General features: G+C 36.7%; 1 pseudogene; it reads right to left on the reverse strand.

The window, feature by feature from the left end:
* Positions 1-18621: 18621 nt before the first annotated feature.
* Positions 18622-41388, reverse strand: LOC102949765 (annotated as a pseudogene).
* Positions 41389-72089: the final 30701 nt, after the last annotated feature.

The following is a 72089-nucleotide window of genomic DNA, read 5'->3' on the forward strand; positions in this document are numbered from 1 at the left end:
TTTAAAGTAATGACTCTGGATGATCATCTAGAGGGTATATAGACAGATAAAGAAGGCATCCAAGAACTGAATCCTGAAGTACTCCTACATGTAGAGCTTGCTGACGTGAGGTATTGTTTACCAGCAAATAATAAAGAAAAGGAGCAATTGTGAGACTGAAAGAGAACTGAGTGAGTGGCACCCAAATACCACAAGAGTGGGTATTTGAGTGGGGAGTTTGATAAACTCTCAAAGATTATAGGCAAGTAAGAGGGCTAAAATTGACAACTTGATTTGGCCACACGGTGTTGGTGTGTGTGTGAGCATTTGGTGGTGTGGTAAAAATGAAACACTAATTGTGGTGTTTTAAAATGGTGGAAAAAGAGGATGTAGAAAGAGTAAGAAAAGATTTTCTGTGAAGGAGGAGAAACTGGGAACAATGGATAGCCAGGTATGTGGGGTGAAGGAAGGTTTTTAGTTTTGCTTTTGCATAATAGATAATATACCATGCTTTTATGCTGATGGTGATAAGGCAATAGGGAGGAAAAATTAAGGAAACTCAGGATAGAAGAAACAATGATTGGGAGAGCATGAAAGGAGATGGGCTCCTTTGCAGAAGCAAGAAGGTGGTCTTTATTTTGAATTCAGACAGATGATCTGTAATCATAGTAGAACTGAATAGAAAGAAAGTCTGTCAGCTGAAGATGAGCAAAGGAGTTAGAACAGAGAAAGAGGGATTGATAAAGGAGTCGAGGGTTTATGCAAATGAGAGATTGTATTGTTTTTACCTTGTAACAGTAAAAACACTAAGATCAATATATAATAAATCCTGTGGGGTTGAAAGACCATTGCTGCTGGATGGATAAAGAATTGATGGCTGGAAGATGAGATGATTGAAGTTAAGATTATAGAGGATACATAGTTATTAGAGATGGAAACCTCTAGATTGTGAACATGAGAGGAGATGGCTTGAGATAGTGTGGATGACAAGATTATTGAAGCTCAGAGGGTCAAGGAACTGAGAAGCAAGAATTCTGGAAAGACAGTTCAGATTATTATTAAAATTTCCAAGGATTATGACTGAAGTTTGGTTGGAAAGAGTAACAGTGGTCCATGTGCTAAAATCTTCAGGGATGTGAAAGAAGGAAACCAAGAGGGTATCACTGCCTAGATCATAGACAGAAGGCAGATGGTAGAATCTTATGACATGAGCTACAAATCTAGGCATTTTACAGAGCAGAGAGAAATCATGGTCTGAAAGAGGCTTTAAAGCGCCAAGAGGATATATCCTACCTTCAGTCCCAGAGTTGCCAAGGGCATGGGGAAAAAAAACTGTCACAATTTGAAAAGGGTCAGTGGGGAAACCATGGAAGAGAAGATCTAGGACTCAAATACTGCTACATGTTAAGGGGATACTCAGAAAAAAAGGCTGAATATGTGAATTAATTTACTGGACCCATGAAGTCCAGAGGGGCTGACAAAAGCAGAAGAGCTTTAGGGTTCAAGGGAAATAGGAGATGGAGTCAGTCGGAGATCTCTAGTGCCCTACAGAGAAAAGAGCCCTATTGGTAAAGTCTTTTTGCAGTCACTGGCATAAAAAGACATGTGAGACATGATTGTATGTACTCTGGTCTTGAGCCAGATTGTGGTGGAATGGCAAACGTGTGTTACAGAAGAAAGAGGATGATGTTACTAGGAGACCATGGTACTCTGGGCTCTCCTTTCTTATTCCTACCTAGGTTTGTGTGGAAGCTTTGGGAGGGGCCAGTGTTACTGAAACAGGGAACTCTGTATATATCTAACAAAATATTAACTGTAGTTATTAGTATGGTAGCATAATGCATGATACTGATTTTCTCACGTCGCTTAATTTTAAGTAATTACTTTTTTTAATGTTTATTTTTGAGAGAGAGAGAGAGAGAGAGAGAGAGTGAGTGCACGTGCACACAAGTGGGGGAGGGGCAGGGAGAGAGGGAGACGCAGAATCCGAAGCAGGCTCCAGGTTCCAGATTATCAGAACAGAGCCCGACATGGGGCTCAAACCCGGGAATGTGAGACCATGACCTGAGCCGAAGTCAGACACTTAACCAACTGGGCCACCCAGGTGCCCCTAACTAATTACTTTTAATGAATGTGTATTACGGGATATACACATATATGTATACTATGGAATGATGTGTGGAGTGAAGGAAGATTTTTATCTTTGCTTTCATATCACAGATATTATAGCAAATTTATATGCTGATAGAAATTATGCAGTAGGGAATATTGGAATGAGTATGTGTTGATAATATCTCATAGGTATATATGTATATCCTATCCCACACATAAACCTATATATTCTCATTTTTGAGCTATGTTTAAAAATATTGGCCTAGAAGAGGGAAGACATGGAAGAAGCTCTGAATATTTCTTTTCTTCTTTTTTTTTTAGGAATAAGTTTTTATATTGCTATTTTATTCCAGCTGTATTTTTCAAATTACTTGGCTAATACTAAACCCATGTTCATAGAGAAATTTATCATTTTACATAAAGTTGTTGAAATCTCACTGGATGGAACCTAACAGTCATATTTACTGATGTGTCAGTTGTTAAACAGTGAGCAGATGTCTTACTTAGCTTCTCTACAATGGTATCTGGATAGTTTTAGGAAGATTTCTAACAATATGGAAGCTGTTTTGTGATTCCCTCCAATACTGGTCCCTACCTCAAAGTTTTTATTTTTTAGATGTTTCTTATGTCTAATCTGGAAACTGGTCAGCCCCTCATATTTATTTTCCAGTCTTCAGGGTTATTGGGAGGATTATAGGCATGGACTCTGGAATTAATCTCCTAGTGTTTGAATCCCATTGATGCCTAAACGTAGGATTTTTGCCCCCAAGGAATTTACAGTGTAATCATCGAAGAGAAACATGTACACTAATTCCTACAACATAAAATAGAAGTAAGTAGATTGAAAATAAAACTGGCTGAAGTGATAGAAAAATATCATGGAGTGAATGACATTTGAGTGGGAATTTTATAAATAGAGTGTTTCAGGGATAAAAATGGTGTTAGATGGAAGGGAATTTCAAGCAGAGAAGTGACTTCAGTGAAGATATGAAAATGACAGATTGTTTTAATGTTCAAGGAAGAGTCTGAGACAGTGGGAGAATGCATTGAGTTGGGGAGAATTGAGAGATGTGGTTAAAAATATCTTGGTGGGACATGAATACCAGCCTAATAATTCTGATTTGCTTTACTATCCATTTGACTTTATGAGTCATTAAAAATGATTTAGTATAAATGCTGATAGCTGGTATAGCTCACTCTAAGGTTGTTTCTGCACATGAGAGCTGCCAGTAAAACATTTTCATTCAACCATTTATTTTACTACGTGGTCCCAGACAAATCGTTTTCTTGATTTTTTTTTTCTAATCTTTAAAATCAGATGGCTAGTGACAAAGAATTACTTGGCTGATTTGAAGCAAGTATAAATGCACTTAGTATTGGAGTATATACGACCATAGTAGGGTCAGCTATCAACATAATAAAATTTCAGCTAATGACATTCCATATATGGCAGCGTTTGTTGGTAGAACATCCCTCTGTCACTAGGGAGGAAATTAGTTTTTTAGAAGTAGCGGTAACAAAATTTTTCCCTAAAGGGTCTGGTGGTACATATTCTGGTCTTGGTAAGCCAGGTGGTCTCTGCCACAAGTACTCTACTCTGCCTTTACAGAGAGAATGTAGCCATTGACAGTATACAAATTAGTGGTCATAGATGCCTTCCATTGAAACTTTATTTATGAGGTCAGGAAGTGGGCCAGATTTGACTCATTTGCTGAACCTGTTCTAGAAGATTACTAGGAACAGGTGTGGGAGAAGTTGAAGAACACTATTACATAACTAGGACACCACCATATAAAGATGAACATTTACCAAATGTTTACTCTAAACCATCCACAGGAATCCATACGGGGACCAGAACTGTGCGTTACGGTACTGATCCTCCCAACTCAGGGCTGAATTCATAGTAAGCAAAAATTCTGTTTTTATATATCTTTCATATTGAAGGGCAAAGAGAAAAATCAATTTAACTTAAAGATGAATACAATTTAAAGACGAGTACATCCCACACAAACATAAGTCCAGAAACTACCATAGAGCTGAATTTCATGAAACATAAAATTGTAATAACAAATGAGGATTGTGCTAGATACTTTTCTCGGTACCTCCATGGATAATCTTATTTTTTCCTTCAGAAAATCCTTCTGAGAATGAAATACCTAGGGATAAATTTAACCAAGGAGATGAAAGACCTGTACACTGAAAACTAGAAGAAAAAAACAACACTGATGCAGTAAATTGAAGAATACAGAAGTAAATGGAAAGATATTCCATGCTCATGAATTGGAATAATTAATATTGTTAAAATGTTCATTCTGCCAGGAGCAATCTACAGTTTTAAGGCAATCCCTATCTACATTTCAGTGGTATTTTTCACAGAAATAGAGCAAACATATCTAAAATTTTTATGGAACCACAAAAGAAAAATTTTTATGGAACCGCATGGCCATGGCCAAATCATCTGTTCCATAGGTCAATGGAACGGAATAGAAGGCCCAGAAATAAACCCACAGATATATGGTTAATTAATTTACATCAAAAAAGCCAAGAGTCTGCAATGGGAAAAGGAGAGTCTCTTCAATAAATAGTATTGTGGGGGGAAAAAAGGATGAGAAAGACTATGACGTGAATAGTTACATCATCTCAATTTTACAAATAGGGAAACTGAGGCATGAACAGCTGAAGAATTTTCCCTAGCTACATAGCTAGAGAATGGGAGTGCCACATTTTTTAATCCAGATAGTCTATAATCCAGATAGTTTAATGGATTAACCCATTTTAATCCAGATAATCCAGATAGTCGGGAGCCATTGCCCTAGACTGCCTTTAGGCTTAAGTCACTTCAATTTTTGAAATTTGCACTTGTCTGTGAAAACAAGATTTACTTAATGATAGGTACCGTTTGATCACTTAATATATGCCAGAACCTTTTACAAATGATCTCTCATCTCCATGACTCCACTTTGTGTATGAAAATGAAGACACAGTATCAAACCAAAGTGACATAAGCAGCAATTAGTAGTGTCAGTATTCTAGCCTGGAGAGTCTGACTGTAGAGCCAATACTGTTTATATTTAGAGCAAGAGAACTAGTCTTAACAAAGACAATGGCAGTTGGATTTTTTGTTTTTTGTTCTGTTTTGTTTTATAAAGAAAGTAATTGAGCAGCACTAAAGAGTTGTTGTGAGTCAGAATATGCAAGATAAAGTTTTGTTCAGAGAGTTTGGTTAGTTAGTAGTAAGCAGGGAAGAACAGAAAGGAACATGAAAGAGAGGATCAACAAATCATGAAAGAATGGGGCATATAAATATTGGGGAAAAGGAATTGTGAGTCAAATTTCAAAAGAAAATATGACCTGAGATTGGTCATAGAAGATAAAGAAATGGGTAGAGTCAAGGTTAATTAATTTTTTTATGAATATAACTTTTTGTTAAATTGACTTACATACAACATCCATCCCAAGTGCCCTCCTCAAAGCCCATCACACAGTGTCCCCTCTCCCCCAAGATCAATTGAAATGCTGAGCTTGGGATACTTCAAACATGATGTAATTCCCCCCCCCCCAAAAAAAAAAACCTGAAAAATTTTAGTTAAAGAAGCAACTATGAATTGAAGGTAGTAAGTTTGGTTGAATTGGTCACAATGATAGTAAACTAAAACGATCTATTCTTTGGGCAATTCAGTATCTACAGATGGAATAAAGTCCTAAAAGGATGAGGAATGAGTAAATCCATTTGCAAACCAGAACACCATCAGTTACCTCAGCAAATGAAATTTCAGTTGACTGATGTGAATTAAAGACCATTCTGGGGCTCTTGGGTGGCTGAGTCGGTTAAGCATCCAATTTCGGCTCAGCTGAAATTCCATGGTTTGTGAATTTGAGCCCTGCCTTGGGCTCTGTGCTGACAGCTCAGAGCCTGGAGCCTGCTTTGGATTCTGTGTCTCCCTCTCTCTCTGCCCCTCCCCTGCTTGCTCACGCTCTCTCTCTCTCTTTCTCTCTCAAAATTAAATAAACAATTTTTTAAAAATCAAGACTATTTTTAGGGAGAAAATAAGATGTTGGTTTGAAACTAAAAAGTCTGAGTCTCAAAGTTCAGATTCAAGGAATGTTCCACATGACTCAATGAGTGAGATAGTAGGAGTACTTGATTCTTTACAGAGAGGGAGGTCAGAGTGAGAACTGAAGGCAGTGAAAAGGACGGCCTTCCTTTGGAAGTGAGAAAAATAATACATGTGTGGAAGAGCATAGGGGGATGGTCAGAAATGAAAGAAACAGAACAGCCCTAGCATGGGGGAACTGAAACCTGAGAAAGGGAAATCTCACTGCTCCAGCGTGTGGTTAACAGCATCAAATACTATAGTCTAGGAATAGGAGAACTGGAAAAGACTGTTAGACTTTGTAAAACATTGGCTTCCAGTTACCTTCAAAGGAAAAGACAGCTGAAATAGCTATTCACAGGTGAAAGGCAAAACAAACTGAGGTATATCCACACAATGGAATATTACCCTGCAATGAAAAGGAATGAACTAACCAACCTTGGAACCATGAAACAGCATGGATCAGTCTCAAAATAATAGTGCTGAACTGGGTGTTGTATGGAAACCAATTTGACAATAAATTTCATATATTGGGAAAAAAAATAAAATCCTTTAATTAAAAAAAAATAATAATAGTGCTGAAATACTCCAGACTATAAAAACGTTTACTTTATGATGCCATTTATGAAGTATTCTATAAAGTTAGCTAATCTCTGTTGACTGAAGGCAGATCAACGATTGACTGTAGAGAGGAAGATAGATTATAACAGGGCACAAAAGACTGTTGGGGTGATGGATGTGTTCATTATATTAATTGTGGTGTTTTCATAGGTATATGACATGTCAAAAGTCATTGAATTATACACTTTAAATATGTGCACTTTATTGTATGTCAGTTATATCTCAACAAAGCTACAAGAGTTGAGAATGATAGTGTTCAAGTTAGATTTCAAGGGATTAATGAAATGGCAAATGGATATACATTTAGCAGGTATCCTAGACCACATAGTACACATTTTAGAATGTTCATTTAAAAAGGAAAATTGGATTACTAGGGCAAATGACACTTTTTGTCTTTTTTAAAGATGGCAAAGCCCTAGTTTTCCTTAACTTCTATTTACTTCCCCCGCCCGTGACTCCAAGGTAAAATATATGTGTCATTTGTTTTTGAGTATTATTTTCCCCCAGAAGCAGAATAAGTTGTGGAAGAGTTATGTTTTAATTATTTATTGAAAAATGTAAACTGCTTCAAGCAATATAACACCATAAATAAAAGTGGCTAATTTTGAAAGCATGAGGGTGTACACAGTGTTAATACATTCAATTCTCCATCAACTCAAACTAGAAACACGAGAGCATTCCATACAGTCTTCAGTCTCCTTGTCACAAATTTGCCCTGAGGGGAGAAATTGGGAGGAATCTTGATGGAATATTCTGCCTGTCTTGGGTAGAGAAAAATGTGTTATGTGTGTAATCTCAAGATGAAAATTTAATTATGATTTTTGTGAAATGTTTGTAACCTAACTAAAAATGCAACTTTTTGCAAATTGCTGCAGTGTAGTTTTTCATGATGATACCTTCTTTTTTCTTTTCTTTCTTTCTTCTTTTTTTTTTTTTTTTTGATCCATGGAACTATTTTCATACTATTCTAATAGTCGTCGTTTTCATTTTCACCCCACACATGGTAAGACACTGCTTTAAGCTGATGATCATTTCTCTTGCATAGAGTAAGCTTTAATTTTACTGATCATTGCTTATAATGTGTGCCTGAAGGCAGAGATCAGGCTTCCCTATCCAATCTCCATTTCCTCTTCAGGTTAATAGGTTCCTCTTTCTCAATCATTGAGTATTGCACATAACACAGAGAAATAAATGCTTATTGAGAGACTAGGCTCTAACTGAAGGATAGATAGGTCTTACATGCACACATCTCTTGCATATTTTAAAGATAATTTCAATAATGTTTCTGCTGTAACGTAATGGCCTTAGTCTGAATACACTTGTCCATTTAGTAAGATGTGGGGGCAGAGGGCAGTGTATTTTATTCCATGCATGTTGGACTTTAGTACTTAGTGGCTAGACATAGTAGGTAATCTCACACAGAGTTAGATATTCATGTATGGTTTTGATGCAAGTAGATTTTACTCCATGATTATGTAAAATTTTAGATTGCCTCATTGGGTTGCTGTAAAGATGAAATGAGTTGGTGGAGTTAAAACTACTGACAAATTGCATAATACATAGAAACCATTCAATAGATATTAGATTACATTTTGTGCACAGAAGGGAGAAATAAGGATATATGTTCATATTTGTGTGTTTTTATCTAAAGGAACTCAGGGATTAAATATTGGACACCGATAGTAGTTTTTCTTAAGCAGGGTAGAAATTGCAGATGGAGAACAAGGATAGGGTAACATTTTTCTGTGTGTACCTTTTTTATATTTTGAGGTTTTGATCCATATGACTATATAGTCTACTTAGAAAGTTAAATATAATGTTTTCTGATCTTTTTGTTATTTTGGTGTTGCTTCCAATGATAATTGCTTTAAATCCTAAAATGCATCTTCCTTGCTCTGTCTTTCCCAGTTTTTCTGAAGAGTATATGCTTTTTTTGGGGGGTGGAGGGAAGAGAGAGAGAAGGAGAGAGAGAATCCCAAGCAGGCCCTATGCTGTCAGCACAGAGCCCGACACAGTGGTCGATCTCATGAATGGTGAGATCATGACCAGAGTCAAAATCAAGAGTCAGACGCTCAACCAGCTGAGCCATCCAGGAGCCCCTTGTGTTGAGTTGGGGTTCTTCAGATTGTGAACTCACAGAGAGTAGGCAGGAAGCAGCACCTTGTTTGTCTATTAGCGTCATGAGCAGATGGGCCTAATATGTATTTTTCAGGAAAGGTTAAAAGTAAGTATGAAAAATTGATATGTCACTTCTGGCCTGATATGGGCACCGCCAGTTTTAGAATAACAGACCAAAGAGGAATCCGTTATGTGTTCCTCTGAAGGAAAATCTTATTTTATTGACCCCATGCAATTGCTGTTTTCTGGATCTAAACAAAAACTGGTGACTTTGCAAGTACTTAATGAGGCCTTTTTTTTGTTCCTTTTTTAAAAATTTGATCCCATAACTGTCCCCATTCCAAGACAAACCTTTTCTGTGTTGAAGTCCATGCTTACATGGATTATAGATTATTAATAGTTCTGAAATATAATACTTTAGTAGGATTACGAGCAGATGATTGAGAGCTGACTTACCAATAATAGGAATTTTTCTGAATTATAGCTAGCGTTTCTTAGTGTCTATAGGGCAAAGCACCTTAAGTGTATTATTGTCTTATTTCATTTCCTCTGCCAACCCTATATAGGAGATGATGCTAGTGTAGCAGATTGGTAAACTGACAATTATGCACTTAGAATATTTGCCAAAAATCACATACATGATAAGTGGTGTCAGATTACGATCATTTTAATGCCAAAGCCCATGCTCTTGTCTGTCATGCTACTGTGTATAAGCAGCTCTTCATTATATATTTATATTTCTGGATATACGTTTAAATTTATTTAGCAACATTTCTGGAATATTTAGTAATTGTTTCACTTTGCATGAAATGAGGGCTTCAAACATGGCAGAAATATGACTCATATTTCATGTACAGATGGCATGAATCATCCAATTAATCATCTGAAATGATGGCACTGTATGCCTTTCTATAGTACCTGCTACCCAAAGATACTAGGTATTAATACAATAAAACCAAATATAATATTGATGATCTGAATGATTTGCTTTACAGTCTTCACAATCCACAATCACAAACAGAAATAATAATACCACAAAATGGATTTTTCCTTTCTGGCTCTATTTTACCTATATTCTTGGTTGCTTAGTATTGTTAAAATATGTAATTTTCAATATAATATATATATGTGGACAAGAGTTGTGTTTGCATAGTGCCAAAAAAACCCCTGGTGATTTGACTTTTAAAAATGTGATGTTTGGGGTATCTCGGTGGCTCAGGCGGTTAAGCGTCCAACTTCGGCCCCTGTCCAACTTTGGCTCAGGTTGTGATCTCACGGTGTGTGGGTTTGAGCCCCCAGTGGGGCTCTGTGCTGACAGCTCGGAGCCTGGGCCTGCTTCAGATTCTGTGCCTCCTTCTCTCTCTGCCCTTCCCCCAATCGTGCTGTGTCTCTCTCTGTCAAAAATAAACATGAAAAAAATTTTTTATGTTTAAATATAATGTTAGGGGCACCTGGGTGGCTCAAACGGTTAAGCATCTGACTGTTGACTTCAGCTCAGGTTTTGATCTCACGGTTCATGAGTTCAAGCCCTGCTTAGGGCTCCGTGCTGAGCATGGAACCTGCTTAAGATTGTTATTCTCCCTCTTACCCTCTGCCCATCCTTTGCTTGTGCTCTCTCTCACTCTCTCGCTCTCTCAATAAATAAACATTCAAAAAAGTTAAAAAGATGTAATGTTAAAAAGTGATTCATTTCATAGTGGGGAAAGACACGTAAGTTGAATAGTTTTGCTTTTCATTTGTGGCATCACATGAAGAGAGCTGAAGATTCATTTTCTTATAATATTGATATGTAGATTATAGTTTGTATATAAACATGATCATTCAGAAAAAGAACACTTGAAAGACCCCCACATAATATTTTATTACATGTAGCTATATAAGTGTAATCCTAATAGAGCCTATGTTATTCTATGACCCTATGCAATCTTTACTGCATTATTCTGGGTTTTTTGAGGAAGATGTTCAGTGTAAGTAAGTGATATTATCATCATCCTTCCCATATCATCATCATGTGAACACATTTAATTGTGTATCTGTGAACTGTTTAATTAGTTTTTTGAGGCTCTCCTGAAACTGTCATCAGCAGAAATGAAAATGCCAAACTTGTAAATTATCTTTTTTTATATGTGCCAAAGCTGAGACTTCTAGGTTTTGCTAAAGAAATCGCTCTGTTAAAAAATAACAACATGTATCCTTCAAGTGGAGGGTGTGTGATTTATAGGAGTAGCAAGCTTGCCTAGAGATGGGTTGCTGTGCATTATCTTTACCCTGTTGGTTTGCTCTAGGTGATTATTGACTTCTCAAGTAGCTGCTGCTATAACGTGAATGCAAGTTGAAACTCATAATTGTTATGTTTCTAAACTTGCTAAAGTAATGTTTTTCTCCTGCTCTAAATATTTGAAGATAGGTTTGGATGGATCAGTCTCTTTTCATCCATCTTTAAAGCCCACAGCTATCTCTGTAAACTGTTGCAAGCTTCTCTTTTAATAGGATAGAGTTGAGACGTGCTTTCCCATTTCTGACATGCTTGAGCGAGAAAACAAAGCTACTCCACCATCCCCCAAATGGAAAAACCTCACTATGCTAGATGGGTTTTGAAAAATAAAAACACAAATCAAAACTTCTAACGGCACATCTGTTCTTATTTACAGGAATTAGACGATACAAACTGCAGCTCGGAATCAGAGGTAAGCATTACATTTAATCTGTCATGCCTGCAGGTTTTTATGGAGTTCAAACATTATAAAAGGTCTGGCTTGATAAAACTCCCTCATTATGTTTCTTGAGGTAGCAGTGTCATCTGTGTCCAGTATCTCACTAACAACATTTCCAGTTCAGTAGGAGCAGACATGTTCATTGCATTTTATTTGATCCCAGGCTGTTTAATACTGGAAGATGTTGTGTGCATGCCATTCCTTTAGGACTTGAAACCATTGGGTTAAAGGTACACCCAATTATGTTATATCTTTAAGCAACTTGAAAGTGTAGATATATAGAGACATTTACCACTGAACTATGTTTAAATGAAGTTAAGGTTGTGAAACACACTGACAAAAGATAGGGAATTCAAAGTTGAAAGTGACATTTTGTCCTTCTGTTGTGCTGCAGGAAGTTGAGTAGAGTACAGGATAAACTGAAGGAGATTGGAGATTTTATTTTTTTAAGGCTGTTATAGATGCACCATATACAAAGTAATAATAATAACAAATATAAAGAGTTTTAAAAAATGCATTCACTTACAAAATTCCGTTTAAACTTCAAAATAGTCCTGTCATAATAGGTATTACTCTTTGTTTTCCAAAGAGGACTTGGAGAATCTAATAGTACTTGCCTCACAATTGCAAGACAAATAGGAATGTAGGTGCATGTTGGGGCCATTTCTTTAGACGTCATGGCTGGTACTCTCTGTACTATGCAGTCTCACTACTGCCGATAAAGCGCATGCATGCGCATATGTCGGTACATTTGTGTGTGCGCATACACAAGTAGACAGCAAGAGGGGAAGATAAGTAATTAGATATCAAGCAACACATATTTTCTGGGTGAATGCAGATGTCCTCTGTCCTGTGCAGTTCAACTCTCAATGGCTTAAACATTGAAGAAGGTTTATTGGCTGATGGAAACTTGAAGTCCAGGGCTCTACGTTTGTCCTCAAGTGTACCATATTTACTTGTAGATATCCCTCATGTTTGCAAAAAGTCAGTGGCAGTTTTGGGAGATCTGTGACCCAGTGTAAATCCTGACTTTGTTGCACGTTGGATCAGCCATGAAGCTATCCTTGTAGCCAAGGGTAGGACATTCAGACTTGGATTAGCTGAAGTTATCGTCATGGCAAAGGTGAATCAGAATATCCTGTTTGGAATTAGCTAGTTATACCCTGGCATTCTACTGGGTGATGGTCAATTCTATCTAACTACAAGGATTTGTCAATCAAGAAAATGCTGTAAAGCAACCAAAAGCTTGAGGGAATGTAACCTGAAAGACCCAGAGTAGACCAAAATTGAACATGTACTCAGAATCGTGAGCTGCTAGTGCAGGTTTATAAAAGCAAAACCCACCAGGTTACATAAATTGTTTTTGAAAGAATTATGATTGTTGCTGGAAGAGTTTAAACTGACTAATACATGGTTTGCTGTTTGGCTAAAAGGTGTTACGTTATCTCAGTGCTGAGTAGGAGGATGTGTTCTTGGAGGTGGTAGAGTGGCAACTGACAAGTTAGAGTTGACAAAAGTCGAAAGTTCATGGTGTTCTGAGAATTGAAACAGGAGTTGTATGTATGCCCTACTTCCTTGATGTCCTTTTGGCTCTATTTTGAGTGACTCTCTTAGCAATGCTTACTTCATTTTGAATCTTCCTTCACAGAGCTTATACAGTGGGGGAGAGTGCCATCAATTCTGTGGAGACATTCATAATATATACTACAACTAAGTGTTAGTGTGTAACTGCTCTGTGTTAGGTATGTTGAATTCTGTTCATTTGATTGCAGGCATAGAGGGGTGAAATTAATGTACTACTGAGTACATGTAAGCTTACTTCTATGTGATAGATAAATAAAACTATCACTTCATTCGGTTTTATCCTTATAACTCACTTTCTCTTATCTCTACCCTAATAAAGGAAAGCAAAGTTTTTAATGCATTTGATAGATACCTGTTTTTTGAATACATGTTTCATAACATTTGTTTTCTGGTTTTACATGTGCATAAATGTACTGTTGATCATATTCCATTTCTTACTTTGGGACTTAACAGTATGTTTCCATGAGACATCTATATTGGTATAGACATACTCAGTTCATTTCTTCTTAATGTTGTGCAATTCTCTAATATAAGCATGTATCTCCTCTTAATCACTTCCTCATTAATAGATTCTCATTTTGATTGTAGTTTTACACCATCACCAGTATCATTGCATCAAATTTCTGCCAACATTGTCTTGTAGACTTGTGTGAGCATGTATTTAGCTTATAAACTCAGGACCTGATGTAGTTGGAATGTGATGTTTATATACTGAATTTGACTAGGGATTGAGGAATGCCTCTCCAGAATGACCCTATTTGTATACAAGAGGAATCCATGAGATTCCTCTGCCCTCACCATCTAACAAAGTCATCGTTATCGAGTGGTTTCAATCAGATTCTAATGCAGGAAATGGAAATACATTTATGTATTTTATTAATTTTTTTATTTTTTTAAGTAGGCTTCACATCCACTTGGGGGCTTGGAATCACAATCTTGAGATTAAGAGTCACGTGCTCTATCAACTGACCCAGCCAGGCATACCTCATTTATGTATTTAAAAGAGAAATGGTTTAGTACAAGCAGTTATGTGCTTTCAAGAAAATCATTGAATGGATACAGAAAAAAAGTGTAAGATGGGGTTCCAGGAATGACACCAGAATGATATTCAAATACTTCAAAAATTTAGCTACAATCTCTAAAGAAGCTACCCTGGAACTCTTAAGCTTAAGAACCCAGTGCTATACCTGAGATGCTATTGCAAATTGTGTAGGTGTGCTGTTGGATTGATTTGGCTAATACTGTTGATTTTTGCATTTTTATTAATAAGCAAAATGGCTGAATTTTTATTTTCTCATACAATTAATATTTTCTTATTCAGTCTTACATAGTTTTTTAAACATTTTTGAATAAAATAATCTTGGAAACTTTCATTCTTTTATTTAATTTCCCAGAATAAAATATAAAATGCATATGTTCTGGCTTGCATTGTGTCCCCACCAAAGAACATATTGAAGTCCTAGCCTTAGTACCCGTGAATATAATAATAATCAAATTAAGACAAAGTCTTTAGGGTGGTCTCTAATACAATATAAGTGGTGACCTTATAAAATGAAGAAAAGACATAGATACAAGCACACAGACAGGAGATTGCTGTGTGAAGACCCGGACATACAAAGGAATGTTTGCCACATGACAACAGAGGAAAAAAATTGAAATTATGTAGCCGTAAACCAAAAAACAGCAAGGACTGCGAGCAGCAGAAGCTAGGGAGGAGGATGTGGCCTTCCCAACTTCTTGATTTGGGATTTCTAACTCCCAGGGGGATGAGAGAATAAATTTCTGTTGTTTTAAGCCATCTAATATGTCGTAGTTTATTGTAACAGCCCTAGGGACTAATAAAGATTTTGGTACTGGAAAATGGCACACTGCTGTAACAAATAACAAAAAAAAAAAAAAAAAAAAAAATTGAAAGTGGCTTTGGAATTGGGTAATGGGTAGAGAGTAGAAGAGTTTTTGAGGTGCACACTAGAAAAAGTTAAGTTTGCCTTGAAGAAACTGTTGGTAAAAATATGAATTAAAGGTACTACTCGTATGATCTCAAAATGAAATAAAAAACATGATTTCAGACAATGATGTAAACATGATCCTTGTTATAAAGTGGCAGGGAGCTTGATGATTTAGAAAGTTGACAGCCTATCCATATTTTAAAAATCCAAATGTGTGCTCTGGAGAAAAACTATAAAAGTGTTCCTGGTTACACTTTTGCTAGAAGGATTGGGTACGTGACAGGGATCCAGTCAACGGTCAGCAGAAATGCTTCCATTTGGACTGAAGAGGACAGAGATGGAAAAGAAAGAAGGAAGATGCTGGACTTCTGGAATATTCCACACAGAGCTCCTCAGCTGCAAATACATGTTAACCTTCAAGAAAAGTGAAGAAAGACTTACAGAGTAGCTCAGAGGCCAGAGAGACCTTGAAAGGTTGAGACAGTGGGGTGGATACTGCTGTGAGCTCAGAGGGCGGAGATAGTGCCATGGAGGACTGAGTGTGTGGGACTGTCCTCATAGGGCCCAATAGACAGAGCCACAGTGGATTACTCTCAGGCCTTGAAATTTAATGGAATTTGATAGGTTTTAGGCTTGCTTGGGACCTGTAAGCTTTTTTTTTTTTTTCTTTTTTCTTTTTTCTTAAAACTTGTTCCTTTTGGATATGAACGTGACTCTTAGGTCTAGACCACCATTACATTTTGAAAATTGATCATTTGTTTTCTCTGTTTTAAATGTCCAGAGATGGAGAGGACTTTTACCCCAGGATATCCATCATCTCACTTATACATAATTTAGATGCTTTAGATGATGAGATTGGGACTTTCTGTGTTAACTATATTTAGGTGAAATTTTAGGTTTAGAGGTAATAAGAGAAAAGGCTAATGCTTTGGAAGATGTTGGAATGGGGTAAATGTATTTTGCACATGGGCAAGTTACAGTTTGGGGGAAGTGGACACAAAGAGGATGATTATGGGTTGGTTTATGTCACCCCAAAAGTTCAGCAGCACATGGAACATTGACCAATGTAGAACACATCTTAACAAATTTGCAAGAATAGAAATCACAGACTGTCTCCTCTCAGACCACAATGAAATTGAACTAGAAATAAAAAAACAGAATTAAAACTGGAAAATCCCCAAATATGTGAAGATTAAATAACACACTTCTAAGTAACACATGGGTCAAAGAAGAAATTATAAGAGCAATTTTTAAATAATTTGAACTAAATGAAAATGAAAACATAGATTTTCAGAATTTATGGGGTACAGTAAAAGCAGTGCTTAAAGGGAAATTTGTAGCATTGAATGTATCTAATAGAAAACAAGAAATATCTAAAATAAATAATCTGAACTTCCTTCCACCTTACAAAAGTGGGAAAAAAAAAGAGCAAATTAAATCCAAAATAGGCAGAAGCAAGTAAGTAGTAAAAACTAGAGCAAAAAAATAATGAAATTGAAAACAAGAAATCAATAGAAAAAGAAAACAATATCAAACACTGTTTCTTTGAAAAGATTAATAAATTTGAGGAGACTCTAGCCAGGCAAATTAAGAAAAAAAGAAAAGGAAAAGAAGCTGTAAGTATCAGAGATGAAGGAGAAGGCAGCACGGCATATTCGATGGACATTAAAAAAATATAATAAGAGAATACTGAGACCAACTCTATGGCCACAAGTTTAATGACTTATGAGAAGGACCAGTTCCTTCAAAGATAGAATTCACTAAAGTTTACACAAAAAATAATACATAGTGTGAATAGCCCTATATCTATTAAAAATACAAAATAATAACTAATAACCTTTCAAAAAAGAAAGCACCAATCCTGGATAGGTTCCCTGGTGAATTTTACCACACATTTAAGAAAAAAACATTATATGAATTTTCTATAATATTTTTAGAGTATAGAATCAGAGGGCATACTTCCTAACTCATTTTATAAGAACAGCATTACTCAAATACCTAAACCAAAGACATTACAAGAAAACTACAATATCTCTAATGAATATAGATGCAAAAATTTGCAATAAAATGCTGGTAAATCGTATCCAAAAATGTATAAAAATAATTCTACATGATCAACCATTTGGATTTATCCCAGGTGTGCAATGAATTTTCAACAATTGAAAATTATTGTAATCCATCACATCACAGTCTAAAGAAGAAAAATCACATGATCATATCATTAGATGGAGAAAAAGCCTTTGACAAAATCCAATACTCCTTCATGCTTAAAAATTCTCAGTAAACTAGGAATAGAAGAGGACTTCTTCAACTTGATAAAGAAAAAATCGATTAAAAAAAACCTTGCAGCTAGTATCATATTAAATTTTGAGAGACTTGAAACTTTCCCAATAACAGAAGTAACAAGGTATGGATGTTCCTTCTCACCACTGTTTTTCAGTATTATACTAGAAGTCCCAGATAACGTAGTAAGACAAGAAAAGCAAGCAAAATGTATGCAGAATTTAAAAGAAGAAAATAAAGCTGTTTTTCTTTGCAAATAACATGATCATTTATGTAGAAAATCTTAAAAATATACAAAAAGCTTCTTGGGCTGATAAGTGATTATAGCACAGATGCAAGATGCTAGGTTAATATAAAAAAGTTAATTGTGTTCCTATATAGTGGCAGTGAACAAGTGGTATTTGAAATATAAAAAAAATCACAATATAATTTACATTAATGTACAAAAATGAAACAATTAGGTATAAATCTAACAAAATATGTATACATACATATAAGGAAAACTACACAACTCTAATGGAACCTATCAAAGAATAACTCAATAAATAGATATTCTATGTTCATGGATGTCATCATTCCCAGCTACACTCCCTACTACAAGTTATAGCAATCAAGACAGTGTGATGTTGGCAAAATAAAAAATAAATAGGTCACTGGAACTGAATAGAGACCCAGAATTAGACCCCTGTAAATAGAGTCAACTCATCTTTCACCAAGGCACAGAGAGAAGACAATAGAGCAAGGATTTTCTTTTCAATGGATGGTGCTGAAACAACTCATCACCCATATGCAAAAACATGAATTTCTACACAGACTTAATAACTTTCACAACCTTTAAAAATATGGTTTAATTATAACCCCGTGATAGAATTTAGTAAATTTGAGAACAGAAGTACCAGTGTTGTAGATTGACAAATACTTTAAGTTATGACAGCCTATTTGAACACAAAATCAGGAAATAACATACTAACAAAATGATACAACCATGTATACATACATCTGCTTATTAAACACTGAAGTAAAAGAACTGTAACATTTTGCAGTCTTCAGAGGTGTTTGGTGTTTTACTCTGTTCTGATAAAAGCAATTTGAATGTTTGCATAGAGATATAAAAACTTAATATTGAACTGAAAAATGGTTACACATCTGCATTTTAAAAAATTTGAATTAAATTTTCTCCCTTGCTGGTGGTTTAGTAGAATCTTACTTTGGAGCAGGAAAACATTGATGATACAGATTTTTTTATCAGTTGCTGCCATACTATAAAGCTTGTAAAAAGCCCAAGTCCCACAAGGGTGTACCTACCTGATCTCTTACAGCACCCAGCTGTTGGTATTCTCCAGAGTAGCAAATATATGCCCTGGAGCACAGGGTGATAAGGGTCAATTCCATTATCATATTGCATAGTTGAGCTGTAATGTCCAAACCAATGAATCTAGTTAAACCAGCAATCGCTCATATGATAAAGATGCCAATAAACAGGGTGGTGTGGTATGAGCTGTATGGAAGATATTTTTGCTATTATTATGCTTGATATACTGGATGTAGAGTTTATCTGTTTTACTCCTTAACTGCTGCTAATAACAGTAGCTACATTCTTCTTCATACATCTTTTTCACCCTTCAATATAGTTTTACAAATTCTTCCTTAAGCTCCAGATATTTGGTCTGCAAGTCAGTTGGGACCAGAAATGGTTTCTTGTAACCACAAATCTTGTTGTGTTGTATGTGCCTTTACCAGTTGCTATGGACACTAAATTGTTAGTTTCTGCTGTGGCCTTTACATGGATTTGGGATTTGGTAATTCTTCACCTTGGTAGATTTTTATATGAACCTTGAAGTAGTCTGCCAGACCTTGGAAAGTGATTTTATTCCCTTTGAATATTTTTTCCCCTTTATTTACATTTTCTTTCTTTTTTTTTAAAATATAATTTATCATCAAATTTGCTAACATACAGTGTGTAAAGTGTGCTCTTGGTTTTTGGGGTAGATTTCTGTGGTTTATCGCTTGCATAAAACTCCGAATGTTTATCCCAACAATTGCCCCCATCAATGCTCATCACCCATTTTCCCCTCTCCCCCAGCCCCCCATCAACCCTCAAATTGTTCTTTGTATTTAAGAGTCTCTTATGGTTTGCCTCACTCCATCTCTGTTTGTAACCATTTTTTTTCCCCTTTCTCTTTCCCCCATGGTCTTTTGTTAAATTTCTCAAGATCCACATGTGAGCGAAAATATATGATATCTCTCTTTCTCTGACTGAGTTATTTCACTCAGCGTAATACCTTCCAGTTCCATCCACGTTGCTGCAAATGGCCAGATTACATTCTTTCTCATTGCCAAGTAGTATTCCATTGTATATATATAAACCGCATCTTCTTTATCCACTTGTCAGTTGATGGACATTTAGGCTCTTTCCATAATTTGGCTATTGTTGAAAGCACTGCTATAAACATTGGGTACATGTGCCCCTATACATTAGCACTGTTGTATCCTTTGGATAAATTCCTAGTAGTGCTGTTGCTGGGTTATAGGGTTAATTCTGTTTTTTTTTTTTAATTTTTTGAGGAAGCTCCACGCGGTTTTCCAGAGCAACTGCACCAGTTTGCATTCCCACTAACAGTGCAAGAGAGTTCCCATTTCTCTACATTCTCGCCAGCATCTGTAGTTTCCTGATTTGTTCATTGTAGCCACTCTGACTGGTGTGAGGTGGTGTCTTAGTGTGGTTTAGATATGTATTTCCCTGATGATGAGTGACATTGAGCATCTTTCCATGTGCCTGTTGGCCATCTGGATGTCTTCTTTGGAAAAGTGTCTATTTATGTCTTCCACCCATTTCTTCACTGGATTATTTGTTTTTCAGGTGTTGAGTTTAGGAAGTTCTTTATAGATTCTGGATACTAACCCTTTATCTCATATGTCATTTGCAAATAACTTTTCCTGTTCCGTCAGTTGCCTTTTACTTTTGTTGATTGTTTCCCTTGCAGTGCAGAAGATTTTCATCTTGATGAGGTCCCAATAGTTCATTTTTGCTTTTAATTCCCTTGCTTTTGGATATGTGTCAAGCAAGAAATTGCTGCAGCTGAGGTCAGAGAGGTTGTTGCTTGCTTTCTCTTCTAGGGTTTTGATGGCTTCCTGTCTCACACTTAGGTCTTTCATCCATTTTGAGTTTATTTTTGTGAATAGTGTAAGAAAGTGGTCTAGTTTAATTCTTCTGCATGTTGCTATCCAGTTCTCCCAGAACCATTTGCTAAAGAAACTGTCTTTTTTTCCATTGGATATTCTTTCCTATTTTGTCAAAGATTAGTTGGCCATACATTTGTGGGTCCAATTCTGGAGTCTCTATTCTATTCCATTGGTCAATGGGTCTTTTTTTCTGACAGTACCATACTATCTTGATGATTACAGCTTTGTAGTAGAGGCTAAAGTCTGGGATTGTGATGCCTCCCGCTTTGGTTTTTTTCTTTCGGTATTACTTTGGCTATTGAGGGTCTTTTGTGGTTCCATACAAATTTTAGGATCATTTATTCTAGCTTTGAGAAGAATGCTGTTGCAATTTTGATTGGGATTGCATTGAATGTGTAGATTGCTTTGGGTAGTATCGACATTTTAACAATATTTATTCTAATCCATGAGCATGGAATATTTTTCCATTTCTTTGTGTCTTCAATTTTCTTCATAAATTTTCTATAGCTTTCAGTATACAGATCTTTTACATATTTGGTTAAGTTTATTCCTAGGTATTTTTTGGTTCTTGGTGTAATTGTAAATGTCATCAATTTCTTGATTTCTCTTTCTGTTGTTTCATTATTTGTGTATAGAAATGCAACAAATTTCTGTATGTTGATTTTGCACCCTGCAATTTTGCTGAATTCAAATATCAGTTCTAGCAGGCTTTTGGTGGAGTCTTTTGGGTTTTCCATGTAGAGTATCATGTCATCTGTGAAAAGTGAAAATTTGACTTCTTTGCCAGTTTTGATGCCTTTTATTTCCTTTTTTTTTGTCTAATTGCTAATGCTAGGAATTCCAACACTATGTTAAACAACACTGGTGAGAGTAGACATCCCTGTCGTGTTCCTGATCTCAGGGGGAAAGCTGTTAGTTTTTCTTCATTGAGGATGATATTAACTGTGGGCTTTTCATATATGGTTTTTATGATGTTTAGATATGTTCCTTCTGTCCCAACTTTCTTGAGGGTTTTTACCAAGAAAGGATGCTGGGTTTTGTCAAATGCTTTTTCTGCATCTATTGATAGGATAATATGTTTTTTATGGTTTCTTTTACTAATGTGATGTATCACATTGCTTGATTTGTGAATATTGAACTAGCCCTGTAGCCCAGAATGAATCGCACTTGATCATGGTGAATAATTCTTTTTCTATGCTTTTGAATGTTATTTGCTGGTATCTTGTTGAGAAATTTTGCATCCATGTTCATGAGGGATACTGTAATTCTCCTTTTTTTGTGGGGTCTCTGTCTGGTTTGGAATCAAGGTAATGCTGGCTTCATAGAATGAGTCCAGCATTTTTTCTTCCATTTATATTTTTGGAATAACTTGAGAAGGGTAGGTATTAAATCTGCTTTAAATGTCTGGTAGAATTCCCCAGGTTAGCCACCTGGGCCAGTACTCTTATTTGTTGGGAGATTTCTGATAACTGATTGAATTTCTTGACTAGTTATGGGTCTGTTCAAATTTTCTATTTCTTCTTATTTGAGTTTTGGTAGTGTGTGGGTGTCTAGCAATTTGTCCATTTCTTCCAGGTTGGCCACTTTGTTGGCATATAATTTTTCATAGTATTCTCTGAGGGATTGATTGTGGTAAATCCATTTTCATTCGTGATTTTTATCAGTTGGGCCTTCTCTATTTTCTTTTTGAAAACTCTGTCAAGTGGTTTATCAATTTGTTTATTTTTTTTCACAAACCAGCTCTTAATTTCATTGATCTGTTCTGGTTTTTCTTCTTTCTTTCTTTCCTTCCTTCCTTCCTTCTCTCTTTTTTTTGTATTCTGTATTGTTTATTTCTGCTCTGATCTTCATTATTTTTCTTCTGCTGCTATCCTTGGGGTTTCTGTGTTGCTCTGCTTCTAGTTCCTTCAGGTGTGCTGTTAGATTTTGTATTTGGGAGTTTTCTTGCTTCTTGAGATAGGCCTGGATTACAATGTATTTTCGTCTTAGGACTGCTTTGCTGCATCCCAAAGGGTTTGGACTGTTGTGTTTTCATTTTCACTTGTTTCCATATATTTTTTTAATTTATTCTTCAATTTCTGGTTGACTCATTCATTCTTCAGTAGGATGTTCTTCAACCTCCATCCATTTGGAGGTTTTATAAACTTTGCTCTAGTTGATTTCAAGTTTCATAGCATTGTGATCTGAAAATGTCCATGGTATTGGTCTCAATTCTTTTATATTTATTGAGGGCTGTTTTGTGACCTAGTATGTGATCTATCTTGGAGAATGTTCCATGTGCACTCGAGAAGAATGTGTATTTGGTTGTTTTAGGATAAAAAGTTCTGAATATATCTATCAAGTCCATCTGGTCCAGTGTATCATTCAGGGTCACTGTTTCTTTATTGATTTTCTGTCTGGATGATCTGTCCCCTGCAATTAACACATTCTTACCAGGCGTGGAGGGGTGTGGTTTGGTGTAGGCAGGTTCCACCTCCACTGGGGGCTCCCTGTCTGGTGCCCTGAGGCCCCACCTTGTTGGTGATGGGGAGAAAAATGGCGACACCCCAGTCTCCCTTCCATGGACCACGTGTCCCAAACTACTCTGTTTAGGCTGTCTTCACAGTGCTATGGCCACAAATGAGGCAGTTTGTCCCACTTTGCTGACTCCCCCAATGTCTTAAAGAATTGAACCCCAATGTCTTAAAGAATCCCACTGTAGGTTTCTGGTTTCAGGGAAAAGCCATCCCATTTCACAGTGCTGCATGCGTGGTTTGTCCTGCTCCACCCACTCTCGCACCTCGCTGGCAATCGGGTGGGGTTTAAACCCCAGTGTCTTAGAGTATCCCATTCTGTGTGCCCCAGTACTGGGGAGTGCCACTCCACAAGGCTGATATTTTGCATCTGGCTGGCAGGAGCAGGCAGTCTTTGTCCTTTGAACAGATATATACCTTCTTCCCACAGCACTCCAGGAAGGGGATCGCTTTTTCCCATTGCAGACTGTGCCTCTGAACTGGTTACTGAGCTCGGGGCTGGCTTATCTCTTCCCCAGGTGTGTGAACTGGGCAGCTGGCCCCAACATGGAGGAAGCCCCACAGTTAGAGATTGGATCTTTCTCTGTCCGGTAGGAGGTTTTTCTCTTGTGCAGACACAATCCTGCCCTTCCTCAGCCTCTCTTTCTATTCCCTTTGTCTCTCTGTAGAAGGGGATCTCTCCCCTCTGTGTCTATGCAGCCCATTTTATCTCTCCCAGTTCAAAATCACGTACCTGTGGCCCACCAGGTTGTCCCCGTGGGTCCCTTGAGATGTCTTTGTCCCTCGGAAGCCTGGACTGTTGGAATTCAAAGTCCTTTGGCCTCAACACTGCTGTGTTTGGGGGACAAGGGAACTTTGGGTCTCCCTACTTCTCCACCATGTTGGATCTTTCCATCCTTTGATTTCTTTAAAATCTAGGCTCTCAGGACTAAGGCATACAAGAAATCTGTGTTTTCAAGTTTTGATGAATTCATCATCTATTTCTTTAAATTTTCTATCAAAGTATGGATTGGTAGCTATTAAACCAAGATGAGGTAGCAGAAAACAGTATGTTTTCAAACAGAGTAGATGTGTTTTCAAACATTCTGTAGTTATTCATGTTGGTTCTCTGAAAACTTGAGGAAGTTTTCCAAAAATTTGGTGCCACCATCAGCTTCCCCAAATTCATGCGGGGAACTTTAGTTCTCAAAGAAATAATATCAGGCCTTGAAATGGCTTCAGGAATATTCCCCCGTCAGGAATATTTCCCAGCCATACTCATCAAAAAGCTGGAGATTCTGAAGATCATTCTCTTAGACATTTTAGAATTGGCTATATACCTGTATGAAGCTGATCATTTTGCTGAGGGCAAATACTGTGGATGAATCTTTCAAATTGACTGTCAAAGGTTCCCTGAGCAACTATCAATAACACTGCAACCGTTTTACCATCAGGCTTATTGAAAAGGAAAACGACGACTCCATATCTCAATTATTTTGCTCTCTCGTTAGACCTCTCTGTGAAAAACCAGTCAGTGGTTCATTATAATGTCCAATCCAATGAACTAATACCTGATTGTACATGTATTTCAACATGAACTCTTTCAGAAATGATTTTCCTTTCATAATGCTCCAGCAACAGATACAGCAATGATCTCCGTGACCCTGAAAGCCTCCAGGGGAAGCACTTGATTTAGTGTGATCTCATCTATCTCAGAGGAATGGTCATCTTTGACAGTGAAGACTTGGACTGGTCCTACAGTGACAGAACCTCACCACCATCAGTGTTCAGACCACCATGGCCAGAAATTATAGGGACTAAAATAGCTCAGGTGGATTTTCAGGAAAAACAATAACAACAACAACAACAATAAATGAATATAGCTCAGAAGAGGAGGATCCAGTGGAAAAGGCAGGACTTTTCACAAAAATTAACGCACAATGGATTCAAGACCTAAGTGTAAACAACAACAACAACAGCAACAACATAAAAATCCTAGAAGTTAACATACAGGAAAATATAGATGATTTTGAGTTTGACAATGACTTTTTAAATTCAAGGATGAAAGCATAATCCAGGAAAGCAAAAAAAAAAAATAATTGGTAAACTGGAATTCAATAAAATTAAAAATTTCTGGGGCGCCTGGGTGGCGCAGTCGGTTAAGCGTCCGACTTCAGCCAGGTCACGATCTCGCGGTCTGTGAGTTCGAGCCCCGCGTCAGGCTCTGGGCTGATGGCTCAGAGCCTGGAGCCTGTTTCCGATTCTGTGTCTCCCTCTCTCTCTGCCCCTCCCCCGTTCATGCTCTGTCTCTCTCTGTCCCAAAAATAAATAAAAAACGTTGAAAAAAAAATTAAAAAAAAAAAAATTTCTGCTTTGCAAAATACATTGTCAAGAGAATGAAAAGAACAGTGACTGGGGGAAAAATTTTCCAAAGGATGTGTCTAATAAATGATTGTTATACAAAGTATGCAAAGAACTCTTAAAATTCAACAATAAGAATGGGGTACCTGGATGGCTCAGTTGGTTGAGCATCCGACTTTGGCTTAAATTATAATCTCACCGTTCATGAGTTCATGCCCTGTGTCTGGCTCTATGTTGACAGCTTAGAGCCTGGAACCTGCTTCAGATTCTCTCTCTCTCTCTCTCTCTCTCTCTCTCTCTCTCTGCCCCTCCCCCAATGCTCCCTTTCTCAAATAAACATTAAAATTTTTTCAAACATTAAAACAAACCTCAGCAATAAGAAAATAAGCATCCTGATATAAAAACATGCCAGAGACCTTAATAGATACCTCACCAAAGAAGATATATGGATGACAAATAAGCATAAGAAAAGATGCTCCACATTGTGTATAATTAAAGGAATGCAAGTTCAGACAGCAATGAGATACCACCGCATACCTGGTAGAATGGCCAAACTCCAGAACACTGACAACACCAAATACTGGCAAGGATATGAGGTAGCAGGAACTTGGATTCATCACTGTTGGGAATGTAAAATGGCACAGCTACTATGCCAAACAATTTGGTTGTTTCTTAAAAACTAAACATATTGTTACCATACAATCCACCAGTCATACTGCTTGGTATTTACCAAAAGAAGTTGAAACCCTATGTCCACACAAAAACCTGCACTTGAATGTTTATACTATTTCTATTCATAATTGCTAAAACTTGTAACAACATTGACATCCCTTTGTAAGTGAATGGATAAAGTAGGTACATCTAGATGATGGAATGTTACTCACTAAAAGAGAAGTGAGCCATCAAGCCATGAAAAGACATAGAAGAAAATTAAATATATTACTAGGTAAAAGAAACAAACCTGAGAAGACTACATACTGTGTGTTACTAACTGTATGACATTCTGGGTAAGGCAAAACTATGGAGACAGTGAAATGATCAGTGGTTGCCAGGGGTTAGAGAAGAGGGGGGCATAAATAGAGTGTTAAAAATTCAGTGAAACTATTCTGTTTGATACCATAACAATAGATACATGTTATGTGCCTTTGTCTGAACCCAAAGAATGCTCATTGCCCAATGCCAGAAGTGAACCCTAATGTAAACTATGGGCTTTGGATAATAATGATGTACAATTCATCACTTGTAATAAATGCACCTCTTTGGTGGAGAATGCTGGCAATGGGGGAGGCTATACATGTGTGGGGGAAGGAAGTTTATAGAAAAATCTCTGTACCTGCCACTCTGTTTTGCTTTGAACTTAAAACTGCTCTAAATATAAAGTCCATTAAAAACAAAAGTCTGCCAAATCTAGAAGAGAGAGCATGGCCATGTCAACACCTTGATTTTGGCCTTCTAGCTCTGGAACTCTGAAAGGATAAATTTCTGTAGTTTTCTTTGGGCCACCTATTTTGTGTTATTTTTTTATAGTTTTGTTATAGTAGCCCTAGGAAACTAAGAATAAGCATAGATAAGTTATCCTGGATGGTTTGGTAATTCTCACTTACAAATATATCTGTCATGATGATGATGATGATGATGATGTTAAGGATGATGATAATGATGATTGTTGGGAAATAGGTTCAAGAATTCCTTACACTTACATAAGTATACATATTACATAACTTACACATGCAAGTTAAAGATTACTGTCTGATTGTTTTCTCCACATTCACATGTGTAAGATCTTGTTTTCTTCATGTCCACCATGTGTATCAGATCTTGTGAGCTCAATAAATATGGAGACAAATCCGTGTTTGGGGCTGTCCCAGACATTAGCCTCTCTCGTATTTAATTTTGCATCTGCTCTCTTGCTGGACAAGAGAGAACTCCAGACTAACAGTCTGCAACAGATGATGATGATTTAATTGTAGGGTGGGGTGGAATGTTGCAATGGAAAACATGCCTTTACCATTCCAATTTACTTTATATTAATCTGTTCAAAGTTTCTGTTTGAATATTTGATGAAATTGTTATGTCATCTTGTTTTTACATATTTATTAATAGAATATCAGTAGCAATGATAATGACCTCTTTTTGTTTAGCAGTTCTTCCTTTAGCTTATCTTTCCTGATAAATTTTCTCATATACAGCAAGGAGAAACAAGGGATATTCTTAACACTTTGAATGGAAAATGTTTAGGCAAAATTCTTTAGCACATTTTTTGTCTTACACATTACTACAGGCAACCATATTGCTAAGCTCAATTTTTGCATAAGATTTTCTTCATTTTCCTTTAAGTCTTTGTGTTCTAGGCACTTTAAAGTTTTACCAGCATTCTGCTTGCTTCCAAAGTCATTCTCCTATTTTAGAATTTTTGTCATTGTAGCATCCCATTTCTTACTGCTGAATTTAGCTACGTATTATTTCATGAAAAAATGATCACAAATTTAGTAGCTTAAAACAACAAACATTTATAATTTTGCTGGGGTTGGATAACTCACTCCCTTGTCATATGGCCCTCTCTGTTGGCTCTGAGTATCTTCACAACATGGCAGCTAGCTTGCTTCCCTCAGGAAGAATGATCCAAAAGACAGGACCTAACGTCATTTTCAAGTGATATGCCATCACCTCTGCTGTATTCTATAGTCACACAGACAAATCCTAGTACCGTGTAGGAGATGACTTCATAAGGGTCTAGAAGCAAGAGGTGGGATAAGGGAATCTTTGAGTCTAGCTCCTACAGCTATTAAGGTATAATCTCCATCAACACCATAGCGATTTGGCTTTGTCAAGACTATCAACATGAAGTCTGCTGGATCTTCATCTAATAGTGGTCAGTTGAAATGAATACATTGAGATTTATTATGTAATAGGAATTTCTGCAATTTGATTGTGTGGGTAATTGGTACTTATAATCAAAACTAACAGACAAATGATTTAAAAATCTGTATCAATATAAGGTTTCACTTATAATATATTCCAACTATCCTGACACTTGAGGAAAACATTATAATGAAGATCATTTTTATAAGTGGCATCTTCTTAATCTTGGTTTCAAATGAAGCAAAAAATGGTATTGAAGGGCTTATTTGGACTAATGGTACAGTCCAGTTATTTCAATTAGAGTCATCCAGCTACTAGTGAGCTGACTGTATTATTGGAACAGTCCCTTTAAACTACTGACCAAGTCTTGCCAGGCTCGGCAGGCAGCATCTAATGTGATTACCCCCTAATGTGTTACAGCGGTTAGGAAGTCTATAAAACAATTTTAACAGGGTTTAGAAATACCACTTCTATAAAATGGGCAGACATAAAGTTAATTCTTTAACCCATTTCATTAAGAGAAAAGTGTTTACTTTCCTCTCTGCAAACAATCCACTCATGAATCTGGAAAGTATCACCTGAGAATGCTACTGAAGTCAATAAGATCAAATAGAATAATGACAGGTATTGTGATGGAAATTCTACAAATTCTACTCCAAAATATATTCCCCTATAAGAGCTGCTATAAACTATGCTTGGATTTAGCCATCTTGGCAGAAGATTTAAAAAGAAAAGACACATTCACAGCTATGCAATTAGAGGAGAATCACACCAGCAATTAGTTGTAGAGTAGGTGTTACTTCTATGTTAGCATCTATTTTCAGTTATTTATGCTTTGGCTTTTTTCGTTGTTTCTTTCTTTCTGTGAGAGTTTGCCGTCAAACAGCACTGTCTGAGTTCATCTGTGATAGAGTCCCCGAATGCTCATGTTAGGAGGAATTTTAACCTAACCTTGCCAATTTCTGTTTAAGACTTTTTTTCCCCTTTGAATCAATTGAGGTTTACTTCTGGAATTTGAAGCCTCTTCTGAACTTAAATAGCTTTAGTGAGAGAACTCATTACCATCTGAGGGAGGACTTTCTACAACAAATCAACATGGTCAGTTATTCCTCAACTGGAGACTCAGTTTATCCACCTGAGTTTCTAAATGTTGACATAAACTCTACCTGTGTTAACATTTAGCCTGAGTCTCATTCCTTTTTCACAAGACAGTCCTTTGCATATTTATGATAGACCTTTTTGCCTTTTTGTAAGTGGAGTCACCTCATGAAACTGAAGAATACCATCATATTTTGACTTGCTTAATCAGGTTATCATTGATTTTCTTATGACAGGATTATATTTTCGTTTTTGTTTTTATTCTTTGTGCCCTTACAACATCAAGAAGCTGCTTGATTGCTGTATTTTTACATATCGTGAGAGATTTGGTCCTGGTGCCAATGACATTGAAGGGATAGCTTTAGTCAAAAGATTTTGGTAGTCTTCTACTACAATATACTTCTTAACCCATGGTGGCACATGGGGATGGCTGAATGAAATAATCTTGACAGTTTGCATGGTAATGGAAAACTGATGAGGGCAGATGTTGATTTGCAGAGTCATAAAATATAAGATCAAGAGGAAAGTCAAATCACATGTGTAGAATGTAGCTTTTTAAGGAATTGACATATCCAGAGTGATGTCAAAATGAGACAGGAAATTAAGATGGGGACTCTGTAAGTTAAATAGTATATATGCACATATATTGGTATTGAAAAGCATTTACTAACTTCTACAGTTACAAGAATCCGAGTAGTACTATTCGAGAATGTTGGGGACATTTTGGGGACATTTCTTCAATAGTTGAATGAGAACCTGGGGTAACAATGCATGTTTAATTCATCCAACATTCAGTCACCAGGCATTTATCTCTTCCTTCTTTTGAGACAGGAAATGTTTTGGTAGCGTGTTTTGGGTACACAATGCACAATTTTAGACAATGGCATAACCACAAATTTATTAAAATACTACGATGATCATAAAGAAGGCACAGTATGCTGATTTTGAAGTTCCAAGAGGGCTTTATATCTAAACTATTTTATTGACTAGAAAATACATTTTATAATAATGATTATAAAAGTTTTATGAGATTGTTTTATGGTGTACATTTTTTATAACTTTAAAAATACCAATGAGAACTTGCATTTGCCAGCTTTTCTAGGGTTTGCATCCAGCGACTAGACCCTAATTTATATTTTACTTGCTCTAATTGGTTCTCCTCCAGATTCTTTGCTCTGGGTAAAATTTCAGATGTCACTGGAAGGGAAATCTGTAAGAATGTCATAGAAATGCAGAACTTTTAATGTAATCCAACTGAGTAGAGCCAGGCTAATCCTGTCATTGAACTTTGTAAACAGAAAGTAGTGTATGCTAAATTTCTCAAGGACCATAGTAGTGAGGTGAGGCTACTAGGTTCATACTATAGAACTAAAAGCAAAGCACTGAAAAGGATTGCATTTTATAAGCCCCAAATAATAGCCACCAGCAGGAGTGATAATATAGTTTTTAATGGGAAAAAAACCAACTTGTTTAGGAAAAAAGATATGTTTTTTTTATTAACAGAGCTACTAGATATTATAAGAGTTGCTAAATGTTATTCTAGAATCCCCTTTAAAAATCATATTGTAGGGGCATCTGGGTGGCTCAGTCAATTGAGCAGTTGACTGTGGCTCAGGTCATGATCTCATGGTTCATGGGTTCAAGCCCTGCATCAGGCTCTATGTTGACAGCTCAGAGCCTAGAGTCTGCTTCAGAGTGTCTCCCTCTCTGCCCTTTCCTTCTTGCACTCTGTCTCTCTCTCAAAAAGAAATAAACATTTAAAAAGTTAAAAAAAATCATATTATAACAGACTTCCATTTCCAGAAACATAGAATAGACATACTTTCTACTTTTCTTCCCTTTAAGTAAAGCCAAAAACCCTGGACATTTTATACAAAATAAACATCAGACTCTGAAAGTGGAGGGAAGAAGGCAGACTGGCTGAGGATCTTGGGACCCAGGGGAAAACATGGTGGTGAATTCCTTGGTTTTCTTTTTTTTAAATTACATTTGTGTTTATTTGTTTATTTCATCTTTTTTTTTTTAATTCAAACTCAAGTTAACATACAGTGTAGTCTTGGTTTCAAGAGTAGAACACAGTGATTCATCTCTTACATATGACACCTAATGCTTATCCCAAAAAGTGCCCTTCTTGAAGCCCTTCAGCCATTTAGCCCATTCCCTCACCTCACCTCTCCTTCAGCAACCCTTCGTTTGTTCTCTGGATTTGAGTGTTTCTTATGGTTTGCTCCTACTCTGCTTTTATCTTGTTTTTCCTTCTCTTCCCCTATCTGTTGTGTTTCTCAAATTCCACATATGAAATCATGTCATACTTGTCTTTCTCTAACTGACTCATTTCGCTTAGCCTTGGGCTTTCTTTATGAATCTCACCACTGAGACTTAGAGGTAAAGAATCCAGCAATCCAGGAAGGTCAGCAATCCAGGGGGCTGGGGGAGGAATAGCTAATTAGAATCCTTCTCTCTCTGGCCAGAGGAGTAGTAAAAGGAGAGCCTAACGAGAAAGAAAACTTTTTTTTTAAATTTTTTTTAATGTTTTATTTTTGAGACAGGGAGAGACAGAGCATGAGCAGGGAAGGGTCAGAGAGAGGGAGACACAGAATCTGAAACAGGCTTCAGGCTCTGAGCTGTCAGCACAGAGCCCGACGTGGGGCTCGAACTCACGGACCGTGAGATCATGATCTGAGCCAAAGTCAGACGCTTAACTGACCAAGCCACCCAGGCACCCCAGAAAGAAAACTTTTAAGTTGGTCAGACACCACCAGAAAGACTGTAGTCCCACCCCCACCAGCAAAAGCCAAGCAGGGAGCCCAGACCACTAACTTATGAGGTAGTAATGAGGTGCTCTGACCCCCACCAGGGTAGTGTCAGAGGAGATAAAGTAGGAAATTGAATCTCTCATCCATGTCAGGCAGTAATGAGCTTCTTTCTCCCACTGTAGTCAGTGGAGACAATGCATGGAACCCGGACTTCCACTGCAAACCTGTGGTTTTAAAAAAGACTGGAGTAGATATTCATTTACTTTGTTTTCCTTCCACACGTCACTTGGACCATAAAGATCTCCTGGTTTTTGGTTTTTTCTTATTTTTTTTAAAGATTTTTAAAATATAATTTATTAGTAAATTGGCCTTTATACAACACCCATTGTTCATCCCAACAAGTGCTCTCCTCACTGCCCATCACCCATTTTTCTCTCTTCCCCAACCCCCATCAACCCACAGTTTATTGTCTGTATTTAAGAGTCTCTTATGGTTTGCCTCCTTCCCTCTCTGTTTGTATCTTTTGTTTTCCTCTTCCCTTCCCCCTCGGTCTTCTATTAAATTTCTCAAGATCCACATAGGAGTGAAAACATATGGTATCTGTCTTTCTCTGCCTGACTTATTTTGCTTAGCATAATACCCTCCATTTCCATCCACGTTGCTGCAAATGGCAGGATTTCAATCTTTCTCATTGCCACGTAGTATTCTATTGCATATATAAACCACATCTTCTTTATCCATTCATCAGTTGTTAGACATTTAGGCTCTTTCCATAAATTGGCTATTGTTGAAATTGCTGCTCTAAACATTGGAGTACATGTGCCACTATGCATCAGCACTCCTGTATCTCTTCGGCAAATTCCTAGCAGTGCTATTGCTGGGTCATAGGGTAGTTCTGTTTTTAGTTTTTTGAGGAACCTCCACACTGTTTTCCAGAGTGGCTGTACCAGTTTGCATTCCCACCAACAGTGCAAGAGGGTTCCCATTTCTTCACATCCTCTTCAGCATCTATAGTCTCCTTATTTGTTCATTTTAGCCACTCTGACTGGCATGAGGTGGTATCTCAGTGTGGTTTAGATTTCTATTTGCCTGATGACGAGTGACATTGAGCATCTTTTCATATTTCTGTTGGCCATCTGGGTGTCTTTGGAAAAGTGTCTATTCATGTCTTCTGCCCATTTCTTCACTGGATTAATTGTTCTTCAGGTATGGAATTTGGTGAGTTCTTTATAGATTTTGGATACTAACCCTTTATCTGATAGGCCATTTGCAAATATCATTTGCCATTCTGTCAGTTGCCTTTTAGTTTTGTTGATTGTTTCCTTTGCAGTGCAAAGGATAAGTGCAAGCTTTTTATCTTGATGAGATCCCAGCCTTGGATATACAGATGAATTCTGTGGAGATCTTAAAAATCTCAATCTCCCAGCTGCACTTCAGACCAATTACAGTAGAGGGTGGAACCCAGGTGTTAGCATTTACATCTTCCATGGCATTTTGATGCACAGCTCCTGTTGAAGATCACTGCTTAGATATTCTCTAAAATACCTCCTGTTTCATAAATTCTAAGATTCTTAGAATTCTCACATTGATTCTCCTAAAGATTGGAGAGGTTCAGTAAATTGTGTGTAATTTTATATGGGGACCTGGGATTGATGCAGAAGCATTAATTTTGTACCTCTGCTTGCTGAGCTGAACAAATCATACCAACTCTTTAGGTGTCTACCCAATCTAAAAAAGTATCACAGATTAATCTTATTTCTAGGGCAAATATTTTATGTAACCCAGGAAAGTCATTTTCTTACTCTGGGTCTCATTTTCTTTTTCCATCTATTACTCAACAGAACATACATACATTGAGATACTCATGTCAGATAGTTGTGATAAAGACAGTACCAGAAAATCAAAATAAAAGTATACAAAAATAAAAACCTACCATAAAAACATAAAAGGGCTTATGACTTCCACTTCAAATTCAGAAAGGTGGTCACAAATTTGAAATTCTTATTGCAATGCTTAAGTAAGAAACTTGTGCCCCTAGTCACTCTCCAAGGTCCAGATTACATGTCTCTGGTGAATCACAAGGTTGATAACTGCAAGTTTTATGGGTTCAATAACTAGCTATGAAAAGGCCTGCAATGGTCAGGAGCCAGTAGCAGAGCTCAGAGCCCAACAGCTTCTGTTATTTGTGTTCATACTTGTTCATTCTCTAGAGAAGGTCAGAATATTCTATACAAAACTGTGTTCAGTTCTCAAGTGTGAAACTTCCATGACTGGAAACACATCAAGGCATTTTGACAGCAGATAACTTTTTACCTCCTCTCTGAGGGGTTCCTGTTCAGAACAAAAATGTAATATAGCTCAGAGTGTTATCAGAGCCATTATAAAATCCACTTGGGCATTCTGAGATTCATGCTTAATGCCTTTTTATCATTTGTGAGAATGTGTGCAGAGTCCTTATAGCATGCTAATAACATTGTATTATGCCGCCGTGCAGCACCACACTTCCCACTTACATAAGGACAAAGCTATGATGTCGAAGTCAAAGATGAAGACGAGAACTGCAAGTTAAAAAACAAGGCTTAATAGAGGCCATTGATGACTTGGGGGTAGAGTGATAAAAATTAAAAATATTAAAAACGTCTAGGCCTGTCTTAGAATGATATTCAAGCTGCATTGTCAAGGCAAGCTTAAAACAAAAACAAAAACAAGAAACAAACATTGTGTGAGATGTTTATTGACTTGCTGTAGGAAAAGACATTGAAATCAGTATATATTCCAAAAAGTGAAGTGTCTACTAAAATAGGCAGCGTGAGTTAGAACATCACCCATCTTCCATATGTGTGTGTTTTCCTTCCTCAAAAATATTACCTTTATAAGCTAGAAACAACTTAAGCTGAAACAAATTTCTTGTGTCAACTGGACTTCAGTTTTATAACTTTGTCCTGAAGAATGAAATCAGACCTAAGTACTCGCTTTTGTTTTGTGACACTGCCCCTAATTTATTTAAATTTGATCATGTCACTTGGAGATTAGTAAGGTCAGTAATGAATCTATATGTGTTTCAATAATAGATTGATGTGCTGATAATGACAATCCATCCTAAAGTGAAAGAAATTTCAGATGGACATTAAACATGCTGTTTCCTGATACTTATGAAACACTGTTTCTTCCATAGAAGTAATGATGAGAATGGCATGGTTATGTGAAGAATAGAATGCAGACTAAGAAGATTAAATCATCATCTATTTCATAAACAAAAACCAGGATTGATGATAAGTAAATCCATGATACTTAAGTTTTACTTTTGAAAGGAATATAAAATGTTACAACTGTCTCAGGAATTCACGTAGACATTCAGTAGGACTTGAGAGAGAAATAATAATTATACAAAATAGTGTTTTATTGGGTAAATGTTTCTTTGTTGAACTGTTATACCTGAGTGAGAAATAATGGCACCTGTTTTGTTTATATTCATTATTGTCTACTTTGAGGTGGCATCGTGCCAGCATTGTAGGGAAAACCTGGTGATTATTCTCTAAATTGCATCCATTATATTAGGAAATCACCTCTTCTACTATGTTTTATGAATGACTAACTAAAGAAACTTCAAGTCTTTAAAAATGATTTATATAATCTAATCATTCATGTAAAATTAATTCTAATAATTTGTATGAGTGTTTCAGGTCATTTTGGAATAATTAGCCATTGTTGAGGGTTTTTTCCCCATCAATTAAACTAATTGCTTTTCACATAGGTGTAAATTGAATATTGATCCCTATTTTTTTAGACTCACTTGCATAAGCAAATTATGCCTAATTACCAGCTTACCACATCATTACACAGTTATCATCAATTATACAAAAATATAGTGTACCAGACTAATGAATTCTTTGTCGTGTTTTGAAGGGCTTTTTAATTGTAATTCTTGAAACAATGTTGTCATTAAAAAAAATTAAGCACCATGTTTAAACCCATAACACAATAAAGCACATTATTAGTTAACGAATATACCAGCTCCTGCCTACATAGTCATTAATCTTAGAATATAGAGAATTCCTTGAAACAAGTTGAAAGAACCTCATTATTGCTATTAAAGATAGTGAATTTACACAAGCAAATATTAGACTCTGTTGGTTCTAAATGTGTTTTAGCTCAATCCTTACTGTTTCCGGTATTTATTCCTTTTCTAACTGATGAAAAATCTCTGAGAAGATCTGAAGAGGTAGGGAATTTCAATGAATCGCCAATAGAGAATAGAGTGTCATTTTAAAAAGTCAGGAGATAAAAGAACTTTATTCATCATTCATTCCATACAATGCATTATTGTCTTCTGGTGGTTTTTCTGGGTACTTTGATTCACTATTTTCCAGATTAGGTCCTTTAGAAAAACACAAAAAGACATGAAAATAAATAATGCCAAAATTCTCCTTGTGGATTTCTACACCATATGATGTCATTGTCACACATTAGTTCTTCATAGAGACTGAAGGTAAAACCAAAAAGCTGTATGTATTAAAGTGCTTTTTATATGTGGGAGTATGATCTCACTATGAAAGGCTTATTTTAATACTTAGATCTCCTGCTAATAAAATCATACACATATGTGCCACTTTTTATGGGCGATGCCTTGGTGGAAGGCAGACTTCTCTCAGTTGGATGCAGTGTTGTGCAGTGTGGGTTTCCTAAGTCTGTGTCTACAGGAACAAAGAGAAGCAGAGGATGAGAAAAGCTTCTGAATGATTCTGTTGCTTAAAACTGGTAGACAGCAGGTCTTGAAGGACCTCTGGGCATTGTGAGGGTCAGTCTTTTATTTGCTCTGTATACCTAACTTTTCTCTTTTCCATAGAGATGGGGGAGGGAAGGAGGGAGACCAGTTAACATCGCTTTACTCTTTTGTGCCTTTTTGATACCAAAATGGGATGATATTTAAAAAAAAACATTTAGTTTTGGGGTCTCTGGGTGGCTTAGGTGGTTGAGCATCAGACTCTTGATTTTGGCTCAAGTCATGATCTCAAGGTTTGTGGATTCTGCAGGATTCAATCTCTCTCTGTCCCCCTCTCCTTTTCTGCCCCTCCCCTGCATTCTTGCTCTCTCTTTCTCTCTCTCTGTCAAAAATAGATATTTTTTAAGAACTTAATTTTAATCAATTTAATGAAATTTGGTCATTTTCTTAAATTGGTTGTGTTTTCTAGGGAGAACATGGATAGGCCTCAAGGGCATTATGCTAAATGAAATAAATCAGAGAGTAAAAGACAAATACTATATGTTTTCACATATGTGGAATCTAAAAAAGCCATACTTTAGAAACAGAGTATATTGGTGGTTAGCAGGAGCTAGGAGGTGAGAAAAATGGGGAGAAGTTGGTTAATGGATACAAACTTCCTGGTATAAGATAAATAAGATCTGGGGATCTAGTGCACATGTGGTAGTTATAATTGATAACACTGTATCATATACTTGGAAGTTTTTAAGACTATGGATGGATTTTAAATGTTATCCCCCCCTCCACTACATACACACAATTATAATTATGTGATGGGAGAGAGATGTGAACTAACCGGTAATCATTTTGCAATATATATACTATCTCTTCATCACATTGTATACTTTAAATTTATGTATGCTGTATGTGAGTATCTCATTGAAGCTGTAAAAATACTAAAAATCATTAAAAGCTGCTTATGTATATGTGCCCAATATGTCAGGAACTATCTTACATTTGCGTGTGCATTGTTGAAAGAAACAGACATGGTTCCTCTCCTCAAAGTGTTAATGAGAAACAGACATCAGTAAATAAGTACAACTTATACCTAATGGCAGATCTTAAAAGATCACATCACAAAAAGAACTTGTAATGATGTGAGGTAATGGGTCTTAACTAAACTTTGTGTGGTAGTCATTTCACGATCCATACATATATCAAATCATTATGTTGTGCACCTTATACACCTAATACAATGCTATACATCAGTTATCTCACTAAAACTGGAAACATTTGAAATATTAAGCCATATATATCTTAGACTCACTTAGGGAAACACAGGTCATTAGAGCTGGAAGACTCCTTGAAGATCAGATAGCTTTAATCACTGCCATCCAATATCTACTTGAATACTTAGAGTCACAGGGACTTACTACCTACTGAGGCAGCACATAGCATCTCCAGAGAGCTTTAATCATTACAGCGTTCTTAGATACATTCATTCCCTTTCTGCAACTCTTGTGGTAGCTGGAATCTAATCTTTTCTTGCAGTTTTTAGTTTTGAAGATAACCTTTGCTATCCCTTTCTGTTTTCTGTTGTCCAAACATTCACAATCCTCTATACAATTTGTATGATGTCAGACCTTTCAAAAGATTTCTCTTTGGATTTATTCCACGCATATTTCATTCTCTGGTGGCATTTAAAGTATGTGTAAAGAAAAGTCACATTTATGAAAATCATGAAAAGAAAGCAAAATCCCAAAACAAAAATCTATTATTTTCCCTTTTGTACAGTTTTAAGAGGGATCCAAATAGAAAAAAAAATCACCTTATATAAAACATATGTATTCATAATATTGATACTGAATAGTATAACATATAAATAGCCTTATAGCTTGTGTTTCCTTACTTCTGAAATTTTGTGTTGTACTGAATTATTACTATATTTGGAAAAAATATTGAGATATTTAAAATCTTTTACCAAGGTAGCCCTGCCAAACTATTGATTCATGACAGTATTATACTTTCTGAAATATATATTGTTTAGTCCAAAATTTCTAACTAGTAATGAAAAATAACATTTACATGTAGACATTATTTGACACTGTTTGATTTTTGGTTGCTTTTAAACCATGGCTTCAATGATGACAACAGTACAAAACTGATCTAAGCTTAGGTGAATCCAAGATGGATTCAAATATTTTCAGTATAAGAAAACTATTATGTTCAACATAATAACATTCTTACCTTCATTACATAGGATTAAAAAATTTGACAACCTTTATTCACAAACGGTATTTGTGCTCAATGTTACTTATTTCTTCATTCCGAATGGTTATTGAATACCATTTTGTATTGTTTATTATAACACATCCTTATTTCTAAAGGTTGACTCAAGACCTTCTTACATTAACTTGAAATAAAATTGAAAATAGCACAGGCCAGTCCTGAAAGTACTCAGCAAACACACATAAAGAGTGAATTTAAAACTCTACACAATACAAACCACATACTCTGCTTTAATTGCTACAGAGAGGTCAGTGTCTCAAACAAAACAGGGTAAGAAACCTTGCTTTTATAATAGTCTGATGCTATTGCAAAATAAAAAGCAAACTAAGGTCAGCCCTCCTTCCCTAACTTGCTTACTTTTGGTTACATCTTGGAAGTGATTTCAAAGCAGATTTCAAAGGGCAACATCTGTTGTTGGAACTGTGCATAAAAAAGTTTATAGAGAGCTAAGTTTAAAGATAGCTAAAGGGTTTAGACAAGCATAGGGATGCTAAAGAGATTATATTTGGAAGAAATGTGCTGAACTCATTCTCTACTTGCATGAATAATTTTGTCAATAGAATGAAACTAGAGTGACTTACAGATCCATGGCTCCAGCCTGAACTCTTTAAGACTTTCCAGTAATGAGAGAGCAAATGGCAAGTTTAAAGTTCTTTTCATATTAATCACAGAAATAGGTCTGTTGTTAAGAAATTGAAATCAATATTTTACATAGTGTTAGGCCTGGTGGAGTATTTGGAAAATATTTTCGGATATTAGTTTATACCGTGAGTATTTTACACTTTTTTTTGTCACCATAGAGTTCTAGCTAATGCCTAAAGCAATGAAGTGTGGACTTTAAACTTAAAGATATTTCTAGAAAATGTTCACACAACTGGATGCTCTGAAATTTATTTATGAATGATGATGTGTATGTGAGTTAGAGCCCAAGTTTTAGAGCCCAAGACATGCTATTCTACCTGGACCTCTTGATCTGGTTGACTATCAAGTGATAATTTAAAATGCATGTATTTCATTATTAGGTTAAAAAGGCAAGTTTAAATATGAAAAACACCTTCGTGATATTTTTCTTTATATTTTCTTCACCGACTAGAAAGCAATTTTGGATTTTAAAAAATCATTGAAAATTGACCCGATGTTTTTTATTTAGGAACTATGAAAAATAGAGTTTCAGAGCTAAAGCATGAGAAAAAATATATCATGCTTGTAATAAAGTACCTACAATGTCTAATAAGATGTCCTTTTTTTGTAAACCAAAATAAAAATGATACATATACATACATGCATTTTTTTTCAAAGTATAAATGAATTAATGCAAAACCTCATAAATTCTCATAAACAAACCTAACTTTGAATTACAGGGAAGCTTCTTAGAAACCAAATGTCAAATATTAAAGAATTTCACTCATCTATAAAGTGTATAAGTCCAAGAATATGTAGTAATCTGGGGTAGAAAAGCATAGAGTAGGAAAGAATAGGATAGAGAGGAGACAGGAAGACAGGATAATCAGACATTTGTAAAAAGTACTTCATTGGTTTAAGTGGACAATTTCTCTCCTGTATAGTATCAAAGAAAATATCACACCTAATAACAGCAAATAGCTCCCCCACCCTGCAAAAAAAAAAAAAAGAAAAAACAGAAAAAATGAAATCATGTCGTCATGTTCTCATAATAAGCAGTAAATAATTACAGCACCTACCATATTCCATTTTAATTTCTATTTTTGTGTCTTTATTAAATTTTCCTTAAAGACACAACTCTATATCTCCAGAATCTAACCCAATGCCCAATATATAGGTGAAAAACAATTAGAAATTCTTCTTGTTTTTAACCTTTAAATTTTAATCATCAAATCTAAAACTCAGATTTGCCTAATTATACAATTAAAACACCTAACTTGTGTAAACTGCTTCCCATATGCCAAAGGGATGCCAAAGGATTTCTGTATAAATTCATTCATTCGTTTCAGCAACCCTTTGAGGTAGGCACTTTTATTTGTCCACATGACACAAAGGTAGAAACGAAGGTACAGGACAGAACGGTTATTTGCCCAAAGTGAATGAGTCCCAATCAGCATCTGAGTCAGACTGATTGAATCAAGAGTCAAAGCCCATAACCATTACAATCATTATAATACAACATCTCTGTTATCAAATCGAGCAATGCCTTGAGGTCAAGGCAATTTTCCATAGTGGCAGTCCTAAACAACTCCATTAGCATTCATGGTTATTATGTACACATTATCATATAAGCAGAAAAATTGAATCCAGAAGTGGCAAAAGTTAGCAGCTGAGAGTGGAGGCATGTACATAGTCCATGTGGCTAATTACCAAGGTGAGCAGTCTGTTTTGAGACTACAAACCATTGAGCCATGGAAAACTAGAGACATCCAGATAACACTGAGAATAAAAAGAGAAGAAAAAGGAGCCAAAAAGGAAGGAGTGAAAGATGTTGCAGAAGTCAAACTTGCCTGGCCTGATCGTGTAGCTTAGGGCTGGTCTTTCCATATTTAGTATGCGCTAATCATATTTCATCTCACATACCAACTTATACTCTCCTCTCCCTTATCAAGGTCTGTGATGGATGTAGACTATAACAATCTACAGGATCCACATATGTGTTACCCCTGCACTAGGTTAACATTTCCATGGCTTGATGTTTGACTCTTGATATCATAGACTCACTTACAGTTCTGTGACAGAAAAAAAACATGGGTTGACTCTGTACTGTTTAATACTTGAACCAGGAATATTAATAACGTTAAAGACTTGGGCCATTTTATCTCCTTATACACTAGTATAGACGGTTGGAAAGCCAAATATGGTTGTATTCAGAGAAACTACCTTGAACGCTGGCTCTGATTTAGTACTGACCAACATGGCATCATAAAGGCAGTAGGTATATATTACATGGGGATGCATGAAGCTTTGTATCCAATCCCAGCTATTTTTCAATTCACTTCAACATTTTTACCCTAAGAATTTCCGGTGTGTTCTGAGTTTAGTTGTGTCCCTCCAAAAAGATATGTTGGAATCCTGGCACATATCAGAAGCTAGAAAAGGCAAAGGATTCTATTCTAGGAGCGGTATAGGGAGTATGGTCCTTAAGACACTTTGGTATAGGGAGTATGGTCCTTAAGACACTTTGGTTTTGGACTTTTAACTTCCAAAACCATTAATAAATTTTTGTTGTTTTAAGCCAGTTAATTTTTTATTCAATTTGAACTTTTTATAAATGAAAACATGAATATATTTTATTTTGGGACCTGTTTTCCTTTTCCTTACAATATTATATAAATTTTTTAATCCATTCAACTGTTGATGAAACTTTGGATGTTGTCAGTTTGGGGCTATTACAAATCATGCTACCATGAATTTTATGTGTGTGTGTATGTCTTTTGATGCATACACATATGTATTTATTTTCATTATATATTGTGTGGAATTCGTGGGTCATACAGTAAAAAAAAAATGGCTAACATTCTAAAATCATGAGATTATTTTACTCTTTCTATTATAAGGCTGACATTTTCTGTGGAGTTTTACTAAAACTTGATGATGTCAGTCTTTTTAATTTTTAAATTCATAAACTACCATTATGGTGGAGATATAGTGATATCTCGTTATACTTTTCAAGATATCTTTAACTTACATTCTTTATTATACAATTATGTTTTGAAATGATTTAAGTCACCTTATTTTGGACTCAAGTATTCATTTGTTTTTGGCAATGATCACCCTCTAATTAAGATAATGAAAAATTTATTTTCTTGTTGCTCAAAGGATGAACTGCCCAAAGTCTAGAACTGATTAGCAAAATGATATTTTTTTTTCACTGTGGAGAAATCTGCTGTTAGTTCTTCATTGTCCACCTCTGTGGTCTCATGGTCATAAAGAAGTATGTTAATTCTAAATGCCATGTGTTCCCCATCCCATCAAGTTGATATTAGATAAAAACTGACTTCCACAGGGGTGCCTGGGTGGTTTAGTTGGTTAAATGCCTGACTCTTGGTTTTGGCTCAAGTCATGATCTCATGGTTTTGTGGGTTTGAGCCGTGCATTGGGCAACATGGAGCCTGCTTGGGGTTCTCTCTGTTTCTCTCTCTCTCTGCCTCTGCTCATTCTCTGTCTCTCTCAAAAAAATAAACTTACAAATTGAAGGAAAAAAAGCTGACCTTCACATTGATACCTCTGCTAACTCTGGAATGGATTTATACTGCAGTATGTCATGGGTGATTTGGAGATTTATAGCCTTTTAAAACATGGTTCCTGTATATTGCAAAGAAGATATACGCTCCTCAAACTGCTTGCTGTCGATTTTACCTCTCTTCTCTGTTGTCTTGCTTGAGAGGCTTTTCCTTCTGAAAGCATAGGTTCACTGCAGAATGAACTGAGATTAAGTGCAGGTGTTAAATAGCACCACAAATTGAATGATAACAGTTTTAAACAAGTCACAGGTATAATTTGAAGTTTTCTAGGATGGCCTTTTTTTTTTTTTTTTTTTTTTAATCTTATACTACTACTGCAGTTGCAAAAACATTGACACTTTCCAAGAATGTCTCATTCTATTCTCAGGATGCTCCTCCATCAACAGAAAGTAATAGGTCAAGAAAAACATGGGAGTGAGGTGTTGGGGGTCAGTGGCCTAGCCTTGAGAAACAAACTCTCTCTTCTCCCTGCCGGGTACTTGATTTGGTTTCTCCGTATTTGGAATTAGATTCTGAATTTGAAAAGGTTACCTAAGCCCTAATTCAGAAATCCTTTACAAAGAAGCCAAAATAAAAAAAATAAATAAAATAAAAAGAAGAAAAATCTCAAGAACAAATCACCAGCTTCCTGTAATCATAGCTCTGACTCGCTTTAACATAAGAGATGATTAGGAGGAGATTTCTGTTTTATTGGTGATTTCCAAGCAAAATTCTTTCTCTTATTGACGGAAAAACTCATGGTTAAGAATAGTAATAAGTAAATGAAAGGATCTAGCACACTCTCAAGGTAGCTTCACACATTTCTAGGTGTGAAGAAAGGCACTGGGAACATTAGGTAGCTGTGACCGTATCATCCCCCAAATGAGACTAGCCTTCTTTTAGCTCCTTTACTTTCAACTAAAAGTGAAAAATGTTTATCAGCGTATCAGCCGAGGTCAGGCTCTGGAAATGTGTAACAAATGTAAAACACAAGCGGCCCAGAATTGTTCCGCATCTAATACTGCAGGTTGGATATTTGTGCAGCAACCCCAAGGATCTACTTTATTTTAACTTTTCAGAATAACTGAGACGTACAAAAAAGATGAAAAAATGATGAAGTCTTGCAAAAATTTGCCAGTCATCTCTCTCTCTCTCTCTTTTTAAAATATTTATTTACTTATTTTGAGAGAGAATTCCAAGCAGGTTCCTTGCTGTCAGCACATTGGCTTGAACCCATGAACCATGAGATCACCTGAGCTGAAACCAAGAGTAGGATGCTTAACCGACTAAGCCACTTAGGCACATCCTCCCAGCCATCATTTTAAGAAGAATCATAAGTGGAAATTGGCTGAAAAGGCTAAAAAAACTTGTAGCAATATTAACAAGTGGACTTGATTTGGCTTCATTGGGGAAAAAAATTCCCTTCCTCATTAGTATAACTTGGGCAAAGCTTGGTATATTCTCATTCATTTGGAAAGAAAGAAAAGCTTTGTTGTGCTTGATGATAGGGGATATTCTATCATTTGTAATCATTTTTTTAAGATTTAGAGTAAGTTCCTGTCATTTCAGTTTGTGCTGTGGAAATGAACAATTTTTACAAATAACAAAGTATTACTGGTTATTGTCATTAATAGGCCTCAAAAGAATTTCACCAGTTCCTAACTCATAGTGGGGACTTAGAATACATCTGTTTCTTTCAGTATCAGTCCTATTTTTTTAAATTTGTGACTAAACAAAATATGTTCTAGCTGATTTAGGTGGAGGAGGAATTCATTAAATAGATACAGGTGCTTTTTGGAATTATTAGGAAGCCTGGAGAATGTGGCTCCTGAAACAGGCAGTAAATAGGTATGTTATATTTTTAGCTCAGTGACATCAGTTTTTTTACCAAGTCTTTAGAAATTTTTGGTGATCCTCAAACACAGAAAGAATACAATTTTGTTGGGGTGACAAAAAAAACAAAATGATATCCAGCAACCACAAGAACTAATCAATATCCATTAAATATTAGAGGATATGATTATATGGTTTATATAATTTGACTGGTCAAAGATTATTTTAGTTAGTATAAATAGTCAATTTGGAGAACGCAAACCTTTTGTTGATCAAAATAATAAACTCTCTCTATTGAACATTTTGGACTAAGATGATTGGTAGTTCCCTTCTGTTGAAGTGAGCAGCTTTCTAGGATTAGAAAGGAAATCTAAAGGGAAGTCATTGACAACAGAGGAAAAATTAAATACCTTCTATCTGGTAAAGGGAGAGGGTTATTAACAAGAATAATGAATATATTTTGGAAAGACAATAGAAATGCTTTTGTTTAGTACAAATGTCTTACCTGTGGACCCACTTCATTTTAAGTTCTTTACAACTTACCTATAATATTTTGGGAACCAAATGCCATGATTTTCTTTTAATGTTGATTCATCTACTTTGAGTGAGAGTGAAAGCAAGTAGGAGAAGGGCAGAGACAGGACAGAGGATCTGAAGCAGGCTCCACACCTTCAACACGGAGCCTGATGCAGAACTTAAACCCACGAACGATGAGATACTGGCCTGAGCCAAAATCAAGAGTCAGACATTCACTGGCTGAGCCACCCAGGCTCCATGGTTCTTCATTTGACTCACATAGTCAAGCTTTATTTTTAATGCTGATTCTTTTTTTAAATATTTACAGTGTTTATTCATTTTTGACACACAGAGATACAGAGTGTGAGAGGGGGAGGGGCAGAGAGAGGGAGACACAGAATCCGAAGCAGGCTTCAGGCTCTGAGCCGTCAACACAGAACCCAATACATAGCTCAAACCCACAAACCATGAGATCATGACATGAACTGAACTTGGACACTTAACTGACTGAGCTACCCAGGTGCCCCTAATGCCAATTCTTAATATAAATAATTGAACAATGGTACAAAGAAAGGAGCAGTAAGTGTATCTTAAAGAACCAAAGCTATTCCTGGGATAGATAGCTTCATGTGTTCATTGTCAACATGTCATACACACAAATTATATTCACACAGCATACAGAGAGTTTTCATCTAAATTCTATCTTTTAAGCTTTTTTCTCAACTAATGGGGGTATGATCATGAGATTCTGTAGCAGATGCACTTGTTTTCGTCTTTGCATCTGCTTTACAGAGCACAGAATTGGGCACAAAATATTTACCTAAACTTATTTATTAGAATGATTGACAGCTTATAGTAATAGGTCAGCACATTACCATATCAAAAGCTATATAATACAAAGTTTCATGTTTTGGGGGCACCTAGGTGGCTCAATTTGTTAAACATCAGACTCTGGATTTCGGCTCAGGTCATGATCGCACAGTCATGGGATCAAGCCTCTCATCAGGCTCCATGCTGTGTGTGGAGCCTGCTTGAATTCTGTCTCTCCCTTTGCTCCTGTGCTACTCTCTCTTTCTCTCTTTCTCTATCTCTCTCTCAAAAAACAAAACAAATTAAAAAAACCCCAAAATTTTACATCTTAAACTCAGAAGAATTTTGATGAGATAATTTTCCTGTCACTAATTCTATCACACAATATTGCAAGGATAATAAAGGGATCAGAGACATTTTCTACCAAAGTAAAATGAGATTTATCATTCATATAATAGCATGTATATTTTTCTGAGTACTTTTCATATATTACCCTATTTAATCCTCAAGATAACTAGATGTGGTAGGTATTATACTTAAATTTATTTTGCAGATGAGGAATCAGAACAGTTAAAATATTTACCCAAGGTCACACAGTTGCAAGCTGTATACATTTTATGTGTATTAAGATTTATGGTATATGTTATATTAATGTGTATATGTTATATGTATACAGAATAATCATATGTGTGTTAATATGGTAATGTATATATGTCAATAAAGAATATGTTTTAGGGAGCTCAATGAAATTTTATTGATAGATTTTGATTAAAAAAAATCACTGGGGCTCCTGGATGGCTTAGTCAGTTAAGTGCTGACTTCTGCTCAGGACATGATCTTACTGTTTGTGAGTTCAGGTGCAGTGTTAGGCTCTCTGCTGACAGCTCAGAGCCTGAAGCCTGCTTTGGATCCTATGTCTTACTCTCTTTCTTCTCCTCCCCCACTTGCTCTCTGTCTTTCTCTCTCTCTCTAAAATAAACATTAAAAAATTTTTTTAAATAGCAAAATTCACTGAATATAACTTTTTTCCCCACTTCGTTAATGTCAGATCCTCAGGTTGTTTTCATAATGCAATTAATTATATGTTTCACAGTGTTTAATCCATCTTAGTTTCCTACCCCAAACAACTGATGAATCTGTACACTATTCGTTTTGTCTATATAGCACCTGGCATCCTAACCATTCTCCTACCAGAGAACATATTCTCCAGAGAGGATACCTCTCCTGAAGCCAAAGCTGATGGACAGGTCTTGCTTTCTTTTTAAAGGTCTGCTTTAAATCAGATGCACTCTCATTCCCTGGAGAAGCACACATACTTTTCCTTCCCCATTTCTTTAACACATATGCACTTGCTTCAGCTCTGCCCTCTTTAAAATTATTGTTCCTTCCTCAGCTGCAGCGTTTGCATAATGATGTCATTTTTTTACTGTCAATATCACTATAATGTTTTTATGCAGGGAGTGAGGAAAGAAGAAATAGGGTAACATTGTTCTGAAGCCTTGTTTTTTCTTGTTATTTTTCTCTTGACCTTGTGTCAATCTGACCATGTATGTGATGTGAAAATCCTGTCACAGGTTTATTTGAATCTGTTGCATTTGAGTTGAGTGAGCCACAATTCATTAAGAACAGGCTGTTTCTTGGGGAAGAATTAATCCTGAATTAGCAATGTTGAACCACATGGTTCATTTGACAGTGTCACAATTGGCCAAAAAAAGATTCTACTAATTAAAAGACTTGTATACCAGATCTGCCACTATGTTTTCTGGATATTTTTGCATGTCTTTAATCTAAATAGATCATTACATTTTTTTTCCTAACAGTTTCTCAGTTACTGACTCTGGTTTTCTTAAGCAAAAATAGCTAGCTAGCTAGATAGACAGACAGACACATACATACATATATACATACATACCTACATACATACATAGATGGATAGATAAATAGATGGATAGATAAATTTATTGACATATAAGGGTAGTTCAGAAAATTGAAGAAGTATTGAAGAAAAAGGCTGGGGATGGACAAAATAGAGACAGATCCAGTGGTCTGGGGAACAGGAAATTTTGGTCAGATTATTCAGGGCATTACTCCTGGGATGAATCAGTGAAACCCATCTTCAGTTTTTTGATCACTGTGCTCAAGGTTGAGATTCTCTAGTGAGCAAGAAACGACAACTGTGGAGTATGTGCCCACATACTTGCAGGATACCATGATGGACAATTGCACAAAATAACCAATCCATCAGTGTAAAATTGGGAGTTGTTACCAGAATACAGGAAAATTGATGTGGATTGGCAAAAGCAGCAAATTTATATTATAAAGGTAAGCAGTTTAAAAATAGCCTATTACAAAGGGCGTTCAATCTACAACACTGTTGTAGTGTAAGTTAGATCTACATATCCAACACTCCACCACACCTTTTTAAAAATCAGAATATGATATCCGTTCCCACTTTAGGAAGTTAATCAGTTTAAGACAATCCCTTTATTTTGGCAGAATAAAGGTTAAAATGAGATATTAAGCCATCTCAAGTAGAATAGAAAAAATGAGTTGAACCTTGCAGAATGTATTTGAAAGGAAAGGGAAAACATCAGCTCTATACAAAACATAAATTGGTCCATAAATGAAGCATTAATGAGAGCACAGTATCTCATCCTTCTCCTGGCACATGGAGTCAGTCGCATTCTTTCAGACACCTCGCACTCCCAGGGCACGAGTGTTGAGGATCCTGAGGAGTATCCGGGCCTTGTTGCTATGCCCCTCGAGAGGCCACTGCAGTATCTGAAGTTGTAAACATGCAAACATATCCTGTCTTCTTCAGAGCTGCCTCCCTGATGTCTCTCTTATTGGCAGCAGAAAGCAGAGCAGGGCTGCAAATCTTGTACAGCAATCTGGAGATGATGGCAGGGCAGCCTCGTGTGGGAATCCTAAATCTGACACTCTGGCCTGTCAGTGCTGGTCTCACTGCTTTTGCAGCTTGTCCAGCACGTGGAAAAGGGAAGCGAAACAGGGACCGTCTGCTTTGTGTTCCTGGCCTCTAACCACACGGTTACATCGTAGTGTGTTTTCCTATCTGTGTCTTTTCAAGAGAACCTTCAGCTAAGTTTATGCCGCTCCTTCAAGGAAGAGAGTCTATATTTTGTACCTTGGACTTAATCTGATTTTAAGTTTTGGTGGAAAAATCATGTATTGGAAGTATATGAGAGTTTTGTTTGTTGTGTTTGAGGGGCTTTCTTGTTTTGCTTTGTTTTCAGTGAAGAAGGATTACCAGACCAAAATTACCCATTATCATTTTAAGTAAGATTTGTAAAATGTTCAGGGTCTTAGGTGGAAAAATGCTGAGTAGAATAAGACCTCTTTCTTATTGTAAACCATTTCAGCCTTCCTAGGTTAGAAAGAATTGGCTCTGGCAGGTCCATAATCCAGCAGGACTTAATTTACATCCCTGTGAATATTCCTATTAAAAATAATACAAGCTTCGTAGGGCACTTGAATGGCTCCGTCAGTTAAGCATCCGACTTCATCCCAGGTCATGATCTAACAGTTCATGAGTTTCAGCCCTGTGTCTGGGCTTGTGCTGATAGCTCAGAGCCTGAAGCCTGCTTCAGATTCTCTGTCTCCCTCTTTCTCTGCCCCTCCCCCACTTGCGCTCTTTGTCTCTCTCTCTCAACGATGAATAAACATTAAAAAAATAAAAAATGAAAATAATATAAGCTTCTAATTCAATATTGGATGGTTTTAGTATCATTATGCCTCGTCTGTGAGAACTTAGTGAAATAAAAAAATTGAAGAAACAGCATGGCTTACAGAATGTAGTGCCTTGATTGAACCGTTGAATATTGCCATTTTTGTTAGTTAAAAAGGGTTAAACATGGGCTATTTCCTATGATTCAAGTTAATATATACAAGGAAGATAAACGGAGGTGATTTATAACTGACTAAGAGCTAAAAATCACAAAGGAGTGGGTTGAGGATGAATACAAAGAAAGCTGCACATCCCAGAATATGGAAGGTGGAGGATTTTTGAGCCAATCTGTTTTATGGGTCTCTAGAGGCTGTGGTGTCAGAGACAGTAGGCACAGTCAAGGGCAAAGGGCAAATGGGATCCCAAATGGTCATTATGCAGAACTAAACCAAGTAGCATTCCTATGCTTAGTTTCAGGCCATAGGCATCTGTTAGTTACCCTGAGATAAGACCCCAAGTGGGGTTTTTCTGCCAAGCAACAGTTTGAGGAAAGTTAAGACACCAAATGTGGCTGTCAGTATTAGTAACAAGATCATGGTCATTTGGCATTTGGTAGAAGGAGCTCTGTAGTCAGCCAGCCAGCAGGTTGGACCTTATTTTACCCCATGTAGACATTCTGGTCATAGTCCCAAATCAGTAGGGAAAACCAAAAGGAAACTGTACTAATGATCAGGCAACAATAGAACACATTACCTGCATCATTATTTCTTAAATTTAAAGCATGCTTCTGAGGAGAGCTAGCAGAATCAAAAAGAAGAATTAGAAACTCAGATATAAAATCTATTCTAAGAGCAAATATAAGTAACTCACAGAACAGAAGAGAACTTAAAATAACCCAGTTTATAATTAAAGATTTGAAACACAGTCTTTCCATGGTACTTTTTTAGATAACCAAAACATATTTATATAATCATAAAATGCGAAACTACTTTTTAACATCACCCTAAGGACAATGTGTGATACATTTTGTTGAAGGTGCAATATAAAATATTAATACTAAAAGTGTCAACAATGTTAAAATTAAAACCTAACTTACAGAAGGTAGTACATTAACCTAGAAGAGAGAGTGGACAGAGAAAAGTGGAAGCAAGACTAAGGGAATGAAAATTCTATCTTAAAATGCCAGAAAATACTGCTGAATTTTAATGGAACAAGAAGTTGAGGTCTAAGTATATTATTTAAGATGAAAATATAATCGATAGAAGAATTATTATGCAGTATCGAAGGAGAAAATAAAGGATAGTATCAGTAGTTTTAGTTTAATCTTTATTATTCACATTGGGGGAGTCCATAGAAATTTTCTACAGTTGATAGGTCAAGAAATAGTTGAAGATTTATATTATCTAAATGCTGGGAGTTTTCATTAAAAAGCGAAACTAGGATTGAGGAGGAGTGGGACTATAGATCGTGGCTTTTCTGTACGATGTGATTAGTTACCAGGAACTTGTATTACTCTATTAACTAATCAAATAGGAAAAATGTGATAGAATATGTAAGGATCATGTTGGTCTTTATTGTATTTTCTTGATTTACTTCTTATTTTTAAAACATTTGATATAATGTATACATATTTTTTGGTAAGGAAAAAAGAGAAACTCCAAAGTATTCATAAATCATTAAAATAATACGTGCCAGGGCACCTGGATGGCCCAGTTGGTTAAGCCTCTGACTGTTGATTTCAGCTCTAGTGATGATCTCATGATTCATGAGATTGAGCCCCGCATTGGGCCTTACGCTGACAGCACAGAGCCTGCTTGGGATTCTTTCTCCCTAGCTCTTTGCCCCTCCCCCGCTCATGCCTTTTTTCTTGCAAAATAAATTAATAGACATTAACTGTGGCTTGTACTCTGCTAGAAGTTTTATATGCATTTAATCTGTTCTGAAAAACGGTTTATCTACTATCAGTTTGTTTCACACACGAATAAACTGGGTCTCATAATTTATTAGCTTACATAAGTTTGGGTCATGCTTCTAAGCCTTCGTTTTGGTCTCCTCAAATGAACCTGTTTATATCAACCCACATTCTCTTCAAAAGTTTGATAATAGATGGATGGATGGATGGATGGATAGATGACTGATTGATAGATAGATAGGTGGATAAAAGATGTGGCATATGCTCTTAAAATATAAGAACCTGAAAGATTTAATGCAGCTTCCTAAATGGAAGCTTACGACCCAATATACACAATAAGAAGGTGACAAAAAATAGTTTTGCAGTAATTAACACAGACTTATAAGTCATCATTTAAAAATCTGGCCTCATTGATCCAATTGGTTTCTGAACATTTAATTATTAAAACAGTTTGACATTCTAAATAGTTTTGGCTGCCTCTTTGTGGTTCTATACTGTATTGATAAAACCATTATTTAGAGTTTGGATTCTCTGTCAGACTTCTTAGCTTCCAATTCCTCTTTTCCCCTTTTACTATCTGTGAAAGATTGCTGTTCTCCTTTTGGCGCCCTCATTCCTCAAGCGTAAAATGGAAATTAAAAAGGTTCTGCAAAAAGTATGGAAGAAGGGGATCGAAAGGTGCAGACTTCCAGTTATAAAATAAATAACTAATATATAGCACGGTGACTATAGTTAATAGCACAGTATTGCATATTTGAAAGTTGATAAATGAGTAGATCCTAAAAGTTCTCATTGGAAAAAAAATTCTAACTCTGTATTGTGACGGATGTGAACTAACCTGACTATGGTGATTATTTTGCAATATATGCAAATGTTGCATCATGATGTCGTCCACCTGAAACATATATAATACATATGTCAACTAAACCTCAACAAACATAAAAAAATAAGAAAAAATAAAAGGGGGAGAAAGTTTTGCAGCTGACAATATCATTTGTCTTCCAAACATTTATTTTTCTGTTTTCATTGCCAGCAGGACTTCAGTTTGAGGTCTGGAAATAGTTCCAGCTAAAAACTTTGTTTATCTAGTTCTCTTAAAGCTGAGAGTTGCCTCATAACAGTTCTACTTAGCATGATGTAAGTAGAAGTTGGCTGTGGGTTGTGAAGAAAGTATGTTTTTTCTTCTAGATGCAGGAAGAAAGAGATCTGAGTTCTGGACATTCCCGCCTTTCTCTGTTTGACTTGCCTGGAACAGGATCACAGTGCAAGGAGCTGGGTAGGCAGTCTTGTGAACATGTCCGGAAAACCCAAGAGCATTTCAAAAGTTCTAATTATGACATCAACAAGACACCAGCTGCCTAAGCTTAGATTTTTGTGTGTGTCTGAAGTAAATAAATTACTGGGTCTAAACCATTGTAAATGGTTTTCTGCAACTTGTGACCAAATGAATTCCCCAAGTGATATTGATGTCTTTCTCATATGGTTATCATAGAGATTAAATGAAATAATGTGTATAAAGAATTAAGATGAGAAACCAGCACATACTAAGCAATAATTATTGGTTACATGGGGGAGAGGAAGAAATTTTAAAGAAGCCTATAGGATTTTACACCTTGAAATCCAGTCTTTTCATCTCATTGCTGAGAGAAAAAAATTTCCAAAGCATTAAATGACATATTCATGATAATTTATATAATTTTCATTTATCTTCACAATCTACTATTATAAAATGTGATGCTTATTAAGCACCTGCTAAAAAGCAGTTGCCTATAAAGCTCTGGGTACAGAGTAATGCAGTCATAAAGAATACTTCCAGTAACACGTATTCTGGGAGTCACATAGAATCCAAGCCATTTAAAGTTAAACTGCATCAAATTATAAAGAGCTTTGATACTGAAGTTTGTACCTTAGCAGAGAGGAGGTGGGCATCCCTTGCTACTCATGCCAATTAATTTTATTATAAGTTTACATTGGTCACAGAATCAAACAAATGACTAGGGTACCATAGATGAGACAAAACAATGACTATTCCATTCATTCCGGTACCAGGATTCCAACTTACCTGAATACTGACAATAGAATGTATCAACTTGAGTTATTCTTCATTCTTGTGTTCCTCTACTTGACTCGTAGACCAGCAGGATATGAAGAGAATGTTGGATTGACCTGATAGGCATCACATATTCATTCCTTGGTTAAGAAAAGTGCATCACCTTGACTGGCAGTTCCACCATATTGCTTACAAAGGAAGAGAAGTAATTCTTTAACAGGGAATTACTGTGCTGTCACCAAAAGAAGGCAGAATGAATGTGGAATGACAAAACAAATCACCCATCCATTTACTTAAACCAGGGCTCTACCTTTTTGCAGTATATGTTACCAATTCTCTATTACATTCTAAGTTCCTACTTGGAATATATAATAGTGTCGTTTTTCTTCTTGCTTATGGAGACTTCTTTTGAAAAAGTTTATGAAATGAAGTACTTCCTCAATCTTACACAACTGGGCCAGACATCCAATTAGTATATCTGTCTTGCTAGCAGGACTATCAATATGATTAAGGAGTTTTCCCTCTAGCAGAGGAAAAGGCCTGCTAAGCTGAGAATCAATGTGGTGTGCTCTTCCATTTACCCCCATCAGTTCTGTTTTCTTGTACCCTTGATTTTTAAGAAGCTTTAGTTGCACTGTTCTTTATATAACCTTTTGCTTTTGTTGTTGAAATTGATAATATTTTGCTTCCTCCTTTGTATTTTAATCCTTTACCTTCTACTCCATATTTGGAACTCTGAGGCCAATTTCCAATACTACTTGGACAAGTCATTGATGTGTAACACGTTTCCTTTTAGTAATTAGCCCCAGAATCATAAGTATGGATTAGAAGAGTTATAACACAAAAAACGAATAGGTCATTATTAGAGATAAAACGCTGTTGATGTGATGAATGTCATTAAGACCCCTTTGGTGCACTGTCCAGACTCTTTCTTCTTGTTTCTGAGTGGCTCTCCTCCATCTTCAATGTGCTTTTGATTTCAGTCCCCTTCACCTGCAATCTTACTTGGCAGACTCTCCTAAGGCTGTCAGAGACACTTTGTCCATAGACATGGAGATCAAGAATCCTTTAGAGTTTACATCCCATGTCACCCGAGGTCCTTGGTCATGGGAGTATGAAGTCCCCACATCCTGTGAGATCAGGGTGAAGCTATCTTCAATAGACCTTGACCTGAAATGGCACTCTTGCTGGTTTCTTCTCTCTTAGCATCATGTGCAAAGTCCTGAGGCAAGAACATGCTGTTTTTTTTCTAAGAACCTAGAGAACACTGGCAGAGAGAGTTTGAATAAAAGGAAAAGTGGTATAAAATGAAGTTGGACAGAATGCTAAGGGTCAGGCCATGCAGTCTTATAAGGAGTCTGAATATTTGATTCAAAGTACAGAAGTTCATACCCACAGTCTCTTTCTTCCTCAAAGGAAAGACTATAATCTAAGATGTAGCTACATGAATGGCTGCCATGATGATGAGGGAACCTGGCTGATATTTACTGTACTGTCATTGCTGGTAAAGGAAGCATGGGCCAGACAATTAACTTTCTATTCGGGTTGGGACACTTGTTAGCCAGGTTGTACCAAAGGATTTTCCCTATCCTCCAACACAATCCTTAAGCAAAAGTTGGGAGTCAGGAATTCAGAAGCATTGTATTAATATCCAAGAGGTTTTATAAGTTTTAAGATTAGCTGAATATTGCAAAATCATGGTTTAGTTGATCTAGGCTGTGTCTTAGCTGGAACTCTTGGTTGAACACATCAATGGATGTAATGGGATTTCTACAAATGGCCCAGTCAACAGAGACCTAGAATATAGAGCATGCCAAATACAACCTGTGACAGAGAAGGGAGATTGATCAATTTGACCTAAAATAATCTTAATTTGTTCTATTATAATTCTGCTTCCTAGCAAAGAGATGAAAACTTTGTAACTCATCCTTAGCTGGGATTTGGAAAATGATTATTTTATACTTATCTTACATTAGCTTATCACCAATTTTAAAACCTGCTAAATCTTCTGAAAATTACCCATAGATATAATTTTTATTTTTAATTATGGAATTGTCATTGCATTAGGAAGCACGTTTTAAAAATAATCTAAAATTATTTTGACATAAACATAATTTTCCCAAGATTTAGATTTTACACCATGGTTTCTTTCAGTGCAGACTAGACTTTCATGCTTATTAAAAACAGGTAATTTGACTGGCTAAACAATATAGAACATGAGTATTAGACATATATGTTTTAAAAGCTGCTTCAATTTTTGTAATACAAGAGAAAACAAATTAACAAACATATGGAGAGCAACTCTATTGGTCTGTTTATCTTCTAAATACCACATTTTGACACACAGGATTACTGTTCACCAGATCAGATTTCATTTCAATATATGGACTATTAGTAATAGTAATATATGTATTACTTTTCTACTTTTGTTTGAAAGTCTCAAGTATGATTTAATTGTAAGTGTCATATCCTGCAATTTGTCACATATTTAGAGTGGTTGATGAGAATCGTATATATTTTTGTTTACTTGAAGATACTTAATACCAGATAAAGATTGAGAGAAAGAAACACTCTCCATATATATATGCACATTTTCATGAGCAAAAGAGAGAGGAAGGAAAAGAAGGAAGGAGCAAGTGAGCTCTGGAAAAGTGTTATGTGTAACTGTTTCTAAATTTAACTTAATTTAATGATGTTTTTAAAAGTTTTTGCAGTACTACCTAAGATAACAGCTGTGAGGCCTGAAATAAATAAAATCTTAAAGGATTTAAAATAAAACTAAGGATTGGAACATGAGCAGAACCTGATGTGAATAAATCTTTATCTTCCCATTTTCTTTGCGTTCGTACTGACAAATTAGCCTTCTTGTCCTTAATCTATATGACATTATATGGGGCAGTTTCTAAAGGAAGCTTCTTCTTTACATACTTCTGTAGGAGTGTGATAGAACCTCCGCCCTTGGGGCACCTGGGTGGCACAGTAGGTTAAGCATCCGACTCATGATACCGGGTCATGGTCTCATGGTTTGTGAGTTCAAGCCCTGCAATGGACTCTGTGCTGATGGTGTGGAGCCTGCTTGGGATTCTGTCTTTCCATCTCTCTGCCCCTCCCCTCCTTGTGCATGTTCTCTCTCAAAATAAATAAATAAACCTAAGAAAAAATTTGGAACTTATGGTCTTGAGAAGCTTTTAAGAGGGGATTTTGAGACCTCTTATGCATTAAGCTACTGTAGATTAAGTTACTTCATGGTATTATCTAATTTACTCCTAATAACAACTATATACATTAGATATCATTATTTCCATTTTATAAATGAGGCACCAGGTGTTGAAGAAGTTATTGACTTACCCAACACAACAACATTCTTAATCCACAAACACAGGTTTAAAATCTGAATCCAAACCCCAAACCGCAAAGCTACAATATCTCCTCTGACACTAGCCTAGTAATTGTGATTTATTTGCTCAATAAGAAAGAAAATCTCTTTTAAAAACACTATGTTAAATAATCACATAATTAAAGCATTAAGTCCTTAATGTCTGGTCTGAATTATCCTTCTGCTTTTGCACAACCATTAACAGAGCACTGCAGCTAGAGCAGGGCATTGGAGACCCACAGAAAGAGGCGTGCTTTTCAGAATCCATTTTGTGTGCTTAGGAAAGAAATAGCAACCTATTAGCAAGTAGATAGACTAATTGACTAAATAATTCATATCGACTATCACTGATTTACTCTTAGTAGAAGAATTCACACTGAACCTGTTATTCCAAAACATTGTATTTGTAAGAGAACGACTCGGAGCATGGCTTTCTGATCTAATACAGTTCACCAAACATATGCATGGTGATTCTTAGTCAACGTTGATTTGGCACATCACTACCCTGTGAATTTTATCTAGATAATTAACCTACTACTTTTTTAAAAACTGACTTTAAATCAAATTGTCACATATATGGTGAGTTATACCAGAAAATAAATTAAGATCGCATGTTATTAATTTACTAAGAAAGGCCATGTGTCAGGAACATCTTTTTGAGTTCAGGAAAACTGATCAGAAATTTCACTTGTAATTTAATCATTTTTTCCCATTTCCTGATAGAACACTGTGTTTACAACTGCCAAGAACCAATAGTAGGATTAGGAGGTGCCTTTAAAGGGGCACCTGGGTGGCTCAGTCAGTTAAGTATCTGACTTTGGCTGAGGTCATGATCTTGCATTCCATGGGTTCAAAGCCTGTGTCAGGCTCTATGCTGACAACTCAGAGCCTGGAGCCCGCTTCAGATTCTGTGTCTCCCTCTCTCTGACTCTCCCCTGCTGATGCTGTCTCTCTCTCGTGCTCTCAAAAATGAATAAACATAATTATTTTTTTTTTTTAAAAAGAGGAGCCTCTTTGACCTAGCATATGAGGATGAGATATTTGTGCTTGCCTGGTAGAATAGTTTGTCATTTGGGACCAAACAAATCCTCATTACTAGCACCTCTGTTTCTTCAACTTCTTTTTCTCTTTCTTTCCATCAATCTTATAGGGTTTGTTTCTCTCTTGTTCCATTCAAGGATCTTTGCTCTAGTAAAAACCAAAATTTAAGAAGTTTTCTCATTCTGGATATACTTTTTACTGCCCGAAGTATAGCACAGAGAATTAAGTTTTCAAAAACCAAGTGATAAAAAGAAAGGAAAAGAGATTAAAGAACATGGAAGTGCTACAGAAATAGACTCAATAAAAAATGTGTTTTTTTTTTAACTCTGAATTGTTTTCTTTTGAGGACCACCACATTCTTTAAAAAAGTACTTTTATCTTGTATCATTCTCTGTTAAGTTATTGATATACATATTTAAGCAACACATAATCCTTCTTGTATTTCTTTATACAAAATAGAAATAAAAAACTCTTTCCAGAAATATTATTCTCCCAATACACAAGATATGAAATCTTCACAGAAAAGTACAGAAGAGAAAGGAAAGCTGATAATCCAGTAATGGGGCATAGGAGACAAGTTTGGACAAAGTTATAGGCATACAACTCATCTTCCTTCTCTTCAGACAAAAATAATATTAATGGCACAAGGAAATGTAAAAGTGAACTATCCCCTCAATATCCAGAAATAATCAGAGAAAGCTTGGCTAATTATGGACTCTGCCATCTCTTCTGACACACATTAGTAAAAAAGTGAATTCTGTCATAGCCTTACAGCAAAAAGGAAAACTTAATGCTTGTAAGGTATCATTTAACACAATATGCCACAGTTGGTATTCAAATATAAAACACGGCATAGTATATGTGTCTATGGATCCTCTTTCTTAGTTTCTTTCCTTAACCAAATCCATCAGATAAATTTAAAGGCGGTATCAGTGTCTCACAAATAGCATTGCCCCTTCTCCCTTTTCATTGCAAAATTTGTCCGTGACCGTCTAAATTTCAAATATCAGATTAATCTATTGGCAACAGAATTTTGTTTAAATCATGTTCCTCTTGGGGCGCCTGGGTGGCTCAGTCGGTTGGGCGACCGACTTCTGCTCAGGTCATGATCTCGCGGTCCGTGAGTTCGAGCCCTGCATCGTTTCTGTGCTGACCGCTCAGAGCCTGGAGCCTGTTTCAGATTCTGTGTCTTCCTCTCTCTCTGACCTTCCCCCATTCATGCTCTGTCTCTATCTCTGTCTCTGTAATGAATAAACGTTAAAAAAAATTAAAAAAAATAAATCATGTTCCTCTTTGACCATCTTAGTGGAAATAGCAAAAGCTGGTATTAAATAAACTGTGATTCAATGAGGCAAGATGTAATAGTATGCCATTAAAAAGAGTATCTAATATTACGGGAAAATGGTCATTGTTTTGATTACTAAATGGAAAAAGCAAGTGACTTAATTGTATATTCAGTAAGCCTTGATTGTGTAGAAGTGTACAGATACAAGAAAAGACCAGAAATTCAGATACCAAAGTATGACTACTGATTGTTTACTACATGGTAGTTTTCCATGTGTCCCACATGTTCAATTCTTTTGATTTCAGCCCAAGTGGTTGAATTGTTTTCTTCTAGAAACGTAATATACCTTTTCTTACTCCTGTGCCATTTCTCCCTGTGTAAATCTTAGTTCTTCTAAGGAATTCTGATTTTTTTTCTTCATGCCTGACCTTTTGTTTTATTTAATTTTTTTAATGTTTATTTTTATTTTTGAGAGAAAGAGACAGAGAGAGAGAGAGGGAGAGAGACAGAATCTGAAGCAGGCTCCAGGCTGTGAGCTATCAGCACAGAGCCTGAAGCAGGGCTCAAACTCACGAACTGTGAGATCATGACTTGAGCTGAAGTCCAACGCTTAACCAACTGAGCCACCCAGGCGCCCCCACACAAGATTTTATTTTATTTTATTTTATTTTATTTTATTTTATTTTATTTTATTTTATTTTGTTTTATTTTTATTTTATTTCATTTTGTTTTATTTAACTTTATTGACTAATTTTAAGAGAGAGAGCATGCAAGTGAGTTCAGGAGGAGCAGAGATGGAGAGAGAGGAGAGAATCCCAGGACAGAGCCTGATGCAAGGCTCAAACTCACAAATTGTGAGATCATGACCGGAGCCAAAATCAAGAGTTGGGCACTTAACTAACTGAGCCACTCAGGCACCCAAGCTTTTAATTTTAAGTGGAGGCCCTTCAGTCCTATTTATTTTGCCCAAACATCACTAAATCTCAATTGAAAGCAATCTAGAGAATCCTTGTAATCTTCTCATAATGTAGCTGCATCCACATCTGTTTGCCTGATATGCAGCAAAGCCAATCATTAAGACATCAGTCTTGTAGCAAGGAAAGGGTTTACTAAAAGAGGCCTCCACAAGAGAAGGTGGGAGGACAACTTTCAAATCCACCTCCTTGAAGAGGGACACAACAAATTTTTTGTAATTATAGGGAATGAGATCACATACGTAATGATACAAAAGGCATCCCTTATGGGGCGCCTGGGTGGCGCAGTCGGTTAAGCGTCCGACTTCAGCCAGGTCACGATCTCGCGGTCCGTGAATTCGAGCCCTGCGTCAGGCTCTGGGCTGATGGCTCGGAGCCGGAGCCTGTTTCCGATTCTGTGTCTCCCTCTCTCTCTGCCCCTCCCCCATTCATGCTCTGTCTCTCTCTGTCCCAAAAATAAATAAAAAACGTTGAAAAAAAAAAAAAAAGGCATCCCTTATGACTATTCATGAGGAAAGATGGAGCATGTACATTGAGCAAACATATACATAACATATGTCCCATGTTCACTTTGGGGTGGAGACTTGACACCAGAATGAGTGTTTAGCCCCTGACACCAGGAGGTTATCTTAGGACAAGAAGGAAGGGGCTATATGTATGCTCTGAGAGCCAGTAAAAACTGGATGGGCTCTTGAGCTCCTTATAGTTATCTTGGATGAGTATCAGGCCTGGCTTGTTCATAAGCTAGAACCTTTCAGTTAACCTTGAGTCCAAGCTTCTGTAGAAGAGTTTAGTGGATTTGTTAGCAGGGTCTGAAAAGACATAATAGCTGATGAGGGGGAAACAATTCTATGGAAAACAAGCTTTAAACTTCGTGCTAGTTTCAATCTCGTTAACCCTATGGGGCACGATTTCATTAATACTCCTTCTACACCTCACTGGGTTTGACTATTTCCAGCTACAAAGAACTCATTTAATATATGGGGTTCATTCCTTACTACATGTGTTTTAAAGATGGTATCATTGAGGCGCCTGGGTGGCGCAGTCGGTTAGGCGTCCGACTTCAGCCAGGTCACGATCTCGCGGTCCGTGAGTTCGAGCCCCGCGTCAGGCTCTGGGCTGATGGCTCGGAGCCTGGAGCCTGTTTCCGGTTCTGTGTCTCCCTCTCTCTCTGCCCCTCCCCCGTTCATGCTCTGTCTCTCTCTGTCCCAAAAATAAATTAAAAACGTTGAAAAAAAAATTAAAAAAAAAAAAAAAAAAGATGGTATCATTATTTTAATGCCGAGGCAAAACACCACTTAATTTAAAAAATCTTGTACAATCCACTAGGTATTCATACTTTAAATTATAATGTGATTATAATATGATTTTAAAGTAAAAAAAATAAACACATAGAATTTCCATTTGTGTAGTTTACTCTGTCATTTGATGCTTTGTCCCTATGTTCTGATTTTTTAAAAATTAAGCTTATATGGATAAAGTATGATGTTAAGTTTTCATTGTGATAGACAATATAGAAATAAATATATTGGGGCAGGGACAGTATTTTTTGTTTCTGTAAAGGGCCAGATAGCAAATATTTTCAGTTCTTTGGGCTTTATGGTCTTTATTGCAACTCTTCAACTCTGTCAACTACCGTAGGGTGGAAATAACCACAGACAACGTATAAAGAAATGGGTATAAATGTGTCACTATTCCAATAAATCTGTTTTTATAAAAACAAGTGAGATTGGGATTTGGCTTGATGTGGCCGTGGTTTGCTGGCCCCTGTATAATTGGAGGATTACTCATGCCACTCTCCTAATGAAGTGTATAATGTAGGTCACTATCCCATCAGTGGGGCTATGCAGGTCAGTATTTATTCAATTGAGTATGTATTTATTAAACCCATCATGAGAGCTTAGCATTATAATCAATCAGGCTTTACAAGAGTATAATTTAAACATTGTCTAAGGAAATGAATTTACAATGATGCAACAAATTCAGTCAGCCAGACCAGAAAATCAAGTAATTCAGCACAAAATGCCTGTTCTGGGATATGAAATAACAATCATGTATGCATGTATCTACAATGACTCTTAGTTCCCACCCCACCTCCCAGAGAGATATAGGTAAAATATATAAAAGCTTATTAAGGGTGAAGGTATGCCAGATTATTTAATTTCCTCATTTTTAAGTTTTTCAGGAAAAAATATTAGAATTCGTTTCAAAATGGCCTTGTGTGAGAAATCTTGGCTTTGACCTCCCACCACTTCCCCCTTCACCAAAATCTTCCAACACATTTCCAAAACAGGGATAAGGAGAGAATAAAAGCTGACATAAAATCTCATAGTAAACACATTTTCTGATCTTTAAAGAGTCCATCATTATGCCTTAGATTACTGCTTTAAGTCATAGGCTTAACACATGCCATGATTATTTCCCAGCAATTGAAACACCTATTAAATTCAGATAATATTGGAGATTTGAATCTTGCAATCCTTTTGTATGATTACCGTTTTGAAAAATACATTGTAAATTAAAGGAAACATGTTTTTAGTGTATTTTTTAAAAATTAAAAAGTATTTAGAATTTGGTTACAACAATATTCTGGAAGGTACAAAAATTTCCCATGTGTCTCTTGCCCCCCCCCCACACACACACATACACACACATAGTCTCCCTTATTATCAGCCTCACTCACCAGAATACTTTTTTTTTTTTTTTCCCAAGAATGAACCTACACTTTTACATATAATAACCCAAACTCTGTAGTTTACATTAGGGTTCTTTTTTCAATCTTTTATATTCAGTACAGTTGGACAAAAGTATAATGGCATATATCTATCATTGCAATATCATATAGAGTGTTTCCACTGCCCTAAAAATCCTCTGTGTTCTGCCTATTCATCTTCCTCCCCACTCCACTGATCTTTTTACTGTCTCCATATTTTTGCCTTTTCCAAAACGTCATATAGTTGCAATAATACAATGTGTAGCCTTTTAAATTTGCTTCTTGCACTTAGTAATATGAATTTAAAGTTTCTCCATGTCTTTTTGTGACATGATAGCTCATTTTTTTCATTATGAAAAAAAACTGCCACAAAATAAGGTGTACAGGTTGTTTTATTTATTTATTTATTTTTTTTTGTGCATGTGGACATAAATTTTTAACAAGTTTGGGCAGATACCAAGTAGTGTGTTTTCTGGGTTAATATAGTTAAGAGTATGTTTTATTTCCTAAGAAACTGTCAGACTGTCTTCCCAAGTGACTGTATCATTTCATAGTCTCAGTAGCAATAAGTGAGACTTCCTGTTGTTTGAAATCCTCACTAGCATTTGGTGTTGTCACAGTTCTGGATTTTGGCCAAGGTGTGTGTCAGGGTATGTAGTGGTATCCCATTGTTGTTTAAGTTTGTATTTCCCTGATGACATATAATGTGGAACATTTTTTCATACGTGTATATGCCTTCTGTGATCCTCTTTGGTGAGATGTCTAGCCTGTTGTTTTAATTGTCAAATTTGCAAAGGGAAGCTATTCCTTCTCTGCACAAGTTTTTAAATATATTAGGTAACTTAGCCATTAAAAGGACATTCCATCTTTTCATTTAATACATATGAACATTTGGTTATTAATTGATGAATTTCATTGAAAATTTTAGAAAAAATAGAAAATTTTAGAGTGGGAAGGGTTCTGGATGATTGTCTGGTCCAAACCTGCAAAAGTGGACCTCGGCTGTGAATAAAAAATATACACATATACATATTCCATACTACTCTAATACATTAATCTAAGAAAAAAAAAATATAGAGACCGGCAGAAGATGGCGGCGTAGGAGGATGCTGGGCTCACCGTGCGTCCTGCTGATCACTTAGATTCCACCTACACCTGCCTAAATAACCCAGAAAACTGCCAGAAGACTAGCAGAACGGAGTCTCCGGAGCCAAGAGCGGACGAGAGGCCCACAGAAGAGGGTAGGAAGGGCAGAGAGGCGGTGCACGTTCCAGGGACTGGCGGGAAGGAGCCGGGGCAGAGGGGCGGCCCGCCGGCCAAGCAGAGCCCCCGAGTCTGACTTGCAAAAGCCAAGGGGACGGACAGAGTGTGTTCCAACAGCAAGCAGGACTTGACTTCTGGAAGGTTATAAGCTAACAGCTCTGCTCAGAAAGCGGGATGGCTGGAGGACAAAGGGAAGGAGAGTTGCTGAGCCCCGGGAGGACAGAGCTCAGTTTGGCGGGGAAAAAGGTGCTCGCCAGCTCTATCTCCCTCGCCCATCCCCCAGCCAAAATCCCAAAGGGAACCAGTTCCTGCCAGGGAACTTGCTGGCTCCGCGAAAACACCTAACGCTGTGCTTCTGTGGAGCCACCCCTCCGGCAGCGGGTCTGAGTCCCTCCCGCTGCCACAGGGCCCCTCCTGAAGTGGATCACCTAAGAAGAAGCGAGCTAAGCCTGCCCCTCCTGCCCCCGTGCACCTTGCCTACCCACCCCAGCTAATACGCCAGATCCCCAGCACCACAAGCCTGGCAGTGTGCAAGTGGCCCAGACGGGCCTCGCCACCCCACAGTGAATCCCGCCCCTAGGAGAGGGGAGGAGAAGGCACACACCAGTCTGACTGTGGCCCCAGCAGTGGGCTGGGGGCAGACATCAGGTCTGACTGCGGCCCCGCCCACCAACTCCAGTTATACACCACAGCACAGGGGAAGTGCCCTGCAGTTCCCCACCACTCCAGGGACTATCCAAAATGACCAAACAGAAGAATTCCCCTCAAAAGAATCTCCAGGAAATAACAACAGCCAATGAACTGATCAAAAAGGATTTAAATAATATAACAGAAAGTGAATTTAGAATAATAGTCATAAAATTAATCGCTGGGCTTGAAAACAGTATAGAGGACAGCAGAGAATCTCTTGCTACAGAGATCAAGGGACTAAGAAACAGTCAGGAGGAGCTGAAAAACACTTTAAACGAGATGAAAAATAAAATGGAAACGACCACGGCTCGGATTAAAGAGGCAGAGGAGAGAATAGGTGAACTAGAAGATAAAATTATGGAGAAAGAGGAAGCTGAGAAAAAGAGAGATAAAAAAATCCAGGAGTATGAGGGGAAAATTAGAGAACTAAGTGATACACTAAAAAGAAATAATATATGCATAATTGGTATTCCAGAGGAGGAAGAGAGAGGGAAAGGTGCTGAAGGTATACTTGAAGAAATAATAGCTGAGAACGTCCCTGATCTGGGGAAGGAAAAAGGCATTGAAATCCAAGAGGCACAGAGAACCCCCTTCAGATGTAACTTGCATCAATCTTCTGCACAACATATAGTGAAACTGGCAAAATACAAGGATAAAGAGAAAATTCTGAATGCAGCGAGGGATAAACGTGCCCTAACATATAAAGGGAGACCTATAAGACTCGTGACTGATCTCTCTTTTGAAACTTGGCAGGCCAGAAAGGATTGGCACGATATCTTCAATGTGTTGAACAGAAAAAAAATATGCAGCCGAGAATCCTTTATCCAGCAAGTCTGTCATTTAGAATAGAAGGAGAGATAAAGGTCTTCCCAAACAAACAAAAACTGAAGGAATTTGTCACCACTAAACCAGCCCTACAAGAGATCCTGAGGGGGATCCTGTGAGACAAAGTACCAGAGACATCGCTACAAGCATGAAACCTATGGACATCACAATGACTCTAAACCCGTACCTTTCTATAATAACACTGAATGTAAATGGATTAAATGCGCCAACCAAAAGACATAGGGTATCAGAATGGATAAAAAAACAAGACCCATCTATTTGCTGTCTACAAGAGACTCATTTTAGATCTGAGGACACCTTTAGATTGAGAGTGAGGGGATGGAGAACTATTTATCATGCTACTGGAAGCCAAAAGAAAGCTGGAGTAGCCATACTTATATCAGACAAACTAGACTTTAAGTTAAAGGCTGTAACAAGAGATGAAGAAGGGCATTATATAATAATTACAGGGTCTATCCATCAGGAAGAGCTAACAATTATAAATGTCTATGTGCCGAATACTGGAGCCCCCAAATATATAAAACAATTACTCATAAACATAAGCAACCTTATTGATAAGAATGTGGTAATTGCAGGGGACTTTAACACTCCACTTACAGAAATGGATAGATCAGCTAGACACACGGTCAATAAAGAAACGAGGGCCCTGAATGATACATTGGGTCAGATGGACTTGACAGATATATTTAGAAGTCTGCATCCCAAAGCAACGGAATATACTTTCTTCTCGAATGCACATGGAACATTCTCCAAGATAGATCATATACTGGGTCACAAAACAGCCCTTCATAAGTATACAAGAATTGAAATTATACCATGCATACTTTCAGACCACAATGCTATGAAGCTTGAAATCAACCACAGGAAAAAGTCTGGAAAACTTCCAAAAGCATGGAGGTTAAAGAACACCCTACTAAAGAATGAATGGGTCAACCAGGCAATTAGAGAAGAAATTAAAAAATATATGGAAACAAACGAAAATGAAAATACAACAATCCAAACGCTTTGGGATGCAGTGAAGGCAGTCCTGAGAGGAAAATACATTGCAATCCAGGCCTATCTCAAGAAACAAGAAAAATCCCAAATACAAAATCTAACAGCGCACCTAAAGGAAATAGAAGCAGAACAGCAAAGGCAGCCTAAACCCAGCAGAAGAAGAGAAATCATAAAGATCAGAGCAGAAATAAACAATATAGAATCTAAAAAACTGTAGAGCAGATCAACGAAACCAAGAGTTGGTTTTTTGAAAAAATAAACAAAATTGATAAACCTCTAGCCAGGCTTCTCAAAAAGAAAAGGGAGATGACCCAAATAGATAAAAACATGAATGAAAATGGAATTAGTATAACCAATCCCTCAGATATACAATTATCAAGGAATACTATGAAAAATTATATGCCAACAAATTGGACAACCTGGAAGAAATGGACAAATTCCTAAACACCCACACTCTTCCAAAACTCAATCAGGAGGAAATAGCTTGAACAGACCCATAACCAGTGAAGACATTGAATCGGTTATCAAAAATCTCCAACAAATAAGAGTCCAGGACCAGATGGCTTCCCAGGGGAGTTCTACCAGACGATTAAAGCAGAGATAATACCTATCCTTCTCAAGCTATTCCAAGAAATAGAAAGGGAAGGAAAACTTCCAGACTCATTCTATGAAGCCAGTATTATTTTGATTCCTAAACCAGAGACCCAGTAAAAAAAGAGAACTATAGGCCAATATCCCTGATGAATATGGATGCAAAAATTCTCAATAAGATACTAGCAAATCGAATTCAACAGCATATAAAAAGAATTATTCACCATGATCAAGTGGGATTCACTCCTGGGATGTAGGGCTGGTTCAACATTTGCAAATCAATCAACGTGATACATCACATTAATAAAAGAAAAGAAAAGAACCATATGATCCTGTCAATCGATGCAGAAAAGGCCTTTGACAAAATTCAGCACCCTTTCTTAATAGAAACCCTCGAGAAAGTCGGGATAGAAGGAACATACTTAAAGATCATAAAAGCCATTTATGAAAAGCCCACAGCTAACATCATCCTCAACGGGGAAAAACTGAGAGCTTTTTCCCTGAGATCAGGAACACGACAGGGATGCCCACTCTCACCGCTGTTGTTTAACATAGTGCTGGAAGTTCTAGCTTCAGCAATCAGACAACAAAAGGAAATCAAAGGCATCAAAATTGGCAAAGATGAAGTCAGGCTTTCGCTTTTTGCAGATGACATGATATTATACATGGAAAATCCAATAGACTCCACCAAAAGTCTGCTAGAACTGATACATGAATTCAGCAAAGTTGCAGGATACAAAATCAATGTACAGAAATCAGTTGCATTCTTATACACTAACAATGAAGCAACAGAAAGACAAATAAAGAAACTGATCCCATTCACAATTGCACCAAGAACCATAACATACCTAGGAATAAATCTAATCAAAGATGTAAAAGATCTGTATGCTGAAAACTATAGAAAGCTTATGAAGGTAATTGAAGAAGATATAAAGAAATGGAAAGACATTCCCTGCTCATGGATTGGAAGAATAAATATTGTCAAAATGTCAATACTACCCAAAGCTATCTACATATTCAATGCAATCCCAATCAAAATTGCACCAGCATTCTTCTCGAAACTAGAACAAGCAATCCTAAAATTCATAGGAACCACAAGAGGCCCTGAATAGCCAAAGTAATTTTGAAGAAGAAGACCAAAGCAGGAGACATCACAATCGCAGACTTTAGCCTCTACTACAAAGCTGTCATCATCAAGACAGCATGGTATTGGCACAAAAATAGACACATAGACCAATGGAATAGAATAGAAACCCCAGAATTAGACCCACAAACGTATGGCCAACTAATCTCTGACAAAGCAGGAAAGAACATCCAATGGAAAAAAGACAGTCTCTTTAACAAATGGTGCTGGGAGAACTGGACAGCAACATGCAGAAGGTTGAAACTAGACCACTTTCTCACACCATTCACAAAAATAAAGTCAAAATGGATAAAGGACCTGAATGTGAGACAGGAACCATCAAAACCCTAGAGGAGAAAGCAGGAAAAGACCTCTCTGACCTCAGCCGTAGCAATCTCTTACTCGACAAATCCCCAAAGGCAAGGGAATTAAAAGCAAAAATGAACTACTGGGACCCTATGAAGATAAAAATCTTCTGCACAGCAAAGCAAACAACAAACAAAACTAAAAGGCAACCAACGGAATGGGAAAAGATATTTGCAAATGACATATCGGACAATGGGCTAGTATCCAAAATCTATAAAGAGCTCACCAAACTCCACACCTGAAAAACAAATAACCTAGTGAAGAAATGGGCAGAAAACATGAATAGACACTTCTTGAAAGAAGACATCCGGATGACCAACAGGCACATGAAAAGATGCTCAACGTCGCTCCTTATCAGGGAAATACAAATCAAAACCACACTCAGATATCACCTCACGCCAGTCAGAGTGGCCAAAATGAAACAAATCAGGAGACTATAGATGCTGGAGAGGATGTGGAGAAACGGGAACCCTCTTGCACTGTTGGTGGGAATGCAAATTGGTGCAGCCTCTCTGGAAACAGTGTGGAGGTTCCTCAGAAAATTAAAAATAGACCTACCCTATGACCCAGCAATAGCACTGCTAGGAATTTACCCAAGGGATACAGGAGTGGTGATGCGTAGGGGCACTTGTACCCCAATGTTTATAGCAGCACTCTCAACAATAGGCAAGTTATGGAAAGAGCCTAAATGTCCATCCACTGATGAATGGATAAAGAAATTGTGGTTATATACACAATGGAGTACTACATGGCAATGAGAAAGAACGAAATATGGCCCTTTGTAGCAACGTGGATGGAACTGGAGAGTGTGATGCTAAGTGAAATAAGCCATACAGAGAAAAACACATACCATATGGTTTCACTCTTATGTGGATCCTGAGAAACTTAACAGAAACCCATGGGGGAGGGGAAGGAAAAAAAAATAGGTTAGAGTGGGAGACAACCAAAGCATAAGAGACTCTTAAAAACTGAGAACAAACTGAAGGTTGATGGGGGGTGGGAGGGAGGGGGGGGTGGGTGATGGGTATAGAGGAGGGCACCTGTTGGGATGAGCACTGGGTGTTGTATGGAAACCAATTTGACAATAAATTTCATCTATTGAAAAAAATATATATATATGGACTGCCGCATGGAACTTAACAATTCTTATGTAAAATAACTCCAGGCAGGACTAGTTTTAGGAGCTTAAAATGTCATCATCACCTAGTTTTTATTGTGTCTAAGTTCCGTTTTCCTCTATGTTGGTTTAATTTCAACATCGTAAGTGATAGGACATGGCAATCCACAGCCTATCCAGCTTAGTGTAATTGACTTGACCTCTCACTTTCTGGAGTCTTACAAAAAGTTTCCATCATATACCTTACCTTCTTTATCCATTCATCTGTCAATAGACTTTTAGGTTGTTTTTATATCGTGGCTATTGTAAATAATGCTACAGTAAACATAAGGGTGTATATATCTTTTTAAATCAGTGTTTTTTTTTCTTTGGGGAAACATATGGTAGTGTGATTGCTGGATCCTAGGGTAGTTCTATGTTTAACGGTTTGAGGAACCTCCATATAGTTTCCATAGTGGCTGCACCATCTACATTCCCTTCAACAGTGTAGGAGGGTTCCTTTTTCTCCACATCCTTGCCAACACTTGGTATTTCTCGTCTTTTTCATACTAGCCATTCTGACAGGTGTAATGTGATATCTCATTGTGGTTTATATATGTAGTTACTTGAGGATTAGTGATGTTGAGTATCTTTTCATGTGTCTGTTGACCATCTGTTTGTATTCTTTGGAAAAATGTCTATTCAGGTTCTCTGCCCATTTTTTAATCAGATTATTTGGGTGTCTTTGGTGTTGAGTTATATAAATTCTTCATGTATTTTGAACATTTACCACTTATTAGATATAAAATTTGCAAATATCTATGATAAGTTGTACTATAAATGAATGTATTAAAGTCCAGATGTAAAATTTAATTCCTAAAAATATGGAACATAGTATGTAGACTTTAATTACTAAGTTTCTTTCTTAGCAATGAATTGAGTCAAATAAGTGACTTTTGAGAGTACATAATAGGATTAAACCCTCTTAGTTGTCCTGGTTAGCAAAGAGGCTTAGGAGATGGGGAAGGAGTTGACATATAAGGAGTAATGTAGGATAAATAGTATATTGAGTAGTCTCTCCACATGTTTCTATTGATATACATACATATTTAGCATATAGTAATAATTCTCACCACACTGGTTTGTTTTGTGGATAAAGTGAGACAAACCTATGGGATGAAAATTTATTAACATTATTATGATTTATTTATAGGGTGGGACAAATAAGCTACATATAGTTACACAAAATCAATCAGTAGAGCAGAAAAGAACTCTAATTTAACCTGTCATTTTGCTCCCTTGTCCATAATTTGTACAATAAGTCCAGTTACCTCCCTCTAAGACCTGAATTCTTAAAATGTTGATTAGATGGTTCTATTTCTAGGTATGAAGGGATAATTTCAGTAATAATAATACACTGTAGTATTATATTTGAAATTTTATAGAGTAAATAAAAATAGTTAATAAAAATAAAATACTCCTTCTTTATTTGCTAAATTGCAAATGGTATAAGCTAAAATAGATAGGTGATAGATAGAT

Source organism: Panthera tigris, chromosome A2 (genome assembly GCF_018350195.1).
Source record: "Panthera tigris isolate Pti1 chromosome A2, P.tigris_Pti1_mat1.1, whole genome shotgun sequence".
Taxonomy (NCBI): domain Eukaryota; kingdom Metazoa; phylum Chordata; class Mammalia; order Carnivora; family Felidae; genus Panthera; species Panthera tigris.